The sequence below is a fragment of the Rhinopithecus roxellana genome, chromosome 8 (assembly GCF_007565055.1).
Source record: "Rhinopithecus roxellana isolate Shanxi Qingling chromosome 8, ASM756505v1, whole genome shotgun sequence".
Lineage (NCBI taxonomy): Eukaryota > Metazoa > Chordata > Mammalia > Primates > Cercopithecidae > Rhinopithecus > Rhinopithecus roxellana.
This window is the reverse complement of record NC_044556.1, coordinates 95,427,193-95,499,281: the sequence shown is the minus strand read 5'-3', so window position 1 is coordinate 95,499,281 and position 72,089 is coordinate 95,427,193. Positions and strand designations below refer to the sequence as shown.

General features: G+C 42.5%; 1 protein-coding gene and 1 pseudogene across 1 annotated transcript in view; one reads left to right on the top strand and one right to left on the bottom strand.

Moving 5' to 3' along the window:
* Window positions 1–5,543, bottom strand: part of TRIM67 (tripartite motif containing 67) — a 48,972-nt gene extending 43,429 nt beyond the window's left edge. Inside the window, 2 exon segments of the mRNA XM_030934940.1 lie at window positions 4,499–4,720; window positions 4,722–5,543. Of these exon segments, the coding sequence (XP_030790800.1) occupies window positions 4,499–4,720; window positions 4,722–5,543 (1,044 nt within the window).
* A 14,012-nt stretch (window positions 5,544–19,555) lies between these two features.
* LOC104670729 lies at window positions 19,556–65,058 on the top strand (annotated as a pseudogene).
* The last annotated feature ends 7,031 nt before the right edge of the window (window positions 65,059–72,089 follow it).

The following is a 72,089-nucleotide window of genomic DNA, read 5'->3' as shown; positions in this document are numbered from 1 at the left end:
CCTTTTCAGGGACCTTAAAATCCAAGAGGTCATAGTGAGGAATATCTGTACATGTTGAATCAATTGTTGAGGGAAGATCCCTAACTAGTAGTTAAAAACATGAAAATAACATGTCATCTTCTTTTTAAAAATAGTTCTAACAATAATGTAATGAAAATAGCAAATAATAATTATGAGAAAGAAGACAAATCCACCATATCATTTCTCCCTGTGGTGCCTATTCATGTGAATTTTTAATTGTTTACATAATTTTGTTATTAAGTAGGTGTCATCTACAAAGGTAATCTACAAATTACCTTTGTAATTTGGAAACATTAGATATCTTAAAGTCAGGTATCCTTTGACGTAGCAATTCCATATCTAGAAATGTAACCTGAGGAAATAATTAAGAGTGTAGGCATAGATTTAGCACACAAAATGTTTGTAACAGCAAAAGAAAGAAAACAACCCAAAGTTCAGTACTAAGGTGTTGATGAAATAAAATATAAAAGCCTGTGATGAAATGGCAGGCAGCCGTCAGAAATGATGTACCTTGGTCAGGTGCAGTCACTCTCGCCTACAGGTGTGATCCCAGGCTTTTGGGAGGCCAAGGTGGGAGGATCGCTTCAGACCAGGAGTTTGATCGAGACCAGCCTGGCCAACAGAGCAAGACCTCATTTGTACAAAAAATTTTAAAATTAGCCAGGCATGGTGGTGGGGTGTGCTTGCAGTCCCAGCCACTTGGGAGGCTGAGGTGGGTGGATCACTTGAGCCCAGGAAGTTGAGGCTACAGTGAGCTATGATCACAACACCGCACTCCAGTCTGGGCAACAGAGAGAGACTCTGTCTCAAAATATTAAAAAAAAAATTACAAATATTAAAATATTTTTACCTGATATCATAGTGCAACTATAACTACATGTTCTTTGTCATGTATGTGTTATCCTTTTTAATAGTAGAGGTGCTTCCTCTCAGCTTTTAAAGCCTAACATACCCTTTTTACAAAATAAGGTAAGGCAGCAGGCTGAGAAGCCACCTGCCTTTTGGCAGAGCTTTAAGATGTGGGAGTTGGCTGGGTGCAGTGGTCCACACCTGTAATTCTAGCACTTTGGGAAGGCAAGGCAGGAAGATCACTTAAGGCTAGGAGTTGGAGACCAGCCTGGGCAATGTAGTAAGACCCCATCTCTTAAAAAAAAAAAAAAAAAAGACATTCGAGTGATAAAAAGTCCTGTCTTTCTTGAGTTTTCCAGGCCACACCCTCTCCCTTGCTTTTGTGAGGTGCTGACTCAGTGGGAATAGTACTCCTGGAGTATCAGTGAGATTTTCTTTTAAGGCTCTTTCTATTTACCATGGCTTTCAAAGAACTCCAGAAGAAGAGCTTATCTGTAAAGAAAAAGAATTATTCTCTAACCCCAACTTAGGAATCAACTCCTACCCAGTTTAATTCAGAGCTGGTCACCTGTACCCAGCTGGTCAGAGTTCTCCCTGAGTTAGGAGTTATAGATGTTGACATTCTGTGGCATGTCACACTAGGAAAGAGCTGTGGTACACAGTAACGCTTTTCTCCAGCTTCAGGAAAAACAGATTTTCATAATCAAGAAGCAAAAAACCAAAAGCTCTCCTGTACAGTTACCCTTCCCTATCCCATCTTCACATCAGAGGCTCTTTGAAACAGTTAATCCTTTCCCAAGAAATTCATACAGAAATGTGTTTAGCCAAGACCTAAAGTTTTTTACACTGCTTTTAAAAGGTGATTATCAATCTTGTTTTAAAATAGATTTCAGTGTCACATATATATGTCTTTACTTAAGAATCACTAATCAGAAGGCAAGCTGCAGTAATGCCAGAGAAAAATTAAAGCAAGGCTTTGATGACGGCTTCTTTAATCACAGGAATATTAGAGAAATGTTGCTGTCCCAATTCTAGTTCTAGTGATGCAATGAGGCTTTGTCAAGATTCTGAGATTTTTAGATAACAACAACAACAACAACAAAATCCAGAGACTTTATGTTTTACTGTAAAACTTAAATTGCCAACAGTCAGAGTCTTAATGAAGTGTTCTAGTTTGTCTTTCAAAAGTAGCCACCCTCGCAGCATACATGCTGGTCTAGATGTCCAGCCACAAAGCAAGACCACCAGTGTTTGACCAAGGCTCTCCCATTTATCATTTCTTTTAATTGCCAGCCCCCAGGTGAAATGCTCATAATAAGCACTCAGTACTTTTCCTTTCTGTAGAAATCAACAGTATTTGCTGAAGAACAACAGCAGCATTTCTATTCATTCTTGAAAACGGGTGTTCACAAAAGCATCTCATAGTGTTTCTTCTGGATTTAGGAGGATGTTATAAAATTGAGATCCTGCATGGTCATATTCCCACAGTTTACACTGCCCACTGTAGGGGGCAGATATCACATGTGCTTCCCAGATTTCCTCATAACTTTGCATTGCTGGCTGAGGATAAAAATTTTATAAAACTGTTGTTGACACCAAGCAAGGGATGACCAATAATTTTTCCCGTACAACCTTAGTTCTTTAAACCGTAGCTCATTATCCAACTCACTTTTCCATGTAAGACACTTAATTTCTCTTATAATTGCAAATTCTCACCTCAATTCTCTTTGGTTTCCACTCTTCACTAATTCTGAACATCTGAGTGGCAACACTCAGAATTAGTTTTGGCTCTCTAAGTGGTGAAGATTTAGCAGTTTGTGAAATCTGAATGTGAGATATGGCATCTGTACTTCCTGCCTTGGTAATTGGTCACAGCCCTTTTTGCGAGTAATTTATTTATTTGTAAAGTGATGTTTATTCACTTAAAAGATGAAATAAGCAAGATAGCTGCAATTACTGTGAAGCAATATGCAACAAAATGTCATATGAATGATAACTAATTCAAGGCAACCATTCTGATTCAGCTCAAAGCTATTTTAGGACTCAGCATAAACACTACCAAAAGTTGCCGGCTCATGTTTTCTCCAGCTAACCAAGTCAATGAGGCCAAATGAGCACTCTTTGCTACTGCCCTGTAGCTTTCTGCAAATTCACTGGTTTTAAGTATTAGGACTATACAAATCAGCAGTAACATTTAATGTTATTTATCAATTATATTTAAGGTGCTGTGCTAGAGGCTCAACATACAGTATTATACTTAATCCTTACCACAATTGTCTAAGTTTGATATTTTTTCCAATGGGTTTTAAGTTGTGCCTAGACTCATACAGCTAGTAAGTTGCAAGTCCTAAGATTTGCATACAGGTTTGTGTAACTATAGAGCAGGATTTCTCTCCAGAGCACTTTAGACATTTGGGGCTGGATAATTGTTTTGGGGAGTTTTCTTGTGCACTGTAGAATATTTATCAGTTTCCCTGGCCTCTATCCACTAGATTTCAGTGGAACCCTCTAGGTGTGACAACTAAAAATGTCCCCAGACTTTGCCAAATGTTGGGGAGGGGTTGGGGTAAGGGGTGAAAATTTGACCCAGTTGAGATCTACTGCTCTAGAACTAGGGATTTGACTACATATTTATCTTTTTTTCCTATGTATTACGCAAATTCTCCTCTTAAAGGGGGATTCCTAAAGTGTTTCACATTTGTTTTTTCTAATTTTTTATTCTAAAATGTTAAATTATAATAACAGCATATGCTTATTATAGCAGATAATACTATAGAGTAATGATATATGAACAGCAAATCTATATAGGAATGGTTAGTTTCTTAGTCTCTTCCTTTCATTTGTGCTCACTTTTTGCTTATTTCTAGTTGGATAGCCTTGGCCAATTACTTTATTTTCCTCCTCAATTCAAATATTTATTTCTGGCCGGGCTGTTTGGAGACCTCTTGCCTCTGCAGTGAGAGTTTACTGGTAAGAGCACACGGAATAATTGGTGTCTGAAGTTCCAGAGGCAGTTAGGGGTCCTTTCCACAAGATGCTAACTCTGCCAGGCCTAGTTCATGGACCTCTCAGGAAGAGAGTCCAGTAGCTCATCTTTGGCCTTTGGATGGGAAATTTAGGTGAATGTTAGAAAAACCAACTCTAGTCTTGACTTGGGGTCTGATCAAGGACCTGACCAGATTTTGATGGCGTATCTCTTTCTGGCAGTATCAGATACAAGGACACATTGCCAGCCATAAGTTGCTGAGAGTGGCAGAGGGGAAAAGGAGATCCTGCATGCTTTAACTCAAAAGGCACCATCAAGGTAACTTATTAGTCAGACTTTGCGAGTAAAAGAGCCCTGTTTCTGCGTTTTGTGTGCCCTGTGCCTACATAAATCCTAAAACTTCAGGTGGGTGGGGACCTAATAAGTCATCTTTCCATACCCTTCCCATCTCCAGCATCCAGTCCAGAGTACCTGGAGTTCCTTACGTGTTTGTCAAATGACTATCTGATGGAATGAATGGCTAATGAGTGAGGTAATTCCTGCTTGACCCTCTGACCAACTTTCTGCCAGCTCTCCAAGGGAGAGCCTTTCTCCTCGTACCCTCTTCCCTGGCACCTGCACTCCCGCGTCCCGGGGGCTCACCTTGTGCTGCTTCCACATGGCCCCCAGCGGCTTCACCTCGTGCTTGGCATGCCGGCCCTCCTCCAGGCACAGATAGCACACCGGGGTTCGACAGCTCACGCAGTACATGCTGTAGTTCTCCATTTCATGCTCGGGACACGTGGGGAACTTGCGGGCCGTGCTGCCCCCAGTCGCCCCGGCCCCCGCGCCTCCTGGGCTCTTGCAGCCGCCGCCTCCGCTCGGGGGCGCCCTGGGCGGCGCCAGTGGGCCCGGAGGCTGCCTCGGCGGGCGCCGGTGGCGGTGGCGGCTGCACCAGGCGATGCTTGGCGAAGGGTCCCCGGGATGGATGGCACTTGAGCTGGCAGGCAGCGCAGTAAAGGACGTCGCACTGCTCGCAGAGCGTGGCTGCTGGCTCCGGCGGGGTGCGGTCGCACAGCTGGCAGATGGCCACCACCGCGGCTGCAGACGCCCCCGGCATGGCCCCGCGGCCCTGCTGGTATCGCTGCACGATGGCCTCGAGCAGCCGGTTTCGCTGGAAGCCACGCAGGCCGCGGTGGTCCAGGGAGGCACTGCGGTGGCACTGCGGGCACGTGATGGAGCTCGAAGACGAGGATAGCGAGGAGCAGGCGGCACCCCGAGCCGCGGCGGCGGAGGAGCCGGGTGGTGCGGGCACCATGGGCAGCACGCGAACCCCGTTGGGGGACTTGAGGCTCGGGGTGTAGGACCCATAGCCGCTGTCTGTCTCGCTGTACAAGCTCAGCTTGTCCGCGTGGTCTCCACCACCTCCCGCACCGCCGCCGCAGAGGCCGCCAGCTGCACTCCCGCCGGCACCGCTGCAGGCCGGGCCCGCCGCCGCGTCGTGCTCCAGTGAGGGAGCAGCGGCGGCACCCGCGGGCAGCCCCGAGCCCCGGGAAAGCAGGAGCGGCTGGGGTAGGTGCTGCTCGCCGTCCGGGGTCTGCACCGCGATGGTGCGAGCGCAAGGCAGGCAGACATTGTGGGAACAGGGCAGGATGATAGGCTCCCGAAACAGAGAGCCGCACACAGGACACTTCAGCTCTTCCTCCATCGCGGCGCCGGCTGCCCGCGCTGCTCTGAGCTGGGGATGAATGGCCGGAGCTCGGGAGACTGGCGGAGAAAGACCAGCGTGGTGCGCCCCGGTGAGACGGCGGGCGGGGGCATCACACGGGCATGCCCACTTCACAGCCGAGGGGCACGCCCCTCTCTCTGTCCTGTAGCCACCGCCCTAAGATTATAGGGGGGCGAGAGAAGGGAGGGGGTCCTCACCTCCTGCCCGCGAGGCTACCGCACCGGCGGCTTCAACCTGCGGCCAGAGTCCGAAGCGGGTCGGCTGCCCTCGCGGTGGCCTGCGAGGAGCTTTAGGTGATGAATCAGCACCAGCGCCGCCGCTGGCTGCAGCGCGCGCCTCCTCTCCACCCCAGGACCAGCGGCCGGGCTGCTGTGCGCTCACTGCTTCAGCCCCTGGCTCCGGAGGGCGGCTACCCCGAGGACCCCCTTCTGCCCCCGCCCAGCTCCTTATCGTGGTGATTGGGAGGTGAGCAGGCAGGTGCGAAGGCCGCTCAGCCGTGGGGCTGGGATCAGCACCACGAGGCGGCGGACAGCGCCCGGGAGCCGAAGGTGGGGCTCCAGCTGCCCGCTCGCCGACCCCTGGGCCGCCACCCGCCAGGTCGCTGGGGCCGCGGCCACCTCGGCTGGACCCGACCGACCTGGAGACAGCCGCTCACCCTCCTCGGCGGCTGCGGACGCCGGCTGACTGCACCCTGGTGCTTCCTCCCTGCGGCCGGGATTGACCCGCTTCCCTGGTTCCCAGCTGCTGCTCCTGTGGAGCCTCTGACCTTGGCCGTGAGACGCTGCAGCCAGCGGGCGGAGGGCGAGCGCCCGGCTGGCTCGGGAATCCCCTCCCCGCCTCCCTCCAGCCGCTGCCGCCGCCTCCCGCTCGGCGCGCCGAGGAGTTGTAATTTCCAGAGCAGAGAGTAATGGGGAGGAGGGGCAGGAGGTTTCAGCTCAGCGAATAAGGGCTCGCCTCTTGCTGCTAGGGAATCAAGGGGCAATTTTAAGGGTTTTGCAGAGAGGATCATTGTTAATAACAATCCATTATTTGGATGGATATTGCATCTTGAATCAGTACAACGCCCTGCCCCGCCCCGCCCCTGCCATCGTCTCCCTGGGCCACTCCACCCCACCCCCAACCCACCGCCATAGAAGGGTGAAAACGGGGTCCTAAAAAGACAGTCGTTTAGAAATGGATAGGCAACGTGGCCTGACAGTCGCTTCCTAAACTATGATAAAACAAAAAAATGCAAGTCACAAAATGTCGGGCAGCCTGAAGTCCAAGGGTGAGGTTTTATTTATGAATTGAACCACAAGCCATTTTGTCTCTTCGTTTCAACCAAGGGTGCTCATCCGCGTTCCAGGTCAACGGTATGCACGGACTGAGCGAGGACACGCGGTGCCGCTCACAAAATGGGGCGTCCTGAGAAAGGCCAGAGTACGACCGGGTAGGCTCCGGGAACTCAACGCCCCCAGACCCAGCCCTACCCCGCTGCGGAAGTGGCGGTGTGCAGCGGCCAGCAAGACGGCAAGCGGCAAGGAGGCGAGCCGGGACGTTCCTTTTATGAATGGGAAAATCTCCACATTCTCCAACGCCAGCCACGAGCTGCGGGAACAGCCTCCCACCGGCTGCCCCGGCTGTTTGGTCTGCTCGGCTGTTCTTAACCGCTGTTGCCGAGGGAAGGCTGGGTGGGAGAGGCAGAGGTGGGTGGGGACAAGCAGAAGGAAGGGCTGGCAGCGTAACTGGCTCTGCCTACAGAAGTTTCACGCTGGCATGAAACAGATACAAATTAGAAAATCGTTTATTTAACAACGATACGAATATTGAAGTCATGTCTCCCCCGGTTCCAAGGTTCTCCATGCCTCTCCCGTGCTCCAAACAAAGACTAACGACTGGAGTTGCAGCGCCAGGCGCGGGCCCAGGCTTCTACTAGTCCCCGGGTGAGGAGGCGCAGGCTGGTGGGGTCAGGCAGAGGGAAGCTGCAGCCTGCGCGGAGGCTTGGGGCTCGGTGCCTGGGGGACAGGAACCCCTGCAGGGGGACCACTGGGGCGGGGGGTGGCGACGAGCTCCTGGCGGCAGCACGAAGGCCCAGAACCTTGGAAGTCAGGACGCCCCGGGACCACTGGCCCCGCTCAGCAGCTCGCTTAGGCTTTCCTTCGCTCGGATCCTGAACTGCCAAATGAATATTGTCATAATACTCATGTCTGGGAACTAAACGAGCTAGTTGTAAATACAGACGGCGTTTCCTACTTTCTGTTTTTGTTGTGGGGGCGGCGGTTGGGTCTCGCTGGGTCGCCCAGGCTGGAGTGCGGTGGCACGATCATAGGTCACTACAACCTCGAACTCCTGGGCTCAAGCGATCCTCCTACCTCAGCCTCCCAAGTAGCTGGGACTACAGGCCTGTGCCACCACGCCAGGCTCTGTTTTAAAATCGTATGAACCTTCAGTCCGGCTTTGCGGCTTGCTTCCATTTTGTGTCAAAGTTGAAGAGCAGGCCAAGCTAAGGCCAGATAGAGTATCGCACAGCATTAAGAGACCTGACTCTACTTCCCCTCAGCTAGGGGGCTTGGAACAATGATTTAACCAGGCATCATTAGCCACAGACGGGAGATGGTAACAACCTGTCCTCATCTGCCTTGTGTAGATAAAGCCACAATGAGCTGGATCCTGCCTGCAACTCTCAGATAAGCCTTCCAGAAATGGACTGTGGAATCTACAGGGTCATGTCAGAAATGCAGTGTATGGGTAGGTCTGTAATTGAATGCACTTAAAGATGCATTCTGTGACCTTAGCAAGTGCCATCATTTACGCCAGCTCAGCCCAGCCTCATGGTGACCACAAGGGAAGTCACAACCTCTTATGGTTCTACTGTGAACAGGTCTGCCCCAGACCAGTAGTCATAGGGCTGAGGTCCAGTCTGCTTTGTCATTTTTGGACCAAAACAAACTGCTCGGGGGTAGGGGTGGCCTCCTGGAGGGGTGTGTAACTCCTTTCCTGTACAGAAGGACTTAAAGTTCAAGCACTCCTCTACTCAGGCTGAGTGTAGCTTTGTTTTCCACTGGGTAGGAGGTGATCTAGTACATCAGAATTCTACACCTATGCATTTCTCACACACTCTTGTCACCTAAATAACAAAGAGACAGGCTCTCTAAAAGAAGAGAGGTTTATTTGGGAAAAAGGTACCACAATGGAAAGATGCTTGCCATAGTAAACTCTGTGTGTATTCAGGGAGGTAACAGAAGACAGAGGTTTTTAAGGGAAAAAATGAAGAAGATTGCATAATTGTTTTGAAATAATTATCCTTGGCTACACATATCAATAACAAGGGTGATGCTAGTTCAAGGCTGGACAGGCAGTTGCTGGGCAGATGTCCTGATAGAAGTAGTTTTTGGTGTAGGGTTGTGATGGCCTCTGTGCAAGGTTGTGGGTTTTGGAGTCTTTTGTGGTCGTTTTTGTTATGAGGCATTTATGCATGAAAACTCTCCCTTCATGGCTCTATTTGTCAGAGTTTTGTTTTGTTTTGTTTTGTTTTAACATTAGTGACTCCATTTTGATTCTGACAACTTTCACACTCTCAATTCCTACTGCCTTAATTCTACAACATAAATCAGCTTATCCTTGCACTGCACTATTGCTAAAACATTGTGCATGTGGGGGATTAGCATCCTATCACTCCTTTATTTGAACTGAAGTTACAAAGCTAGCTTCAATGCTTCACTGTATATAATCATAATTACTTACAATAGTCAATGTTATCCATAAAAAGTCCTCTTTCTGTCTCAACTGTGCCATGAACCATATGCATATAGAGAAGTCACTTTATTTCTTTGAACCTGTTTCTCCCTATTATAAACTTTGGGGATAAAATTCATTGAACTTTAAATTTCCTTCTGGGGCCAGGCACGGTGGCTCACACCTGTAATCCCAGCACTTTGGGAGGCCAAGGAGGCTGTATCACAAGGTCAGGAGTTCGAGACCAGCCTGATCAATATGGTGAAACCCTGTCTTTACTAAAAATACAAAAATTAGCCAGATGTGGTGGCGGGTGCCTGTAGTCCCAGCTACTCGGGAGGTTGAGGTAGAATTGCTTGAACCTGGGAGGCAGAGGTTGCAGCTGAGATGGTGCCACTGCACTCCAGCCTGGGCAACAGAGCAAGACTCTGTCTAAAAAAAAAAAAAAAAAAAAAAAAAAGGATTCCTTCTGGTTCTACAGTCTCTGTGTATTAGCTATTGTTGATAATGACATATCCCTTGGCCAGATGTGATGGCTCATGCCTGTAATCCCAGCACTTTGGAAGGCTGAGGCAGGGGTGGATCACTTGAGGTCAGGAGCTCGAGACCAGCTTGGCCAACAAGGTGAAACCCGGTCTCTACTAAAAATAGAAAAATTAGCCAGGTATGGTGGCACATGCTCCCAGCTACTTGGGAGGCTGAGGCACAATAATTGCTTGAATCCCAGGGGGCAGAGGTTGCAGTGAGCCAAGATTGTGCTACTGCACTCCAGCCTGGGTGACAGAGTTAAACCCTGTTTAAAAAAAAAGAAAAGAATAACATATCCCCCCTTTAAAAAATGACTCTCATGAAAAAATTTGATCCCCAAATTGAATGACGTATCCATTTTTTTTTCCAAGTCACTAGTATATTATTAAAGGCTGGGCTGTGGGGTGGGTGAGGCAAGTCATAATATTTGCATTGTAACACTTAACAGTGTGGAATGAGAACCTTATTTAATTTTCAGAACATCTCTGGGAATTAGGCATCACCACATTTCCTCAATTTTAATATGTATATATGCTTACATTTTAATGTTGCTGAAATTAAAAAGTATACTACAATTGATACATACTTCTGCTCTCCCTACTGTTACTCTGTTACTTTGATGGTGCATCTTATCATCACTTGGACTCATGGAAAGTACATTAGTAATTAAAACTCCACAATCCACTGCTATCAAGGCAGAGAAAAACAGATTCTGCTGTGAGTTACTTTTGATAATGTACTGCAGGATGGTTTTTACACTTAAGTGTCCCAGAAACACTCAAGAGGCAGACTAATGTAACCTCTCCTCCAAAAAAAAGCACAAATCAGTTAAATAATTTACTCCAGCTAACACAGCAAGTTAGAAGTAAATCATCTGCATTCCTTTCAGAACCTTCAAATTTCAATCATGGAGTAGAATGGAATTTAAAGCTTTATCAGCTAAAATCAGATGCTGTAATCTCAAGTATAAGAATCTCTAAAACAAATTTTTAAATGAAAGCTTATGATATTTTTTCTTTTAGTTTTTTGGGTTTGTTTTTAACAGTTTAGGGGAATTGAGGAAATTCAATAGAAATCTACAGACCAGAAGCCATCTGGTCTAAAGTAGTTTGCATTTAACTCAAAGAAAGTGACCATATCCACATCTATGCATAGTGTACCAAAGTGTCTTTGCAGCAAAGTTAATGAGGAGCAATTATCGCTAACAACATAAAGCACTCTCCCCAGGGTGTGTAATTGGCTTCTTTTCCAGAAAACACTTTCTATTGAGTAATCTTAAAATCTAGCCACTTTTCCCTTCAAACATCCTTGATTGGTGCTTAACAACCTTGTTTTAATTTCTGAATACCAAATGATGACCACCCCCTTCCAATTCTGAGACTCATCTTCTGAACAGATCAGGTGATCTGGTCTTAGAAAGTCTGCTTTTGTCTCACTGCATCTTTTGCAATCAAAACAGTTTAGAATCAAATCCCAGATGAAGAAAATTGATTTCAATTTAGAGGATTCTTTATATACCCAGGGCATCTCTGTAATGCATGAAAACTAATACTATTACCACAAAAGCAATTTTTGGCACTTCCCTCTGGTTACATATTTCAGCTATAAGTATTGCAGTAGTGCTGTACACTTTCATGGCACCCCTTCACATATTTTATTTTATTTATTTGTTTCAGACAAGGTCTCGCTTCATCACCCAGGCTGGAGTGCAGTGTTGTGATTATGGCTCACTGCAGTCTTGAACTGTTGGGCTCAAAGGATCTTCCTGTCTCAGCCTCCAGAGTAGCTAGGACTACAGGTGCATGCCAGCATACACAGCCAATTTTTCTTTCTTTTAAACATGTTTTGTAGAGATGGGGTCTTACTACATTGCTCAGGCTGCTCTTGAACTCCTGGCCTCAAGCAATCCTACCACCTCAGCCTCCTAAAGTGCTGGGATCATAGGTGTGAGCCACTGTGCCTGGGCCCATTATTTAATTTAATCCTTACAGCAATGTGGGTTGGCCTGGGAGATGATGAAAATGAAGAAAGAACCCTGACCCACATGGTAGGTTTCTACCAGCCATGCTAATACAACTTGATTGCAAATCTAGGCACAATTTGGTTCATGGGTGGGCAACTGACTAGGCTGAGCCAGTCAGAATCTTTTCTTCCTGAAATGTAGAATTAGAAACCAGAGAAAGAATCTGCACGGGCCTCTAACACAGATGTTAAGGAACTGTTTGTCCCGAAAAAGAAAAGAGAAAAAAAAGAAAAAGAGACAGAGAGTGAAGAATAAAGTAGAAAAGCAGAAAAAGAAGAGAAGACCCCTCCTGAGGTCTCACAACCGTGCATGTTTCTGAGACTTGGCTACATTCACGAATAAAACTCCCTTCTACCCTTAGGAAAAATATAATTTCCTTTCCTTATTTTTCTCCCTTTCTTTCTCTCTTTCTTCCCCCCACCCTCCCACCCTTCCATCCTCTCTATTCCAAAACTAGCTGGGGAGATGAGGGGGTAGTTCGGAAGGATAAGATTGGTTGACCCATTGGCCTATTCAAACAATTAGGGGGACATGCTTATTTAGTTGGACACTTTAGTCACCTCTGTTGGGATATTGAAATATTTCTTCTCCCCAGCTTCTCTTTATTGAATTCTGACCTTGACTCTTTGTTGGTTTTGCCCTTGTCATTCTTGGATGCTATTTTCTCCTCATAGCTTGACCATTTCAGTCCATTAAGCTCTACTTCTCCCTTTGCTCTCATCCTAACCACTCACTCTAATGAGCCATTTGCTTCCCTTCCTTGGGCTCCTGCTTCCTCTCCCTGACCACAGCGACAGCCATGGCTCCATGATGCCTTTGTTCTCACCACTCGATATTCTCTTGAGCAGGAAATCAATGTTAGATTGCACTTGATGGTGCGTATAACTCCAACGCCTCTCATAAGACAAAGAGCAAACTCTCGAGGTTTGTAAACTGTAGAGTGCTATACTGGGGATAACAAGTTACTTGTTACTTGGTGAGTATAAGAGAGATCAGAGCACAAGTTGTGGAATAGTACATGAAGAGTACTTTCAAACTCTGATAGCCTTACTCAGCCATTTGCTCTGTAAGGCTCTACCACCAGGGAAAAAATGCTCATGCCACAAAGCAGGGCACCTTTCACATGGCAACATGCTATAATCCACCGAGAACCGTGTCATCATCCAGTTCACTAGCCTGCAGTGTTACTTATAATATGGAAATTACTATTCAAGTGCAATGACTACAGTTTCCTAACAGCAACCATATTTGACTGATTTCTACATAAGGAGCCCTTAGGTTTGGTAGAAACTTGACAGACCTCCTGAGTTCTGCATGGTAGTTGGGAGTGTTGGCTTGGAAGCCAGACCACACAGGTTAGAATACTGGCTCTACTGCTTACTAGCTGAGAAAACTTTGGCAAGATGCTTAACCTCTTAGCCACTTGAATTTCTCATCTGTAAAACTGAGCTAACAAAGGTACATACCTCAAAGAGCTGGGACTACCCATGAAATAACGCACGCAAAACATTCAGAAAAGTCAATGTATAGTGCTCAACAAACATTAGGTGTTGTTACTTTTTAAATTTTCTGCCCCTTGGCCCCACAATACAGGACATGGTGACCTTGAATGGCTGATTCTCAACAGACATTTGTGAATAGGTGAACTGCAATCAGACTGTTTTGGCTGGAATGTCAGGCTGTATTTGAGAATAGTGGAGAGAGTGAGCCGCTTGTCTTTTGTGAGTGAGAAGAGAAGATGGAAGAGCTATCAGAACCATCTATCAGGAAACTGCTGTAATATTTAGAAAAAATACAATCTCTGCTCTAAAGGAGCTTAACGTTTAAAGCAAAGATCATGGCTAGAGGCAAAAAAAATGGAAGCAATGAACTTGGAAAAAATAGAGAGCAAGCTTTCTTTTTTTAAAAAAAAAAAGCAAAGGAAACAAAGAGATACGTTTAAATATTTATGCTATCTATAGATTAAGGGTTAAGAACATTGATTTTAAAGCTTTTAGTGAAAGAATGCCAGATAAAAGACATTATGACCTAGTAGTACTTGTACATAATTTATATAATGTAACTGGATAATATTAATCAAATAGTTTCGATTTTTAAAAATAATTTCTTATTATCATAGTAGAACCAGAGAGAAAGTAGAGAGTCAAGTCTTGAAAAACTACAAGTTTCATGGAGGACCTGAAGTGGCTGTACACTGTGTTTAGATAGGCAGGCCAGGGCAGCCCAGCTGGGTCCCTGTACTCCCCACAAGTGCATCAGAAGCACCTGAATGTTTTCTTCTGTGTCTCAGACCTAACCCCAAAAATTGGCAAACCTATAGTAGCCTTTTAATCAGAGTCTATAAGAGCCATATGAACAGAAGCCAGTCTGAAAAACAGCTATCTCAGCAGAAGTCAGTGTGTGTGACGATGACAGTGACAGTGATAGGAACCTAGACACTCAGTCCACCTACACAGACACATGCTCTCACAACAGAAAACACTCCAGAACTGAGGTTTACTCAAGAAGGTGAGGAGGGAGGGCTGAGGGTTTGCCTGGAAATCACCCAGATACTTAATTGACTGATAATAAATTTCCATCATCTAGCATGGTGACTGAAATAGAAGCTAAATTCACCTGTAGAGACAATAATAAAGTTACATTTCTTGTAACCGTAAGTTTGTGGGATGAGATTCGTGCTTGATTTGTATCTTTCATTATTTAATCATCACAACAGACCTGTAAAGTGGGATTATGATATTCTAACTTTATAAATGAGTATGTAAGAAATGAAAAAGATTAAATAACTACTCAAGTGTGCTGGGCCATTAATCGGTGAGAAAGAAAATTTAATCCATGCCTTCTGTTGTCATATTATCATTCATTTGAAAATGTTTGCGTGCCTGCTAAGTGTCAGGTACTGTTAGTGAAGAAGGTAAATATGGTTCCTATCTTCATAGAACTCCCATATCAAGTGGAGGAGACAGCAATTTAAAACATGTAACAGATATTATCTGGGGTATACTTACTCCCTGAAATCTAAATATTTTGGATTAAGGTTGGTGATTTCACATCTTATGAAAGTCCAAATGCCTTTCTAGAGTTTTTAAGAACTCACAGGATGCTGGGATGCTCAATGTCACCTCTGCCTATGGCCATCTGCTACAAGTCATTTCTGTACTTTACCCTCATCATCTTAGACATGGTACCCAGCTCCTTCTTGAGTTTCCTAAGTGCCCACTCTTGCGTATTTATGACTCTGAGCTAATAGCTGGACTCAAGACTCAAGCCCTTCGGACCTGTGCTTGGTTAATCTGGCTGAACTTCTGCTCCCAGCAACCCACTCTCTGAATTCCTGCCCATCCCAAAGGGACTCAAATCCTGATGCTGCTATGGCTCAGCTCTGCTCCTCTTGTTCTCATCCACTCCACCTTCATGTGAACAAGTGGTCCAACTTACCAAAGAGGTTAGAAGAAGGCAGTACGGATCTCAGAGCTGCGGGCAAAGTCAAATGATGTAACATACACGTAAATCGAAGTTGCAGGAGGAAAGGAGACAGAGCTGGACAGGCTGTGGTAACTTAGAGGTATGCACTGTAAACCCTAGGGCAAGCACCAAAAATAAAGTGGAATAACTAAGTAATAATATAGATGAAATGGAATCATTAAAACATCCCCAATTCAAAAGAAGACAGAAAATGGGGGAAAAAGGAATCATAGAGCACAAGAGACAAATGAAAAACAAATAGCAAGATGGTAGATTTAACCCCAGTCACAAGCACAATTACATTAAGTGTCAATGTTGTAATCACTTCAACTAAAAGGTAAAAATTGTCAGATTACATTTTATTTAAAAAGCAAGAAACCTGCTTTACATATAAAGACACAAAAATAGGTGAAAAGTGTATACAAAGATATACTATGTAAATACTAATCAAAAGAAAACTAAAGGGACTATATTCATATCAAACAAGGTACATTTAGAGCTAGAAATATCACCAGAAATAAAGATGAATAATATTATTAGCAAAGGATAATTCAAGAAAACATTACAATCCTATGTTTAGGCAGATTGTATTAACATAATTTCAAGGTACATAAACAAAAAATGGAAAGAATTGAGAAAGAAGTAGATAAATCCACAAATACAGCTAGAAACTTCAACATTACCTTTTAATATATAAAACAAATAAACAAAAAATTAGTGAGGAAATAGAAAATTTGAGAAACACTATTAACCATCTTGATCTGATTGATATTTATAGAACACTCCCTCTAACATAGCAGAATACACAATATTTTCAAGTACACACAAAACATTTACCAAAATAATTTATATTCTGGGCCACAAAACAAATCTCAATAAATTTAAAAGTATTCAGTCATACAAATATCTTTTCTGATCACAATAAGATTAATTTAGAAATCAATAACAGAAAGAAAACTGGAAAAATCCCAAACACTTGGAAACTAAATGATGAACTTCTTAAAAAGCCATGGGTCAGAGAAAAATCCAAAGGAAAATTAGTAATTCTTTTGAACTGAATGGAAATAAAAATACAGCATATCAAAACTGTAGGATGTCACTAAGAAAGAAAGCAGTGATGAGAGGGAAATTTAATAGCACTAAATGCCTTTATCAGAAAAGAAGAAACATCTTAAATCAATGACCTAAGTTTCCACCTCAAGCAACTAAAAATAAAAGGGCAAATTATAATAAAAGTAGGCAGAAGAATGACAATAATGAATATGACAGCAGGTATCAGTGAAATAAAAACAGAAAAATAACAGAGAAAATATATAAATTCAAAAGTTTGTTCTTTAAGAATGTCAATAAAACTGAAAACATGCAAGACTAATCAGCAAAAGGGAGAAAACACAAATTACCAATATCAGGCATTAAAAAGGGGCCATTGCTATAGCTCTCTAGTTATTAAAAAATAAGAGGATATACTGAATAATATTATGCCAAATGTGTAAATTCCCTAAAACACACATATTACTAAAGCTAACTCAAGAAGAAATAGATAACCTGGTTCATCCTTGTCTCTTAAATTATAATAAAGTCATAATTAAAAACCTCCTGGCTGGGCACGGTGACTCATGCCTGTAATCCCAGTACTTTGGGAGGCTGAGGCAGGAGGATCATGAGGTCAGGAGTTCGAGACCAGCCTGGCCAACATGGCGAAACGCCCATCTCTACTAAAAATACAAAAAATTAGCCAGGTGTGGTGCTGGGCGCCTGTAATCCCAGCTACTCAGGAGGCTGAGGCAGGAGAATCATTTGAACCCAGGAGGTAGAGGTTGCAGTGAGCCAAGATTATGCCATTGCACTCCAGCCTGGGTGGCAAGAGTGAAACTCCATCTCAAACAAACAAACAAACAAACAAACACACAAAAACCTTCCCACAAAGAACACTTCAGTCCCAGATGGCTTCACTGGTGAATTCTAACAAAAACTTAAGAAATAATACAAATTTTATATATACTTTTTTAAAAAATATAAGAGGAAGCAACACTTTCCAACTCATTTTATGAGACCAGCACTACCTTGGTGCCAAAACAAGACAAAGGCTTTATAAGAAAAGAAACCTCAGACCAACACCTGTCATGAACACGGTAGTAAAAATCCTCAACAGCATTTTAACAGCGCAAATCCTTTAATATATAAAAGGGATGGTTCTTCATGATCAAGTGGGGTTTTTCCCAAAAATGCAAGTCTATTTCAACATTCAAAAACTAATTAATAGAATTTACCATGTTGACACACTTTTAAAAAAGCCTATGTTCATCTGAATAGATGAAGAAATAGTGTGGACAAAATTTAAGATTCGCTTATAATGAAAGACTCTCAGCAAAACCAAGACTAGCAGGGAACATCGCCAGTCTGATAAAGAACACCTGTGGAAAACCTACAGCTAACCGCATCCTTAATGGTGAAAAGCCTGAATGCGTTCCCCTTAAGCTCAAGAACAAGGCAAGGAATACCTTTCACCACTTCTGTTCAGTATTTCACTTGTGGTCTCCACCAGTATAATAAGTCCTGAAAAAGAAATTAAAGGCATACAGATTGGAAAGAAAAAGTAACACTTTTTTGTATATAACATGATCAACATAGATAATTATTGAAATATTTTGAAATAATATTGAAATAAGTTATTATTGAAAGGGGGCATAGCAATGTTGGAAAGGTCAAGATACAAAAATTATATTTCTATATGCTGACAATGAGTAATGGACATAAAAATGTAAATGTCATATAACCATCAACAAATTAAATATTTAGGGGAAATGTTAGCAAAACATGCAAGACTTTACACTAAAGTCTATAAAACATTCCCAACAAATTAAAGAAGACCTAAATAAATGGCAGATATACTGTGTTCATGGATTAGAGAACTCAACATTGTTAAAATATCAATTATCCCCAATTAATCTAGAGGTTCTGCAAAATCTCAATCAAAATCCCTGAAGGTTTTTTCATAGACGTTGACAAATTGACACTAAAATGTATATGGAAATGCAAATTACCTAGAATAGCCAAAACAAATTTGTGAAAGAACAAAGTTGAAAGACTTGCACTACGTAATTTCAAGACTTGCTATAAAACTCCAGTAACTAAGACAAAGAGTATGATTTAAAAATAAATATACAGATGAAAGGAATAGAAAGGACTCCCACATATGTAGTCAATTGCTCTTTTACAAAGATACAAATGCAATTCATTGGAATAAGGATACTCTTTCACCAATTGGCTCTAAAACAATTGGATATCATATGCAAAAATAAACTCTTACCATAACCTCGCATCATACACAATAAATTAACTTTAAATTGCTCATAAATCTTAAGTATAGGAGTAACTATGATAAAACTATTAGAAGAAAAACGTTGTGAGCTTCAGTTAGGCACAGATTTTTACATATCGCAAAAAGAGAACAAACCATTTTAAAATGCTGATAAACTGGGCTTTATCAAAGTTAAAAACTTCTGCTCTTCAAAAAACACTGTTAAGAAAATGAAAAGACAAACCACAGACTGGGAGAAAATCTTTACAAAATGCATAGCTGACAGAGGACTTGTATTTAGATTATTCCAATAAGACTGGGCCAAAGATTTGCCTAGACCTTTCACCAAGGAAGATACACAGACTGGCAAAATAAAAGTACATAACAAGATGCTCAGCATCATTAGTTATCAGAGCAATGCAAATTAAAACCTCATGGGGCCAGGCGCGGTGGCTCACGCCTGTAATCCCAGCACTTTGGACGGCCAAGGCATGCGGATCCCCTGAGGTCAGGAGTTCGAGACCAGCCTGACCAAACAGTGAAACCCCGTCTCCATGAAAAATACAAAAATTAGCCAGGCGTGATTGTGCACGTCTGTAATCCCAGGTACTCGGGAGGCTGAGGCACGAGAATTACTTGAACCTGGGAGGCGGAGGTTGCAGTGAGCCAAGACTGCTCCACTGCACTCTAGCCTGGGCGACAGAGCAAGACTGTCTCAAAAACAAAACAAAACAACCTCACGGGATACTACTTACAACTCATATGATTGGTTAAAATTTTTAAAAATCTCGCTGCAGAGATCGCGCCACTGCACTCCAGCTTGGGTGACAGACCGAGACTACGTCTTAAAAACAACAACAACAACAACAAACCTGTTTGCAGATCCGCCATATTGTCCGCAGAAGCTGGCGCTGAAGCTGCCACCACTTCTGCCGCCAAGTGTGAGCGAGCGCAGCCGCGATGGAGACCAGGGCAAGCCCAGGGAAAGGCAATTATCAAATGAAGAGCTCTAAGAACAATGCTCTAACCCTGAAGTAATGAAGCAAAACACGTGCAAGAATTTTTAAACGGAGAAATGTGGAGCTGATTAATGAAGAAGCTGCCATGTTGGATAGTCTTCTCATGGACTCCTAGGTGAGCTCTACTACTAGGGAGAGTGTGATCACAAGAGAGATGGTGGAGATGCTCTTTTCTGGTGATTCTGACCTGCAGTTAGCGACCACACAGAAATTCTGGAAACTGCTCTCCAAAGAGCCTAGTCCTCCAATAGATGAAGTTATCAACACTCCAAGAGTGGTGGATTGGTTTGTGGAGTTTCTGAAGAGAAATGAGAATTGTACATTACATTTTGAAGCTGCCTGGGCCCTAACAAATATTGCCTCTTGGAACCTCTCAGCAGACCAAAATTGTCATTGAAGCTGGGGCTGTCCACATTTTCATAGAGCTGCTTAATTCAGACTTCAAGGATGTTCAGGAACAGGACAGGCCGTCTGGGCACTGGGAAACATAGCTGGAGATAGCTCTGTTTGCCAAGATTACGTCTTGAACTGTTCCATCCTTAATCCTTTGTTAATATTCCTTACCGAGTCCACACGACTGACGATGACACGGAATGCAGTCTGGACCCTGTCAAATCTCTGCCAAGGGAAGAGCCCACCCCCAGAGTTTGCAAAGATCTCTCCCTGTTTGCCTGTGCTGTCTCGCCTACTCTTCAGCAGCGACTGGGACTTGCTGGCAAAGCTTGCTGGGCCCTTTCTTACCTGTCTGATGGCCCCAATGAGAAGATCCAGGCAGTCATAGACTCTGCAGTCTTCCAGAGATTGGTAGAGTTGCCGATGCACAATGATTACAAAATGGCTTCTCCTGCTCTGAGAGTCATGGGTGACATCGTCACTGGGGATGACATCCAGACCCAGGTCATTCTCAACTGTTCAGCCCCACCTTACCTTCTCCACTTGCTGAGGAGTCCCAAGGAGTCAATCCGGAAGGAAGCTTGCTGGGCTATTTCAAATGTTACTGCTGGCGAAAAGCTGAACATTCTAAAAACCAGAGTGCCTCTTCTGCTCCAAAGAATTGCAGCTCCTCGCCGGCAACAGTAAAAAGCTGGACAGAGAATCACTTTGAGGAGTCGACAGAAGTAGGCTTCAGAATGTCAGTAATAACAAACTTCTCCGAGCCAAAGGAACATCTTCTAACCCATCGCAAGGAAGCTAAAAACCTTGAAAAAAGGTTAGACAAATGGCTAACTAGAATAAACAGTGTAGAGAAGACCTTAAGAAGGGGACTTGCTGGGTTTTTCTTCCTTACACTATATTTTGGCTGCACACATATCTTTAACCCAGGAGCCTGGGGTAGACAAAGGAGGACTAACGTAATCAATTTGCACCTTTTTAAATTTTTCTTTTTTTCTTCAGTGGTGACTTCCTTCCTTTTTGTCTTTTTTCATTCTTCCCAGTCCTCTGCCCTGATTGATCTAACTCTTATCTTGGGTACTTGAGCAGACAGTATATTCCAGAGGTGGGAGATGGGAGAGGAAAGAAGAAATCCAAAACAAAGTGTTTTTGCTCTGACAGAATATTAATCTTGTATGCTTGGATTGGGTTATTTAATTTTTTTCTTTTGCACGTTTTCCTTTTATTAAGATTGCTCTTCCCAAGAGCCGTGAGTTCCTGTTTTAGTAAACCCAGCCACCAGCATTGCCTGGGACTAGAGGCTGATGGGAAGGCTACCATGAAACAAAAGTCCCTCCCAACCTCTGACTCTTTGCTCAGACCTCTTTAGTTTGGGAGATCCTCCTCATTCTCCTGGAGGGTCCCAAGTAAACGAGTGGGAGTGCAGGGGACGAGCACAGGACTTCACATGGGGCTTCCCACATGTAGCTTCTGATCCCATTTTTCCTACTCACCTTCCAAATGGTGCGACCCAACTTCATTTGTTTACTTGAAAATTCCCCCTCCAGGTTGAGAGAACCTCTGAGATGGCTGTATTTTCTGCTAAGCCTGAGACAGGGGGCTGCGGTCCTTCCTTTCTTCTGAGGAGAAAGTCTTTGCTCTGGCGACCTATAAGTTGTAGAGGAGGTTGGAGTGAGAGTGTCGTGTATTGGGATGGCCAGGGATCCCTGTCTTTGGGTTTTCTTCTTCTTCCTCTTCTATAGTTGGGTCATGTATATTTTACTTCCAAAGGAGAGAATGTCAAAAAGCTCTGTATTTTTAAATATTCTATATATTAGGTAGGTCAATCTTTATTGGTCTCAAGAGGAAGAACTGTCTGTAATTTCTGTAAGTAGGATACTGTGAGGAAGACCAAAAAGAGATGTGTCTCCCTCTATCTAAGCTCCCTCAGGAGGTCTGAGCTTGGTCCTTTTCCTCTCTGCTTGGATTCTGGACCACCACCTGGGACCAACCCTCAGCTCTGGAACCTTCATAAAGCAGGTCGGTGTGGCCTGATTGTCCCAGGGCCTGAAGGGAACAAGGATGAGCTCAGGGCCTGGTGAAGTCTGCTGCTCTGTCCTTAATGCTGACCATCCTGCTTGTACCAGGAAACCCAGAAGCAGTTTGTTTTCACAAATTCAATCTCAATGGCCATTGTCCACATAACTGATCACCTGTGGCTGCCTCTCCTATTTCTTATCTGTTATCACTGATTATCACTGAAACTTAAACTTAGTAGCCTGCTTTTTTTTTTTTTTTTTTTTTTTTTTTTTGCTATTGGTTATCTTCCCTGTTGGGATCCTTGTACCTGGTTTGGGTTTTCCCCTCCTTGTGACAATTATAATCCAGATGTTTTTTCTTTCTGTTTAAATTATGGTGGTGCATTGCCTCAGTGGCTTGCCCATGCTTCTGGGTGGATTACATATGATAGTAAAGCCACCTGTTTGGAGGTGAGTAGAGGAAGTTGGTGTAGACCAGCTGTGGAGCTGAAGGCACAGTCTGTCGCACCCCCACCTCCCCACTGTGGGTAGTCAGAGGCATCCTGCTCCAAGCTCCGCTTTTCCTTCCTCTGAAACAGTGCCATTCTTGCTCCTACTGCTACACATCTCCTTTTGGCGCTGGTGAAATCCATGCCCCTCTGCTTATAAACCTAACGTTCAGGTACTTATTGTTGGCCATTGGTCTTGAATTTGCCCTCTCCTGGTGCTGTGGTCCCACTTCAAAGCCATTTTCTGAGGAGGATGGTTTAAGGCTGGCAATTGTCCCTGAAAAAGCACACCCGTGTTGTACCACTTTGGTGAGTCAGATGCCACTCATCAGCTTGGGAATGATGGCTACCAACCCCCAATCTCCCAGGAAGGCAGGGGGACGGAATCTTTTTTTCACTAGGCCTGCTACCTCCATTACAAAACCGTTCTCTTACAGTTCCATAAAAAGGCCTCCGCCACCCAACCTCTACCCATTGTTCTCATCCAAAGGGCAGTTTAGTAGGATCTACTTTGTGCATCTCAAGTAACAGGTAAGTCCCTGTTATTGGGGCCAGATTCTTAGTGTAAGACATACACATCCTGCTCGCCCAGCTGTTCCTCCAAAATCTACTTTGACTTCACCTCCGGGTCCTGTACCAGATGAAAAATTTTTTTGGTCATCTGGCTGCTGCTCAAAGCCAGTTTTCCCTAAGAACTCCAAAGGCTAAAGTCTACTAGGGGCACAATGTGAGGATAGATTTCTCATCAGAGAAAAGTGGCCTCCGAGAGCTTTCATTTGTGTCTTCCCCAGACCAGCTTTTCCCGTTATCTTCCTTTAATCCCCTTTCAACCAACAGGTGAAGTTCTTTCAGCCCACAGAGGCAATAATATCATCTTTTATATGTGCTCCTCTCCTTTGGCCATGTAATGAAACAAAATATTATTTACTTAGCCCAGGCTTGAGAGCCACTGTTTGTGGGCAGTCTCCATCTGGATTCCAGACCCTGGCCTAAGTGAGGTAAGGCTTTCTGGTTATTGCCAGGATGGAGCCCTCTACCCCAGTCTGCTATAGGGAATACCCTAATTAGTTGAGGAATGCTTTTGGAATCCTGGCATGTTGGCATATGGCTGATCTATCCTTTTTAAGATCTCTGGTTGGGGGTATCTAGATATAGATTAGGAGGGACAAGGAGCCTTTTTCTTGGTTGATGTGTTCAAATGCTTTTTTGAATGGTGCCAACCCCTCCAGGCATCCCACCCCCAAATCATCATCTTTAGTACTAACAGGGTCTCTGGTCTTAGAAGTCTGCCTTCAGACCCAGCTGACTCCAGTGACTGCCTGACCTTGATGTTGGCTGCAACCTTCAGATAGAACCACAGGGGTTCCACCCACAGGCTGGCCAGCCTTGTTACCTGGGTCAGGGAATACAAATGGCTCCCCAGAGAGCAGGTGTTGATCTTAGTTTTCAGGGACCCTTTGTGTTCCCCCTTACGTAGACCCCATAGATCTACTCCATCAACTCTTCCATGAAAGCCATCTTCCAGGAGCCCTGTTTTTTGGAGCTGAACGACACAGATTATAGAGCCAAGATTGCGTCACTGCACTCTAGCCTGGGAGACAGGGCAAGACTCCATCTCAAGAAAAAAATAATAATAAAATAAAAAGAGCCCATATCTTCATGAACCCTCAGACTCTGGAGTTGGGTATTGGCTTTTTTAGCCAGCTTTTGTAGGAACTGCCTTTGATTGACCTATTAAAGAAGGAAATGGGGTATGGAGTCCCAGCCACTCAAGAGACTGGATATCCCTCAAGAATGGCTTGGGTTACCAGCTATGGATCCTTGGAAGATTAAGTAAATCCTTCTCCTCACTGGTTTTTCTTTGCAAATTCATCTGCCTTGTTTTTTTTCCCCTAATAACTATAAACTCTGTCTATTTTCCATGTTCTCAGGGCCCCTGGGTAGACAGACACAGCTTGATTTCAGGGCAGACTTAGGCCAGGAAACCATGGCATTCAGTGTGCTGAGTCCAGACAAATGGTATTTATATACACATCTAAATGTGAAGAGAAAATGTAGTTCTTTAGGTTTCAAACTCTGTAATAGATATAAAACAAAAATAAAAACCTGCTGCAAAGTTCAAAAATATATAAAATTTTAAAAATCTGACAATACAAAGCATTGATGAGAACATGGAGCAACAGAAACTCTCATACTTTTCTGATGGGAATGCAAATTGAAACAGTCACTTTGGACTGTTTGACAGTTTGACAGTTTCTCATAAGTTTAATACACACATCATAGAATCCAGCAATTTCACAGTTACATGTTTACTTAGACATCCACACCAAAGACTTTTATGCAAATGCTCAGAGCATTTATTTATAATTGCCAACAATAGGAAACAGTCCAAATTTATATCAACAGGGGAATAAACAAATTATAATAATGCAATGAAATATTACTTCACAATAAAATAATGAACTACAGACACGTTGATATAGTTTAGATAATTGTCCCAGCCCAAATCTCGTGTTGAATTGTAATCCCCAGTGGTGGACATGGGGCCTGGGGGATGGTATCTGGATCATGGGGACAGATTCCTCATGGCTTGGTGCTGTCTTTGTGATAATGAGTTCTCACAAGATCTGGTCATTTAAGAGTGTGTCGCACCTCCTCTTTCCCCACACACACTCTCTCTCTTTCTCTTTCCCTCTATCTCTCTTTCTCTTTCTCTCTCTCTCTCTCTTTCTCTCACACACGAGCACATGTGCTTGCTCCTGCTTTTGCCATGTGACATGCCTGCTCCCACTCACCTTCTGCCATTATTCAAAGCTCACTGAGGCTTCACCAGAAGCCAAGCAGATGCCAGCACCATGACTCCTGTAAAGCCTGCAGAATTATGAGCTAACTAAACCTCTTTTCTTTATAAATTACCCAGTCTCGAGTATTTCTTTATAGCAATGCTAGAATGACCCAATACAGAAAATTGGTACTGAGGAGTGGGACATTGCTATAAAAATACATAAAAATGTGGAAGTGACTTTGGAACTGGATAGTAGGCAGAGGTTGGAAGAGTTTGGAGGGCTCAGAAGAAAACAGGAAGATAAGAGAAGTTTGGAACTTCCTAGAGACTAATTAAGTGGTTGTGATCAAAATGCTGTAGCGATGTGGACAGTGAAGTCCAGGGTGATGAGGTCTCAGATGGAAATGAGGAACTTATTGGGAACTGGGGTAAAGGCCTCCCTTGTTATGCCTTAGCAAAGAGCTTGGCTGCATTATGTTTATGCCCTAGGGACCTGTGGAAGGTTGAGCTTCAGAGTGATGATTTAGGGTATCTGGTGGAAGAAATTGCTAAGCAGCAAAGCATTCAAGAGTTTGCCTGGCTACTTCTAACAGCTTAGCATCAGATGTGGGAGCAAAGAAATGACTTAAAGTTGGAATTTATATTTAAACAGGAAGCAGAGCATAAAAGTTTGGAAAATTTGCAGCTTAGCCATGTGGTAAAGAAGGAAAAGACTTTTCTGGGGAGGGGAATACAGGCAGGCCATGGAACAAACACTTATTAGAAATATTTGAATAACTAAAAAGGAGCCAAGTGTTAATATCCAAGACAATGGGAAAAAAGCCTGGAAGGCATTTCAGAGATCTAAGAGGAAGCCCCTCCCAGGTCTGTAAAGGAAAAGTGATTTCATGGGCCAGACTCAGGGCCTTGCTTCTCTGAGCAGCCTCAGGACACTGCTTCCCACATCCCTGCCACTCCAGCTCCAGCCGGGGCTCAAAGGGGCAGGGGCCTAGGTACAGCTGAAACTGCCACTTTGGAGAATGCAAATTGTAAGCTTTGGTGAATTCCACATGCTGTTAAGCCTGCAGATGCACAGAATGCAGGAGTTAAGGAGGCCTGGCAGCCTCCACCTAGATTCCAGGAGATATATGAAAAAGCCTGGGTGCCCAGGCAGAAGCCTGTTGCAAGGGTGGAGCCCCCACAGAGAACCTCTACTAGGGCAGTGCAGACAGGAAATATGGGGTTGGAACTCCCCCAACAGAGTCACCACCGGGGTGCTGCTTAGTGGAGCTGTGAGAAGGATGCCACCTTCCTCAAGACCCCAGAATGGTAGATCCACTGGCAACTTGCACCCTGCACCTGGAAAAGCCCCAGGCACTCAACAGCCTGTGAGGGCAGCCACAGGGACTGAACCTTGAAAAACCACAGGGACAGAGCTGCCCAAGACCTTGGGAGCCCAACCCTTATACCAGTGTGCCTTGGATGTGAGACATGGAGTCAAAGGAGATTATTTTGGAGCTTTAAGACTTCACGACTGCCCTGCTGGGTTTCAAACTTGTGTGGGACCTATAGCACCTTTTTTTTTTGGCCAAACATCTCTTTTGGAATGTTTACTCAATGCCTGTACCCCGCTTGTATCTTCAAAGTAATGAATTTGTTTTTGATTTTACAGGCTTATAGGTGGAAGGGACTTGCCTTGCTTCAGATGAGACTTTGGACTTTGGACTTTTGAATTGATGCTAAGTGAGTTAAAACGTAGGGAGACTATTGGGAAGTCATGATTGTATTCTGCATTGTGAGAAGGACATGAGATTTGGGAGGTGCCAGTGATGGAATGATATAGTTTGGATATTTGTCCCCACCCAAATCTCATGTTGAATTGTAATCCCCAGTGCTAGAGGTGAGGCCTAGTGGGACATGTTTAGATCATGGGCGTGGGACCCTCATGGCTTGGTGCTGTCTTCACGATAGTGAGTTCTTGAGAGATCTGGTCATTTAAAAGTGTGTGGCACCTCCCCAGCCCCTGATCCCATTCCCTTTTGCTTCTGCTCTCACCGTGTGAAGTGCCTTCTCCCACTTTGCCTTCTGCCATAAGTACAAGCTTCCTGAGGCCTCCCTAGAAGCAGATGCCGACACTATTTCCTCTACACTCTGCAGAACTGTAAGCCAATTAAACCTCTTTTCTTTTTTTGAGACACTGTGTCACCCAGGCTGGAGTTCACTGCATCCTCGACCTCTCAGGCTCAAGCAATCCTCCCATCTTAGCCCACTAAGTAGCTGGGACTGTAAATGCACACCAGCACTCCTGGCTAATGTTTGCATTTTTTATAGAGATGGCATTTCGCCATGTTGGCCAGGCTGGTCTTGAACTCCAGATCTCAAGCAATCTGCCCACTTTGGCCTCCCTAAGTGCTGTGATTACAAGCATAAGTCACTGTGCCTGGCCAAACCTCTTTTCTTATAAATTACCCATTCTCAGGTATTTCTTTATAGCAATGCAAGAATAGCCTAACACACACACACACAACAACACAGATGAATCTCAAATCATTATGTGAAGTGAAAGAAATCAGACACAAAAGGTTACATATACTGTGTTCCACTTATATAGAGTCTAGAAAAGGCAGAAAGGGATAGAAACAGAAAATAGGTAGGTAGCTTAGGGACCAGGGATTGAGAGAGAGAACTGATTGCCATCACTCCAAAAGTTCCTTTGTGCCCCTCAAGGAAACTTGTGGAGTGATGGCAATGCTTTATATTTGATTGAGAGAGTGGTTGCGCAACCTAATAAATTTGTTAAAACTCATTGACCTAGCCACTTAAAAGTGGTGAACTTATTTTATGTAATAAAATATTGAATATTATTTATAAGTTATTTTATCCCTGTATTCATTTGTTTTGCTATGTAACAAATCATCACAGATTTAGCAGCTTAAAATACTCACTGAGCTCACAGGCCTGTCAGTCAAAAGCCTCGTAGGCTGTTGCTGAGCTCTTGGTTCGGGGTGTTACAAGGCTGAAACTAAGGTGTTGATCAGGTGGTGTTCTTGTCTGGATCAGTTGTCAGTTCCCAGAGGCTACCTATATTCCTTACCACATGGCCCTCTTCATTTTCCATCCAGCAATGGCACATTGAATCCTTCTTAGACTTTGACTCTCTGACTTTTTCTGCAACTAGCCAGAGACAACCCCCAGCCTTAAAAGGCTGCTGTGATAGGGTCAGGCCCACTTGGAAAATCTTCCTGTCTTACGGTCAACTGAGCCATATAACACAACCTTATTATGAGTGTAAAATCCATCATATACACAGACCTGGGATTAGACGGGGAATACTCAGGAGTAGGGAGCAGAAATTCTTGGTGCCATCTTAGAATTCTGCCTGCCACAATATCTGCAGAAATCTTCCTTTAGAAATTAAATTTCATGTAATTATACATTGAAAATAATACCCTTTTGAAAAAGATAAAATTACTGTCATGTGTCATGTTAACAATAGGAATATGTTCTAAAAAATGTGTTGTTGGGTGATTTTTGTCTTTGTGTAAATATCATAAAGGGTACTTATGCAAATCTCCATGGTATAGCCTACTACTCCCCGAGGCTACATATAGCCTATTCTCCTAGGCTACAAACCTGTACAGCATGTTACTATACTGAATACTGTAGGTGACTGAAGCACAATGGTAAGTATTTGTGTGTGTAAGCATACCTAACCATAGAAAAGGCACAGTTAAAACATGGTTTTATAATCGCATAGGATCCCCATTGTATATGTGGTCTGTCATTGACTGAGATCTCGTTATGTGGTACATGACTGCATTTAAATTTGGGGTTGTCCGAGAAAATCTGGGATATAGTGTTGCCATATGATTTAGTTACTTTCCTGCTACTTATGTTAGGATAGGACAGAGGGGGACTAGGCTAGCATGTTTTGAATGCTTACCCATGTGGCAGACACATGCTAGACATTTTACATACATAAAGCATCAAATGGTCTCTGATTCAAAGGAAATGGTGGGGGTGGAAGTAGAGAGGGGTGGGAGGCAGACACAGTTTCCAGTGCACAGTGTAGGAGGTGGGTGGTGTATGTCAGAATGTAAAGCTGGGCCACTCGGATTCTGTCCCCAATAAGGCAAAGAGGAGAACCAAAAATGGGGTGGTTATAGTGATGAATCCATAACTAGTCTCCATTTAGGTGTCTGGGGCAGAGCTTCTCAACCATAGTGTGGCTGGACAAATCTCTTCTGTCTACCCTTGCAAGCTGTACCAGTGTCATCATTTTTAAGATGTGCTATCAGGTAAAAGATTGTGCAAAGCACTAGTCTGAGGTATAAGACATAGCTCCTGTAGACGTGAGAAAGAATGCAAAGGACCGAAGCAGGACAGAAGCATGCCTCACGAGAGATGGTTCTGGGGTGGGAATTTGTCCTGAAGTCTTATCAAAGTGCTTAGCATATCCTTTCTATGCTATAAGGCAGTAGATAGGATTTAGGGATTTAGGAGTTGGAGGACCCAGGGCTTTGATAGGCTCCCCAGCTGCAGACCACAGAAAGAACTGGGTGGAGATTGTGCCAAGACCACAGAGCAGGTTGAAGGGTGAGCTGCCTGCTGCCTGGCTCAACTGTTCTCAAGGGCCCCATGAGCATCAGCACTAATGCCTCAGCCTACACAGTGGACGTTGAGCTAAGCTCAGCCAAGGCGAGGCGCTATGGTGGAAAGGGTGGATTCTGAACTGTGACACCCCTGGGATTCTTTCCCTATTCTACCACATACCAGCTTTGAACCTCCAGGTAGATTTATAAAACCTGTCTGAGTCTCAGTGTCCACATCAGTAAAATGGCCCTGCTGCTCATGTTTCCCTCAAATGGTTGCTATGACCATGACAGGAAGTTGCTGCCCAGAACAATAGATGGTGCGAGGTGGTGTTTTGACAGCTCCCAGCTAAACTGGGCTTCCGGTCCCAGAGCAGCTAGCAATCTGCCCTAACAGGAAATGAAAAGGAGCTGAACATGGGTATTTACTGTGTGCCTTTCGAGGGATACTTCTTTTACCTGGTGGATAGCCTAATGCCTAGTTCAACCTGCAACCGGATCGGGGGGGTGTTCCTCACTTGGGGAACTTGTTTATACTGGCAGATGCCCTTGTGGCTCTTGTCCGAGCTGTGTCTAGTTTATGCCTGACTATTGCCCTCATGCTGGGAGCCTGACCTTGTGTTCTCCCAGTGTCCCAGAGAAACCCGGCCAGGGGACAGCCCCTGGTTCTTCAGATGGAAGGCATAAAGTCAATACATCATCACAATAGGAAACAAGTGCAAACATTTTCCTGGGAGAGAACAGCACAGTGATCAGGAGGGCAGCCTCCATCCCTGGGTCAGGAGAGGCAGGAATGAAGAGTCAGGTAGAAAGAGAGAAAGAGACGGCAGGCAGGGTGAGGGGAGAGCATGGCAACTAGCACTATACATAAAAGAATAGGGTCTGGGTCACATCAAGTTCCTGGGAAAATGCCTGAATGGTCCATTTAAAGGAAGCAGTGGGAAAGTGAGGAGCCCAGTCTGGCTAGGCGGGAGAGATGCCTCTGAATTCTTATCTGTGGCCACTGCTTAAGCCATTTGGGTGTGGTGTTCTGCTTCTAACACCTAGGCAGCAACTTCTGCTGTGTAGAGAGCTTAAATACATCTGGTGGAGAGTCTGGCTTTATTGTGGCCTGGGGACATGGACCCATGGCAGACAGGTGAGACCGCATAACTGTCTTCTGCTGCACTGCCCCACTCTTTGTATCTGGACTCGGGCCCCAGTCTCTAATTCTCTGTCCAGCTCTTTTGTTTTGTAGTTTGTTTTTTATTTTTTTAAATTGGCAAATAAAATTTTATATATTTATGGTATAAATATACACATGAAATTTTAATACATGTATACAATGTAGAATAACTGAATAAAGCTAATTAACATACCTATTCTATCACATACTTACCCTTTTTTGTAGCAAAAACATGTAACATGTACTCTCTTAGCAATTTTCAAGTACATGATATATTGTTATTAACTATAATCACCAGGTTGTATAAAAGACCTCCTAAACTTACTCCTTCTATCTAACTGAAATTTTGTATTCTTCACCAGTGTCTCCCCAAACTCCCCTCCCCCAGCTCCTGGCAAGCACCATTTACTCTCTGTTTTTGAATTTAACTTTTTTAGGTTCCACATATAAATGGTATCATGCAATATTTGTCGTTCTGTACCTGGCTTATTTCACTTAGCAGAATGTCCTCCATGTTTATCCATGTTTTTGAAAATGACAGAATTTCCTTCTTTTTAAAAGTTGAATAGTATTCCATTATGTATATGTACCACATTTTCTTTATCCATTGATAGACACTTGGGCTGATTTTCTAATTTGGCTATTGTGAATAATGCTGTAATAAACATGAGAGTGCAGCTATCCCTTCAACATACTAATTTCATTTGCTTTGGATACATACCCAGAAGTGGGATTGCTGGATCATATGGTCGTTCCATTTTTAATTGTTTGAGGAACCTCCATGCAGTAACAGTGTGCAAGAGTTCCCTTTCGCCATGTTTTCAACATATCATGTTTTTTCTTATCTTTTTGCTAATAGCCATCCTAAAGGGTGTTAGATGATATCTTTTTGTGGTTTTAATTTGTATTTTCCTGATGATTAGCAATGCTGAACATTTTAATATGCCTATTGGCCACTTGAATGTCTTTTTTTTCTTGTATTTGTTGTTTTTATTTATTTATTTTTAATTTAAAAATGTTAGTTGACATATAATTGTACATATTTATAAAGTGCAGTATGTTATTTTGATACCTGTGTACAATGTGTAATAAATGAAGGTAATTAGCAAATCCATCAACTCGGATATTTATCATTTCCTTGTGTTGGGAACATTCAAAATCCTCTCTTCTAGCTATTTGCAAATATGCAATAAATTGTTAGTAACTATAGTTATTCTCTGGTGCTATAGAACACTAGAACGTATTCCTCCTACCTGGCTTGTGATTTTGTAATCGTTAGCCAACCTCTCTCTATTCCCTCTCCCCTCTACCCTTTCCAGCCTTAGTAATCACTATTCTACTCTCTACTTCTATGATATCAACTTTTTTTTGCTTCCACATATGAATGAGAACATGCAGTGTTTATCTTTGTGTGTCTGGCTTACTTCCATTTCCAGTATTCCATTGTGTATATGTACCGGTTTCTTTCTTCATTCATCTGTAGATGGACACAGGTTGATTCTATATTTTGGCTATTACGTATAGTGCTGCAATAAACAAGGAAGTGCAGATATTTCTTTTTTCTTTTCTTTTTTGAGATGGAGTTCTGCTCTTGTTGCCCAGGCTGGAGTGCAATGGCACGATCTCGGCTCACGCAACCTCCGCCTCCCAGGTTCAAGCGATTCTTCTGCCTCAGCCTCCCTAGTAGCTGGGATTACAGGCATGTGCCCCAAGCGCGGCTAATTTTGCATTGTTAGTAGAGATGGGGTTTCTCCATGTTGGTCAGGTTAGTCTTGGACTCCCGACCTAAGGTGATCTGCCCACCTCGGCCTCCCAAAGTGCTGGGATTACAGGCATGAACTACTGCGTCTGGCCATGAAAGTGCAGATATTTCTTTAGCATACTGATTTCATTTCCTTTGAATATATGCCCAGTAGTGTGGCTGGATCATATGGTAGTTCTATTTTTAGTTTAGTTTAGTTTAGTGGTTTTTTTTTTTTTTTGTAAAAATAGGGGCTTGCAATATTGCCTTGACTGATCTTCAGCTTCTGGCCTCAAGCAGTCCTCCTGCCTCAGGCTTCCAAAGTGCTAGGATTACAGGTATGAGCCACTGTACCTGGCTATTTCTAGTTTTTTGAGGAATTGCTATACTATTTTCCATAATGGCTGTGCTAGTTTACAGTCCCACCAACAGTGCATAAGAGTTTCCCTTTCTGCATATCCTTGCTAACATTTGTTATTTTTTGACTTTTTGATAATAGTCATTATAACTGGAGTAAGATGATAACTCATTGTGGTTTTGATTTGCATTTCCTTGATGATTGTAATGTTTAACATTTTAAAATATACTTGTTGACTGTATACATATCTTCTTTTGAGAGATGTCTATTCAGATCATTTGCCCGTTTACAATCAGGTTACTATTATTATTATATTTTGCTATTAAGTTGTTTGAGTTCCTTATGTATTTTGGATATTAACCCTTCATCAAATATGTGGTTCACAAATATTTTCTCTCATTCTGTAGGCTGTCTCTTCACTCTGTTGATTATTTCCTTTGCTATGCTGAAGCTTTTTTGTTTAATGCGGTCCCATTTGTCTATGCTTACTTTTCTTGCCTGTGCTTTTGGGGTGATATCCAAAAAAATATTTGCCCAGGCCAATGTTAAGAAGCTTTTCCCAATGTTTTCTTCTAGTAGTTTTACAGTTTCAAGTCTTACATTTAAGTCTTTTTTCCATTTTGAGTTGATTTTTGTATATGGGGTGAGATAAGAGTCTAGTTTTATTCCTCTGCATGTGGATATCAAGTTTTCCCAACATTATAGGGAAAGGACAGAACACTGTCCTTTCTCCATTGTGTGTTCTTGGTACCTTTCTCAAAGATCAGTTGACTGTAAATGCATCGTTTATTTCTGGGTCCTCTGTTCCATGGGTCTATATGTCTGTATTTGTACCAATACCATTGATTTTTTGGTTACTATATCATTGCAGTAGATTTTGAGACAGATAGTGTGATGCCTCCAGCTTTGTTCTTTTTGATAAAGACTGCTTTCTTTGGGTATTTGGGATCATTTGTGATTCCATATGAATTTTAGATTTTTTTCTATTTCTGTGAAAAATGGCATTTTGATAGGAATTGTATTGAATCTGTAGGTCACTTTGGGACATTATAACAACATTAATTCTTCCAATCCATGAACATGGGATAGCTTTCCATTTATTTGTGTCTTCAATTTCCTTCTTCCATGTTTTATAGTTTTCAGTGTATAATTTTTTTGTCCCTTTGGTTAAATTTATTCTAAATATTTTAATTTTTGATGCTATTGTAAATGGGATTTTTTTTCTTGGTATGTTTTTCAGGTAGTTGATTATTGTATATAGAAATCCTACTAATTTTTGTATGTTGATTTTGTATCCTGCAAATTTACTGAATTTGTTTATTAGTTCTAACAGTTTTTGGTGAAGTCTTTAAGATTTTCTATATATAAGGTCATACTGTCTGCAAACAGAGATAATTTCACTTCTTCCTTTCCAATTTGGATCCCTTTTATTTCTTTTTCTTGTCTAACTGCTCTGGCTGGGACTTTCAGTACAGTGTTGAACAGAGGTAGTGAGAATGGACATTTTTGCCTTGTTCCTGAATTTATAGGAGAAGCTTTCAAATTTCCGCCATTGACAATGATGCTAGCTATAGGCCCTGTTCAGTTCTTGCTTGTCCCTTTTCCTCTTCCGTTGGGTTGGACCCCATCCCCTGTCCATGTGGCTGATAGCTAGTGTCCTTTTCCCAATAAAACTGTCACTCAAATCCACAGGGATGCTGTGTCTTGACATTGGCTTCATCAACCAGTTTGGATCCCTCAGTTCTAGGGCTGGACTTTTCCATACCCATTGGGATCCTAAGGCACTCTGCATGTGATTGTGGTTTTGGAAGCCTTTTCTGCTGGCCCTGGTTTCTTTCTCTCCTTCTCCATCCTGCACTGCCAGATCTCGGAATGGTTTTACCTAAGTTCTGATAGCTGAGGGTTGAGAAGCAAGGGGAGGCAGCACCAACATGCATAAGGACCTATAGATTTCCTCCCCACCCAGGAGAGACAGTGCTGGGAAGGTGCATTGGGTGGTGAAGAAGGGAGGGAAGAGGCTTCTCAGGAGAGGGCAAGAAGGGGAAGCACATTCAAGGTGGAGAGCTTAGCCCAGGTACATTGAAGGACAGGCAAACACCCTGTCTGACTGGAGGGAAGGGTGGGGTTGGGTAAAGAACCCACCCGGGGAAGCCATGATGACTTGAATCCCATTTTTCTTCCCCAAAGCTGCCATGTCCCTAGTCACTGTTTTGCTAAGACATATTCTTTCCTCTAGGTTTTCCCATATCAGAAAGTGGCACCATCTACTACCCAGCTGCTTAAGTAAAATACCCAGCACTTACCTTGGATGTCTCACTCTTCCTTTGTGTCCCAATTCACCACCAAGTCCTATTGGTTCTACTTGAGTTGATTTCTAATCAGTCCAATTCCATCCTCACCCTTCTAGTCCAGGCTATCCTCCTCTTTCCCCTGGACAATCACAGTACTCTCTTTTGCTGATCTTCCCTTTTTAACTCTTACCCCCTTAATCCACTCTCCATTCAGCAGCTACAGTACATTTTTACAATCAAAAATTTTTTTATAATTCATTTTTTGTTTATGTTTGACACATACTAATTGTACATTTTATAGGGTACAGTGTGATATTTCAATGCATGAATATGTTGTATAATGATCAGATTGGGGTAATTACCATATTTCTCACTTTCATCTCTTATCACTTCTTTGTAGTGACAACATTTAAAATCTTATCCTCTACCTATCTTGAGATATACACTACTTCGTTACTTGCTGTAGTCACCAGTCACCATACTGCGTAACAGAACACCAGAACTTATTGTTTCATCTAACTCTAACTCTGTACCTGTTGATCAACTTCTCCCAGTCCCCTTCGCCCCACAGCCCTCCCCAGCCTCTAGGAACCACTATTCTACTCTCTACTTCTATGAAATAAACATTTCTTGATTCCACATATGAGTGAGATCAAGTGGTGTTTGTCATTCTGTGCCTGGCTTATTTCACACAACATAATGGCTTCCAGTTCCATCCATGTTGCTGCAAATGACAGGATTTCATTCTGTTTTATAGCCAAATAGTGTTGTGTGTGCATATATATATATATTTTTTCTTTATCTATTCATTTTCTTCTGCACTTTCTTTACCTATTCATCTCTTCATCTGTTCATCTTATCTGTTCATCTGTTCTTCTTTTATTCACACCATATTTTCTTTATTCATCTAATGGACAGTTAGGTTGATTCCCATCTCTTGGCTATGGTGAATAATGCTGCAAAAAAACATGAAGGTACAGATGTCTCTTTGACTTGCTGATTTCATTTCCTTTGGATATATACCCAGTTATAGGATTCCTTGATCTACAGTGATTTAAAATACACACACACACACACACACACACACAACACACACACACGTACACAAAACTATCCTTCTTAATCACAGCTTCAATTTCTTCTATTGCTTCCCCTTGATCTTCTAATAAAAAGCTTCCTACCGGGGGGTTGCATCCTATGAGGACATAGCCCTTGCTGACTCTCCATCTCATGTCCTTCCCTTTGCTCATTGGCTCCAGCCCTTCTGGCCTTCTTGCTGCTCCCAGAATACACTAAGCCCTTTCCAAACTTCTGCCCTTGTACCTGTTGTTCCTGCTTCCCAGAACGCTCCCCACACCCACCCCACCCACGCACATCGCCCACCTGGCTGCTGGGGAAGCCTTCTCTGACCACCCATATAAGTGTCACAGTCCTTCCTCTTTACTGCTATTTTTCCTGGTTCTTTTCCTTTCTTGAAAGAACTTTTCACAATCTGCAATTTTCTCGCCTTCTGTTTATTTACTTTTCTGTGGTTTGCTCCCTGGCCAGAAAGCACAGTGTTAAGAGTGAAGACCATGTCGGTCTTGCACACTGTTCTGTCCTCAGAGCCTAGCAGTGTGTGTTATACATAGTAGGTCCTCAAAACTGTAATTGAATGAGTGAATGAATTAGTGATAGATGAATAAGCAAGAGGAAATGCTGGCCCTACAACCTTGCTCAGGAAGTGCACTTCACCCACATTGCTGAGCACAAGGGGGAGGCTGGGATGTGGTTTAGGAGGGAGAGAAGACTCAAGCTTGGGAGGGTGCCAGGGCAAACACCAGTGGTATGAATGCCCAAACTTCAAAGGGGCCAGAGAATACACACTCTGACTTCTCTCTGGATTAAGATCTCGCCAAGGGAGTCCCCATTTCCAAGCCAAATTCTTCTGGCTGTGGAGGCAGCTACAGAGGCTGGGAGGGCAGGTATCCTACAGTCCCACATGTGACAGAGATTAAAACTCAACCCCACAGGGCCCACCAAGCAGCTTAGCCGCAGAATCTGCCTCTGCTCTTTGCCAGACATTCCAGTACATTCCACTCACCCTTCTCTTTGGCCTCCAGCAGCGGCAAATACATAAAGGCCTCTTTCACCACACACACATGCCTTGTATGTACAGGCTCCGGGCTATTTAAGCAAGGCCTAGAACTCTGGCTGTGTTTCAAAGATGAAGTGATTCTGATATTTATAGCTTTAGTGAGGGCTTTGGGCCTTTGGGGTGAAAAGCACTAAGTAAACTTTAGCTCTTGGAGCCCAGTTGTCTGTGATGTTCCTTCATCTGAAGTACAGCTTATTAGCAGTTCTGACTGCAGTCCTTGTAGAGAAACTCACGATTTGCTCCCTGTGGTCAGCATACAGCACACAGTCCCCAAAGCAATAGTGTGAGGGCATTCTCAGAATTCGTGCTTTGTATAGCACTTCTCATTTCCCAGGAAAGGGATAAGTTCTTGTTGAATGGAAGACCATGTAGCCCAGAAAGCCGAGAGTAGGATTGGGGAATGTGCCATTCTCTTCTTCCTTTTCTTCCCATTAGGCTGTTTTGGAAATCTCATCACCTTTATGAAGTCTGTCTACACAATGGACCTAGAAACAGTCTGCAGGGAGATGTTCCACTGAAGGGAAGGAAATTCAGCTATGAACGCTAGGTATCTCAGCCAGCAAAGCTCTGGTCACCAAACTTGCAAAAGAAAAAAGAAGAAAAGGAAGAGAAAGAATTCTGGACATGAGTTGGGGCTGCTGAAGGGAAGCCAAGAGGCAAGGATATTTGAAATGTCGCTGGCTGGAGGTATTTAGAGGAGAGCTCCAAAAAGGAGTAGATGAGTCATAGAGGAAATGAAAACCTCCCTGTTGGCCAGGAAATAAAGTCACAGGACAACTTATTGAAGACCTTATGTTCTCAAGTATTTATAGCAGAGAAAAGAAATAATTGGTTTGGCCAAAAGGCTGCACATGAAGCCTCTGTCCAAGGTCACAGAACAACTTTCATTGGAGGTTGGAGGCCCAACATGGGGCTGAAAGCCACACATGCTGTAATTTTTGAAAAGCTCATGATGTTCCGGGGTGCGACATTCCTTACCTTGTCTAAACATTACAATAACTCTGGAAAATTGGCATTTTGATCCCTATTTTCAGATGAGCAAACTGAGGTTCAGGCATGGCTAATTTTTCTTTTTCTTCCAAAGTCATAAATCTGGTAGCCCACACTTAGCTCCCTTATCCCACTGTGGGGTGATACGAGACAGCATGGTATATTGAAAATGGCACAGATTCTGGGATCAGACAGGCTTAGGCTTGAACCCCAACTCTTACCACTTACTAGATGAGTGACCATGGGGAAAGCATTTTGGAGTTCAATTTCTTTATCTGTAAGAATTAGTATTATTCCTCAACAAAACACTTGCGAAGAGAATTCAACAACACATTAAAATGATTATATACCACGAGCAAGTAGAATGTATTCCTGGAATGTAAAGATGGCTCAACATATGAAAACAATCAGTGTAATACACCACATTAACAGAATAAAGGGGAAAAAACCACGTGATCGCCTCAATTGATGCAAAAAATGTGTGTAACAAAATTCAACACCCTTTTACGATAAAAACACTAAATAAAGTAGGAAGAGATGGAAGTTACTTCAGCATGATAAAGTCCTTATATGACATGCCCACAGCTAATATCATACTCGATGGTGAAGGATGGAAAGCTTCTCCTTTAAGATCAGGAACAAATCGGGGATGCTTACTCACTTTCATCACTTCTAGTTAACATAGTGCTGAAATTCCTAGCCAGGACAATTAGACAAGAAAAATAAACAAAAAGCATCTGAATTGAAAAGCAAGTTAAATGATCTCTGTTCACAGACAACATGATCTTTTATGTAGAATGCCCTAAAGATTCCACTAAAAACCTGTTAGCACTAATAAACAAATTCACAAAGTTGCAGGATACAAAATTAAGATGTAAAAATCACCTGCATTTCCATGTACTAACAATAAACACTCCAAAAGGGAAATTAAGAGAACAGTTCCATTTACAAAAGGATCAAAAAGACAGAAACACTTAGGAATTAATTGAATCAAGGAGGAGGTGGAAGGTTTGTACATTGAAAGTTACAAAATGTTGCTGAAAGGAATTAAAGAACCAATAAATGGAAAAATAGGTCCATGGATTGGAAGACAATATTGTTAAGATGCCAATATTTCTCAAAGTGATCTACAGATTAAATAGTAATCCCTATCATGATTCCAGTGGCATTAAAAACTTTTCTTTCAGACAGGTTATCACTCTGTCACCCAGGCTAGAGTGCAGTGGCTTGATCACAGCTCACTGCAGCCTTGAACTTCCAGGCTCAAGTCATGCTGTGGCTTGGACTCTACCATCTCCGACTTTTTTTTTTTTTTTTTTTTTTTTCTGGTAGAGACAGTCTTGCTATGTTGCCCAGGCTGGTTTTGAACTCCTGGCCTCAAGAAATTCTCATGCCTTGGTCTCCCAAAGTGCTGGGATTACAAGCATGAGCCACCATGCCTGGCCACATTTTTTTATTGTTGTTGTTGCAGATATAGAAAAATTCATCCTAAAATTCATATGGAAACTCAACAGACTCCAAATAGCCAAAACAATCTTGAAAAAGAACAAAGTTGAAAGTCTTAAATTTTCTAATTTGAAAATTTACTACACAGTAATAGAAATAGTGTAGCACTTGCATAAAGATCAACTTATAGACAACTAAAATAGACCAGGGGCTCAGAAACAAACCCTCACATAGATGGTGAGATGATTTTCAACAAAGGTGCCAAGACCATTCAAAGGAAGAATGGACTGTCTTTTCAACAAACAGTGCTGAGAAAACTGAATGTCCACATGCAAAAGAATGAAGTTGGATCCTTACTTTACCGCATATACAAAAATTAACTCAAAATTGGATTAAAGGCCTAAACATAGCACCTAAAACTATAAAACTCCTAGAAAAAAACATAGAGGAACAGCTTCATGACATTGGATTTAGCAATGATTTCTTGACTATGACACCAAAAGTATAAGAAAAAAATAGAAAAATTGTACTATACTAAAATGTAAAACTTCCGTGCATCAAAGGACACAATCAACAGAATGAAAAGGCAATCAATGACACTGGAGATGATATTTATATATCATATATCTGACAAAGGGTTAATATCTGGAATATAGAAAGAATCCCTACAATCCAACAAAAAATACCAAACCCACTTAAAAATGCACAATAGACATTTCTTCAAAGAAAATATACAAATGAGCAATACAGAAATTTTTAAAATGCTCAATATCAGTAATCATTTGGGAAATGCAAATCAAAACCACAATGAGATGCCACCTCATACCCATTAGGATGGCTATTATATAAAAATAAAACCTCAGAAAATAACAAGCATCGGCAAGGATGTGGATTAATTGGAACTCTGGTGCACTGTTGGTGGGAATTTTACATGATGCAGCCACTATGGAAACAGTATGGTGGTTTCTCAAAAAATTAAACATAGAATTACCATATGATTCAGCACTTCCAGGACCCCCCTGAGGATACCAAAATCCACAGATGCTCAAATCCCAGATATAAAATGGCACAGTATTTGCATATAACCGATGCACATCCTCCCACATACTCTAAGTCATCTCTAGATTACTTCTAATACCTACTAAAATGTAAATGCTATGTAAATGGTTGTTAGACTGTATTGTTTAAGAAATGGTAACAAAAAAATAAAGTCTGTACATGTTCAGTACAGGCACAACCATCCATTTTTAAAGAATATCTATCTATCTATCTATCTATCTATCTATCTATCTATCTATCTATCTATCTATTTTGAGACGGAGTTTCGCTCTTGTCACCCAGGCTGGAGTACAATGGCACGATCTCAGCTCACTGCAACTTCCACCTCCTAAGTTCAAGCAATTCTTCTGGCTCAGCCTCCCAAGTAACTGGGATTACAGGTGCCCACCACCACTTCCGGTTAATTTTTGTATTTTTTAGCCGAGACGGGGTTTCGCCATGTTGGCCAGGCTGGTCTCAAACTCCTGACCTCAGGTGATCCACCTGCCTCAGCCTCCCAAAGTGCTAGGATTACTTGCATGAGCCACCATGCCTGCCTGAAAGAATATTTTTGATCCTAGGTTGCTTAAGTCCACAGATGCAGAACCCATGGGTACAGAGGCCAACTGTATACCAATGCTCATAGCAGCATTATTCACAGTGGCCAAAAGGTGGAAGCAACCCAAGTGTCCATTGATGGATTAATGGGTAAAAATAATGAAGTCTATACACGCAATAAAATATTATTCAGCCTTAAAAAGGAAGGAAATTCTGATACTTGCTATAACATGGATGAAACTTGAAGACATTATGCTAAGTGAAGTAAGTCAGTCATAAGAGGATAAATACTGTATCACTCCACTTATAAGAAATACCTAGAGTAGTCAAATTCATAGCGACAGAAAGGAGAATGATGGTTGCCAGTGACTGGGGTAAGGGGAAAACGAGGAGTTTTATTATGTACTACTACTACATTATAGTAGTTCATAATGCTACTATGAACATGATGTATAAGCATCTGTTTGAGACACTGCTTTCCATTTTGAGGGGATATATTCTGAGAAGAGGAACTGATGGATCAGATGGTAATTCTGTTTAGCTTTTTGAGGACCTGCCATACTCTTTTCCGCAGCAACTGCACCACCAAGAGTGTGCCAGAGTTCCAGTTCCTCCACATCCTCACCAATACTTGTTTTCTGTATTTTTGCTTTGTGTTTTTTAATTTTAATTTTTGTGAGTGTATAGTAGGTGTACCTATTTGTTGTTTTCTGTATTTTGGAGAAGGGGACAGGGTGTTACTCTGTTGTACAGGCTGGAGTGCAGTGGCTTGATCATAACTCACTGCTGCTTCAAACTCCTGGGCTGAAGCAATCCTCCTGCTTCAGCCTCCCAAGTAGCTGGGATTACAGGTGTACGCCACCATGCCAGCTAATTTTTATTTTTATTTGTAGAGATGGGGTATCACTATATTGCTCAGGCTGGTCTTGAACTCCTGGCATTAGGCGATCCTCCTGCCTCGGCCTTCCAAAGCACTGGGATTGCAGGTGTGAACCACCATGCCCAGGCTTTGTTTTCTATATTTTTGGTAGTAGCCTTGCTAATGGATCTAAAGTGATATTTCATTGTGGGTTTGATTTGCATTTCCGTAATGACTAACGACGTTGAGCATCTTTTCACGTATGTCCATTTGTATGTCTTTTTTGAAGAAATGTTTATTCAAGTCCATTGCCTAAGTTGGAATTGGATTGTCTGACTTTTTGTTGTTGTTGGTTTCAGCATTTTCAAATTCAATAATGTTTAGCTAGGAGCTACTATACACAATAATCCAGTTAGGCCATCAGGAAACATAAAGATGCGTGAGATCTCGCCTTCTGGCATGTTACACTGTTCACATTGTGTATGGAAATGTGTGGGGCCACTCATGCAGGACAGAGGGTGCAGAGGAAATAAGGTATGCACAGCCACCTGTCTCCTGGAAAGGTGAAGCTTGGCTTGGTCATAAGGGTGAGTGAGATTTCAACAGATAGAGATGGGGGCCAGGCATGGTGGCTCATGCCTGTAATCCCAGCACTTTGGGAGGCTGAGGCGGGCAGATCACCTGAGGTCAGGAGTTTGAGACCAGCCTGGCCAACATAGTGAAATCTCATCTCTACCAAAAAAATACAAAAATTAGCCAGGTGTGGTTGCACACACCTGTAATCCCAGCTACTTGGGAGGCTGAGGCAGGAGAATCACTTGAACCCAGGAGTCAGAGGTTCCAGTCAGTGGGCCAAGATCATGCCATTGCACCCCAGCCTGGATGACAGAGCAAGACTCCATCTCAAAAAAAAAAAAAAAAAAAAAAAAAAAAAAAAAAAAAAAAAAAAAAAAAAGGAGAGAGAGAGAGAGAGATGGGATAGGGGAACAGGCCTAGAGAACACACGAGCAGAGGAACAATTTGGAGCAGATTTAACTCTGTTTATGCAGTAGTTGGAATGTTCAGGCATTCAACTCAAACTGACTTAAGCAAAATGGAGAACTTATTAACTCATATAATTAAAAAGCCCAGAATTAATGGCCTCAGATATAGATGAATTGCAGGACACCAAAGAGGTCATCAGGGCTCTGCATTTCTCTCTGTATCTTGGGAAGGCTCTCTTTATGAGAAGAGCATGAATGCAGGCCTCACATTCGACAAAGTTTGCAATCCTCCATAGTCCCTCTCAGGGAGAAGTTTGGTCTGCTGCACTTGGATGTAGGTTCATTGCTTTATTAGTCACTGAGCCCCCAGGCTGGGGCTGGGGGTTGGACAGACAGTCCTGGCTCACATGACTGTGGAAGGGGTAATCAAGGCTTCCCCACCCGAGAAAATTCCTCACATTATTGCCAGAAGGAGGAAGAGGAAAGCTCAGGAGGACAGAGCAACCAATGTTGGTTGCAGACCAGCTCACTTGGGTGGCTCAGATTGCATAGGAAAGGATGAGGAAATCTGAGAAATCTGCCCTTTTCCAGTTGTAAATAATGCCCAGACCATGCCCCAGTTTCTCCTTGAGACCTGTCTTTCCACACCTGTCTGTAATCCCTATGCACACACATATGTACATGCACATATATGTCAATGCTCACTTTTGTGGGCTCTGTAGCCAGGTTTGCACTGTGGTCCTGCATTTCTGGGGCTCCAGGCTATCCCAATGGTTTGTTTTCAGTTCTTCCCACCAGTGTGTTTGTCTGTCATCTCCTTTACATCATACAAGAGAAACTCAGAACAATATTTGCCAGAATGCCCCTCCGCACAGGATTCTGATTGGAATTTTCCATTAAGAGGTACTCATGAGTGGCCAGGTGCAGTGGCTCATATCTGTAATCCCAGCACTTTGGGAGGCTGAGGCAGGTGGATTGCTTGAGCTCAGGAGTTCAAGACCAGCCTGGCCAACATGGCAAAACCCCATCTCTACAAAAAATTAAAAAATTAGCCAGGTGTGCTGGCATGTGCTTGTAGTCCCAGCTACTTGGGGGGCTGAGGTGGGAGGATTGTTTAAACCTGGAAGATCAAGGCTACAGTTAGCCAAGTTCAGGCCACTGTACTCCAGCCTGGGTGACAAAGTGAGACCCTGTCTCAAAAAAAAAAAAAAAAAAAAAAAAGAGGTACTCAAGAGACTTAGCAGACAGACAAGGAGAAGGGATTATTGTCTGGAAGCATTTACAGGCAGATGTGAAGGTTGCAGCAGTTTCTGGGGATGCTCCTGTAGACCACCCAGTCTGAGGGTACCAGCAGCTGAGAGAGCTGACGACCACTTCTGAGAATCACTCATCTGTGCTGTAGGATAATACAGAGTGGAGCTGCCAGATAGTTCTTGATCGTTGCAGCAGCTCCTTGGTGAATGTCCTGAGAATCACCCTGTTGCAAGCTGAGATAAGTTGGAAGAGTAACACTGAAGTTCTTGAGATTCACAGTAGTTTTAGGGTGAGTTCTTGAAAGTCATCCACTTGGCTGTGCAGGCTGGGATGATTGGCAGTTGTTTGCCTGATTATCCTGCCTTCACTCTTTTTTTTTTTTTTTTCCTAAAGCGGTACCTTTTTGTTTGTTTGTTTGTTTTAATACTTTAAGTTCTAGGGTACATGTGCACAATGTGCAGGTTTGTTACATATGTATACATGTGCCATGTTGGTGTGCTGCCCATTAACTCATCATTTACATTAGGTATATCTCCTAATGCTATCCCTACCCCCTCCCCCTACCCCATGACAGGTCCCGGTGTATGATGGTCCTCTTCCTGTGTCCAGGTGTTCTCACTGTTCAAGTCCCACCAATGAGTGAGAACATGTGGTGTTTGGTTTTCTGTCCTTGTGATAATTTGCTGAGAATGATGGTTTCCAGCTTCATCCACGTCCCTACAAAGGACATGAACTCATCCTTTTTTATGGCTGCATAGTATTCCATGGTATCCTGCCTTCATTCTTTACAATGGTTGTGTGGCTCTCCTATTCCACGTGATAAAACCTTCATCCTTGCATACATGGAATGGCTTCTGTTTCCTTGACCAAATCTCAATGGACAAGACAGCCTATTCCACACAGACCAGGCGTGCACCCCTGACCCTAGGAGAGCCAATTTATTGACTGCTAAGCTGAGCCAAGTGGAATTTTCTTTCCTGAGAATTTGCAATTGGAACAAAGAGATTTCTAGTGATTGGCAGTACTAGAAGCAAGAGAATATGTAGAAGTCTGAAAGAGACATTTTCTTCTAAAAACAAAGAAAGTGAGACTATGGAGAGAAAAATCAAATAGATGCTCAGAGAGAAGCAGAGAGAAGGAACCAAAAACTTCCAAAAAGAAACAGATGAACTTTCCCTGGCTTTCCAGGTCCTGGTTCCAGTCCCATGGGAAGTCCAATTTCTTATACATGGATATTCCTGCATCCTTCCACTCCAGTCCTTTCTTTTTGTTTAAGCTAATTTGAGTGAGTTTCCATTACCTGCAACCAAGAGGTGTGACTAGCTAGAGGAGATCTGGGCTTCTTCATTTTGCTCATGAATGGACACAGTCCCTGGCATATGAGCATGTTAAAAACATATCGATTAATTATTTAATTAAAATCCAACCTCACTCTATTCCAGGACCGAAAACACAACTATGGAAATAATTGATCTCTGAGAAGTAGCCTGTGATATAAATACCTATTGTCAAATCTTTAAGTCAAAAAAAAAAAAAAAAAAAAGCACTTATTCTCATCAATAGAAAGTCCTCAGCCGTGTAATACAGCCACATACGCATGGGAACAAAGCAGGAGGTTAAGGCCAGAAATAACTTGGATTGGCACCTCAGCACTGGTAGTAAATAATGTCTGTGTCATTCATGGTACAAAACTACTAAAACTACCAACACTAAGGTCACAACAGGGGTCTATTTGTTCTCACGGCCTCAGGGTGGTTTGTGATGTTCTCTTTCAAGCTGCTTGAAGGGGTTGCTAGTTTGTGGTCCACATCATTTCTCACAAGGAGGGAACCCGCTCTCACAGCTGACTTCCTACAGAGCTGCACTGTTTGTGTGGCAACTTTTTGCAAGCTATGAACTGCCTCTCCCTTTGCACACATGACTTATTGAACTCAGCTGAAGATTGGGCTCAGGATTCCCCAGCAGAGCCTTAGGAGGATGTCTTTTTTTATTTTTTATTTTTTGAGACAGAGTCTCGCTCTGTCACCCAGGCTTGAGTGCAGTGGCACCATCTCGACTCACTGCAAGCTCTGCCTCCCGGGTTCACTCCGTTTTCCTGCCTCAGCCTCCCGAGTAGCTGGGACTACAGGCACCCGCCACCATGCCCAGCTAATTTTTTGTATTTTTAGTAGAGATGGGGTTTCACCGTGTTATGCAGGATGGTCTCGATCTCCTGACCTCATGATCCGCCTGCCTCGGCCTCCCAAAGTGCTGGGATTAGAGGCGTGAGCCACCGTGCCCGGCCAGGAGGATGTCTTTAAATAGTATAACTTATGTGAGCAGACAGCGTGTTAGTTCTGGAGCAGTTTGTTTGGTAGGCATGTCTTCATAGTCTGCAAGTTCCATAATTGTATTTATTAGTTACTCTTCATTTGCCAGTGAAGCTGGGAGTTGACACTTCTTTCTTCCTATGGAGAGAAAAATATACAGACTCCCACCTCCCTTCCCCACCAAAGAGGTTCAATTCCTTATTCAGAGTAGATAATGAGTTAGTGGCAGTGCCCTGTACTCTGGGGGAAAGCCACTGAGTCATTTATGTTTTATGTGTAACATAATAACAAGTCCTGGCCTTGACCAGCTTTTTATTGAAAGCTAAGCCAATGAAACCTTTTATCTTGGGTGAATCATTAATGGAGTGCAGAGCTGAATCTATAGGCATTTATTAATTTTTGTAATAAATATATTTGAGTGCCTACCATGTGCTGAGCACGGCAGATATTGCAATAACAACAACAAAATATTTCCCCCCGTGGAGCTTATAGTCCAATGGAATAAGTAGATTTTAAATAAATAATCCTATCAATAAATATATATGTCAGAGGGTTGCAAATTTACCCCCACTGTACTCAGCTGTGGAAAGAAGAAGAGGCCTCATGTTTTCCAAACCTCATCTAATCTTCCCCAAAGCCACCTGCCGGCTTTCCTAGGGGAAATTTAAAAACTCATTTCAATCTGTTAAATGCAGTCTAATCCAGCCCTTCAAATTCAGTTGCTTTTGGACAAATCCATTTTTCAGGTTTCCTCATCTTCTATCGATTTATTTCCAAAATGGCCGGTGGGTGTGCAGGAGGCTTGTGTGACTATGTAGTGTGGAAAGAAGGAACCGAAGGGGCTCCAGTCCCTGAGTGCGCTGGTTTGGGTGGGATTAGTGAGGTTGGCAGAATTAGCGAGGTTCGTAGTGGTGTTGCTATCAGGAGCTGACGTCTGAGATGGGGCGACACAGAACGCACGTCTCTTGGCCTGGTGTTCCTCCCGTCGGTTTGGCGGAACCTGAGGGCCCGCTCTGGCTGCAGAACTTCACTTCGGTCCCTGGCTTGATGGGCCTGGCTTTAGCCCTAGGCCCCAATGTCATTCACCTCAGTCTCCATATGGACCTTTTTTTCTGGCCAGCTCCCTGTATGGCCTCAGAAACTGCCATCTCCCTGTCACAGGAGACAATGGGGACTTGTGAGCCTGTTCTAAGGCACAGAGGACTCTGAATGATGCAGGAAGCCTCACGGAGGCTCACTTTGTCGGACTCCTCAGTTGCCCCCCGTTCAGCAAAGAGGTCTCTATTCCGAATCCCAGGTTAGAAACAGGATAAGCTTCTGTGTGCTGTCTGCTTCCTTCTATGTGCTGTCTACTTCCTTCTGTGTAACCTTCTTCTCCACTCTTTCACTCAGCCCAGAATAGGAGGCCCCAACACAGGCATCTCTGCAAGCTTCTATCTCCTCTGTCCTCCTCTTCCTCCCACAGACACTGAAGTGGAAACACTGATTTTTCACCTTTTCCTTTCTATCGGGTCAAGACACTTCTACGTTATAGTCTCCTCCTTTCATTTATTTGTTTATTTTTAATTAATTAATTAATTTTGAGAATGGGTCTTGCTCTGTTGCCCAGGCTGGAGTGCAGTGGCATTATCGTGGCTTTCTGCAGCCCCAACCTCCCAGGCTCAGGCAATCCTCCTACCTCAGCCTCCCAAGTAGTGGGGACCACAGACACGTACCATCATGATTGGCTAATATTTTAAATTTCTTTTCTTTTTTTTTTTTTTTTTGAGACGGAGTCTCGCTCTATCGCCCAGGCTGGAGTGCAGTGGCCGGATCTCAGCTCACTGCAAGCTCTGCCTCCCAGGTTTATGCCATTCTCCTGCCTCAGCCTCCCGAGTAGCTGGGACTATAGGCGCCCGCCACCTCGCCCGGCTAGTTTTTTTGTATTTTTTAGTAGAGACGGGGTTTCACGGTGTTAGCCAGGATGGTCTCGATCTCCTGCCCTCGTGATCCACCCGTCTCGGCCTCCCAAAGTGCTGGGATTACAGGCTTGAGCCACCGCGCCCGGCTATTTTAAATTTCTTGTAGAGATGAGGTCTGCCTGTGTTTGCCCAGGCTGGTCTTGAACTTCTGGGTTCAAGTGATCCTCCCACTTTGGCCTTCCAAAGTGCTGGGATTACAGGTGTGAGCCACCATCCCTGTCCCCTCCTTGTTTTCAAGTAGTGCCTGCCCTCTCCCTTTCATTGGACACAGAGTCAAGGGCAGCAAGGATAGAAAAACTGCTTACCAATGAGGAAGCCTAAATCGAGAGACATTTCAAGGGCATTAAACCCATTACTCCTAACTCAAAACTGTGATAAGAAGACATAAAGAAGAAATCGGGGGCATTGCGATGAGAGGAAAATGTAGCTTAGATGATCAAGGAAGATTTTTTTTTTAGTAAATGATGTTTAAGATTCATTTTTAAAATGCTGAGGGAGGGAGTGGGGAGGTGCTGGTGGCTGTAATAGGGTAGACTGAGGGATGCTCGTGCTGGATTCCTGCCTTGTAGCTTGACCGTGATGGTGGTCACATGAATCTATTTGTATGATAAAATTACATAAAACTAAATCCACACACACGCACACACCCAGCGTGTGTAAAGTTGTTGGAACCTGAATGTCTTGAATTGCATACATACCAATTTGCAGTTGTGACACTGTGTTGTAGCTACACAAGGTGTTATCACTGGGAGGAGCTGGGGAAAGGGTGCAAGAGATCTCTCCATGTTTCTTCTTGTGACCGCAGGTGAATCTAGCATCACCTCAAAACTAAAAGTTTGTTTAAAAAGAAAACAATGGGCCTGGGGTGGTGGCTCAAGCCCGTAATCTCAGCACTTTGGGAGGCTGAGGCAGGTGGATCACCTGGAGTCAGGAGTTCGAGACCAGCCTGGCCAACATGGCAAAACCCCATCTCTACTAAAAATACAAAAATTAGCCGGGTGTGGTGGAGCATGCCTGTAATCCCGGCTACTCAGGAGGCTGAGACAGGAGAATCGCTTGAACCTGAGAGGAGGAGGTTACAGTGAGCTGGCTGAGATCGCACCACTGCACTCCAGCCTGGGAGACAGAGTGAGAGTCCAACTCAGATAAAAGAAAGGAAGGAAGGAAGGAAGGAAAGAGGGAGGGAGGGAGGGAGGGAAGGAAGTAAGGAAGGAAGGAAGGAAGGAAGGAAGGAAGGAAGGAAGGAAGGAAGAAGGAAGGAAGAAGGAAGGAGGAAAGGAAGGAAGGAAGGAAGGAAGGAAGGAAGGAAGGAAGGAAGGAAGGAAGGAAGGAAGGAAGGAAGGAAGGATCGAGTGTTAGCCATGTGAAGAACGTTCCCAGTGAAGAAATTCCATTGTGAAGGCCTGGAGGGGGAAGGGCTCAACAAACTGAAGGAGGGAAAAGAGCCTTGCCACAGCACAGGAGCAAGGGGGGCTATGCCAGCGAGGAGGATTTGGTAGAAGGAAAGAAAGTCAAAGGCTTTAGGGCTCTCCCAGCTCTTTTAGATTTTGTCTTAAGTGCAAGGGAAGGGTTGGAAGTAGAACAGTGATGTGATCAGATCTATCTTTTAAAATCATCTCTGACCATGTAGAGAATGGCTGGGAAGTGGAAGGAGGGGAAGACAAGAGGCTTCTACAGAGTGAGCAGGGATACTGACCAGACTATGATGGTTGCAAGTGATTTGGAAAGATACGGGCGATATTTAGAGGTATTTTGCAGGTAGAATTTGCACAATTTAGTAATGAAATATATAATAAATGGTGAAGAAAAGGGGTGTGTCAAAGATGCCGTATGTTTCTGAAATGAACAATTGGGTGGATGGAGATGCTTTATTTTTGAAGAAAAGGGATGTGTCAAAGATGCCGTAATTGGGTGGATGGCGGTGCTTTATTGTCTCGAGTGGGGAAGAACAGAAGAGAAGCATATTTGCATGGTCATCAAGATGGGTTTACTCATGTCCCATTGCCACACTGTCCTAAATCCATAGTTTTTAAATATATTTGACATTTATGGGACTGATTCTCCTATCCTCATTTTTCTTTTTCAGACTTCAGCTGGCTTTTCACACCTGTTTGTTTTTCCATATGACTACACTCGGCCTTATCTAGTTCAAGAAAAAAACTCATGTTGGTGTTTTTACTCAGATCACAGTAAATATGTAAATTAACTTAGGATAACTGACATTTTTATGAGGTTGACTTCCTCTTCAAGAACCAATCTTACCTTTCCCTAGGTTCAGGTCTTCTTTGAGAGGCCCTCAATGGTATTTTTATGTTTTCTATAATGCTTGTACATTTCGTATGAAGCTCATTTCTAGTAAGCTCATCTTTTCTTGCTACTGTAAATGTGGTCTTCCCTTCCATTGTATATTCTAAGTGGATATTGTTTGTACATTTGAAAACTGTTGATTTATTTAAGTTAAATTTACTTAATTTAAGTAGATGGGGTCTTGATATGTTGTCCAGGCTAGCCTGGTACTCCTGGGCTTGAGTGACCCTCCTGCCCCAGCTTCCCCAGAAGGAGGGACTATAGTTGTGTGCCACCAGGCCTGCTGATTTATTTTTGCAGTTTGGTACTGACCTTACTCATTTATGTGGTTGAACTAATTTTTAGATGATTTTTTGAGGTTTCCTAGATACACAATAAAATTTGCAAATAATGATGATTTTGCCTTCTCCTTGCTCATTTTTATGCCTCTTTTTTCCCCTGCTAGTCTCTCGGCCTTGTTTAGTGCCTCCAAACATCTTTAAATCGAAATGATGGTAATGGACATTTTTGTCTTATTCCTGACTTAAATGGGACTTTCTTCGGGAGGGGATTTCATAAATATTGTGGTAAACTGGGTGAGGTAGATACAGTTTTTAATCACTCTAAGGAATTGCCTTGTTATTATTCATCTATTCAGAATAGTTGTCAAGAATGGATGCTTATCAAATGAATTGTCTTTGAAGATAATCATACTATTTTTCTTTCTTGGGAATTGCTTTAATAGTGAATTTCTTTATTGACCTCTTCTGGTATTCTCAAAATAAAATCCCCTCGGTTAAAAGATTACCCTTTTGACTTTTGCTGGATTCTGTTTGTTAATGTTTTATTTAGCATTTTTGCATCAATTATTTGTAAGTAAATTTGGTCTGTAGTTTTCATTTTGGGGCTACCATTGTTAGGATTGATTTTCTAAAGAGTTTAAAATATTTTTTTTCCTTTTCTATGCACTGGAACATTTGAAAGTGCATTGTAGCCATCTGTTCCTGAAAAGTTTGGTGCAATTCCCCTGTGAAAACTTGGAGCCTGATTCTTTTGGGGGCTAGAGTAACAGGTCAGTGATAGTTAGGAAGCAGCTCTTGGACAATTTCCTCTATTTCTTCTATAGTAATTGATCCGTTTAGATTTGTTTCTCTCCTAAAGTCAGTTTTGTAAATTTTTATTTTCCTGGAAAATAGTTTTCTCCATCTGGGAATTGAGATTTATTTATATACAAATAAGAAAAATCATCTCAATTATAAGGTAATCCCACTATTCGGTACATGTAATACACAAAAGCAGTATACTGCTATTTGAAGGTGAATTTAGATTAGTTAAAAATGGATATTACAAACTTGAGAGCAACCATCTTTATTATAGAGTGTTTTTCATTGTCGTGAAAAACCTTCTGGGCACATTTCACAATGTTTGTTCTTCTTCTACTCCTCGAACTCCTGACCTCAGGTGATTCACCCACCTTGGCCTCCCAAAGTGCTGGGATTACAGGCGTGAGCCACCATGCCTGGCCTCTTCTTCTACTCCTGCCAGAGACATGAAGGGATCTTTCTTGGCTCTTCACCATGAGAACTTGGTGGAGTTTCTGGAGGTGAAACCCATGAAAACATAGGTCCCCACCTCAAGTCTGCAGGCCTCAGGAGTTTGTTACTTTCATGCTAGTTCACTGCAGCAATTTGTCAAAATCATCATGGACACATTCCTAAGAGTTGATGCCTTTATCAGCTTCTGCTCCAAGTGAGCAGGTGTCCTTGTGACTCTCTGGGCTTGCCTATCTCTCCAGATTTGGGGATGGCAGTTTACTCTGCAAACTTAGTTCTCTGATGTGTCCAAGAAAGGTCATGAACTGATGGTTTGTTTGGCTTTTTCTTGTTCTAAGGATGGGAGTAATGACTTCCAAGCCCTTCACTTGTCAAAGCTGAAATTATAAGTTAATTATCTTGTATGTAATATCTTAATTTTCTCACAGTTTTCAAGATTTTCTCTTTATCATTGGCATTCTGCGGTGTGAGTGAGTGTTCTGTACCAGGGTGTGATTTTCTCTGAATGTCTCCAATGTGGGGTTTTTGGGGCTTTACCAGATATACACATATTTACCAGATATCGGGAATTTTCTGTCTTTTTTTGATAAATAAAGAAATATGAAGACTATTCTCTCTCTCTCTCTCTTTCTGTCTTTCTCCTCCTCTTCCTTCTCCTTCTCCTCCTCCTCCTCCTTCAGTTAAGCCTTATGTTGGACTGCTTGATATTGCTCTATAAGCCTCTGAGGGTCCGCTTATTTTTCTTCACTTGTTTTTCTTTTTGTTCTTCAGGTTGGATAATTTCTGCTTATCTTCATCCAAGTTTACTGATTCTTTATTCTGCCATCTCCCATCTGTTGTTGAGCCTATCTAGTAAATTTCTTTTTTCTTTCAGTTGCACTTCTCAGCTCTGGAGTTTTTATTTGCTTCTTTTTTATAATTTTAATTCCTCTATTGAGATTTGCTATTTGTTTGCTCATCAACACCATGCTTCTTTTAATTCTCTGAGCTTGATTATAATAGCTACTTTAAAATTGTTATCAGCTAAACCTAACATCTGAGTTCACTTTCAGTAAGGTTCCATATACTTCCATGTATCCTGAATATGGACCACCCTTTCTGGTTTCTTTGCATGTCTGGCAATTTTTTGGTTCAAAACTTGACATTGTAGGTGACATGTTGCAATGACTCTGTAATGTGTTATATTCTTCTGAAGATTATTGAACTTTTTTCTATTAAGCCATTAACTTGCTTGCCTAAATTCTAATTGCAAACACTGTCTCCCTTGTAGAGTGCAGCAGCTGACATCTCTGTCCAGTTTTCTCTTCTCTTCCAGCTGCTACATTTATAGCCTTGTCTCTGAACATGTGTTCCATCTGTGCAGTTAAACAGTCAGTCAAAAGTTTGAGAGGAGTTTACACTGAAATCTTGGGACTTATTCTCTCTGACGTTTCCTTGCTTCCAGCTGATCTCCAGCCCCAACTCTGTTTTCTGGCACCGCAGGCCATTATGGCTTCAGCTTTACGCCTCCTGAGCTGTGCATGGCTGGGAATGCGCAGTTAAAAGAGGGACACATTTGCATATCTCACCTGATATAGGCGTTCAAGAACACTTTCCTCTCTCACATCTGCCTGCTAGTTCTTTGAGTCTCTTGGGCTCTCTCTTACGTATGCATAGTTTAGCAGTCAGCCAAAGGTTTGGGCAGAATTTATACTCATATTTTGGGGCTCACTTCTTCCAGAACTCTCCTGATTTCAGGATTTCACTCCTAAATCTCCTGTTTTGCCAACCCTACCCTCTGTTTTCTGACATCTTTAACTAGAAAGGCTGTGATTTTCTGCAACAGGATTTGGGGTTGGGGATGGAAAACATTTGCAGGGAAAATATAGCATAAACTTGCAATTCTTACTCCTATAATCATCTCTCAAGAGTAAATTATCCTGCAGTTTCTATCTGTTTGGGTCATTCTCCAGTGCCTTCAGATGGTTACAGTTTTTATTTAAAAAGTTTTTGTTGGAGGTTTGCTGAAAAACTTCATGTTACTTGTATTAGACCATTCTTGTGCTGCTGTAAAGAAATACTTGGCTTTGCAGATGCTGCTGCGGCCAGGAGCCCCATAATACCAGCCATGGTCAACCCCACCATGTTCTTTGACATCCCCGTGACGGCGAGCCCTTGGGCTGCGTCTCCTTTGATCTGTTTGCAGAAAAGTTTCCAAAGATAGCAGAAACCTTTTGAGCTCTGAGCAATTGAGAGAAAATATACGGTTTTAAGGATTCCTGCTTTCACAGAATTATTCCAGGGCTTATGTGGCAGGGTGGTGCCTTCACATGCCATAATGACACTGGTGGCAAGTCCGTCTGTGGAGAGAAATTTCATGACGAGAACTTCACCCTGAAGCCTACAGGTCCTGGCATCTTGTCCACAGCAGATGCTGGACCCACAAATGATTCCCAGTTTTTCATCTGCACTGCCAAGACTGAGTGGCTAGATGGCAAGCATGTGGCCTTTGGCAAGGTGAGAGAAGAAACTGAATATTGTGGAGGCCATGGAGTGCTTTGGGTCCAGGAATGGCAAGACCAACAAGGAGGTCACTCTTGCTGACTGTGGACAACACTAATAAGTTTGACTTGTGTTTTATCTTAACCACCAGATCATTCCTTCTGTAGCTCAGGGGAGCACCCTGCACCCCATTTGCTCACAGTATTCTATCATCTTTGTGTTCTCACTGCAGTTCCCTTTGGGTTCCATGGGTTCCCTTCCATGCCTAGCTGGATTGCAAAGTTCAGTTTATGATTATGAAATTAAAACTAAATGACAATAATAATAATAAAAAGAAATACCTGAGACCACGTAATGTATAAAGAAAAGAGGTTTAACTGGCTCAAGGGTCTGTAGGTTACACAAGCATGACTCCAGCACCTGCTTCTGGTGATGACCTCAGGAAGCTTCCAATCATGGTCCAAGGCAAAGAGAGAGCAGGCAGTCACAAGGCAAGAGCAGAAGCAAGGGAGGGGAGAGGAGGCATCATGCTGTTCTAAACAAGATCTCAGAGCAAGAACTCACTCCCTATCACAAGGACAGCACCAAGCCTGAGAGACTCACCCCCACGGCCTCAACACCTGCCACCAGTCCTCACCTTCAACCCTGGGATTACATTTCAGCAGGGGATTTGGAGGAAACACACATCCAAACCACATCGCCACTGCTATCAGCAGAAATCTCAAAGAGGTTTTTGTTTTGTTCTGTTTGCTACTTGCTTTCATTTAACTTTCCCCCCTTCCTTTTCTTATAGTGAAAAAGAAGAAAATATAAGTCCCAGAGAGGGGTTTTCCATTTTGAATACTCATCTTTGAATGAGGTGAGTCCTTTCTGGACTCATCACTTGCAGGAGGAAACTCTCTCATCTGTAACAGTCAGAAGAAGTTTTTTCATCCTACAAGATTGTGTATGTGGATGATTTCTTTAACGATTACTTTTCCTTCAGCAACTGAGATAGTTACTGAGGGTGATTCACAATGCAGTCTTTCTCCTCCATCCTGCCACATTGACAAAATGTTCCCTAAAGGCGCAGGTCTGTATAATGGCTTATTCAGCTTCTACTTCCTCTATTTTGCTTTGGAATCAAACTGAGTCCACATGAGTTTTTGTTTGTTTTTTTTTCCTTACCATCAGTCTGCATCCACCGTTTCACTTTGGCCTTTGCAGGTTTCCTCTTAAAAATCTGCATCTTCTGCATCTGCTTGCACTTCAACTTGACCTTCACTGTTAGACCACCCTTCCTACTGTCGCGTGATTTGGGGTGTCTACTCTTTCCTAGTTTTGTCAAGGATGGTGTTGGCATGTCTGTTTCTTGTTCTCTTTGTTATTTTTGTTTGGCTTCTGAGAGGAACAGGAGGAAACACTGAACAGACCATACCGTATAAAGCTGGAAATAATCACTAAGGTTTTTCTTTTAATCAAAAAAATAATATTTTTATAAGATTTTGTAATATTTTAAATATTTTTATATTATTATGTTAATTATATAAAATTATTATATTAATTATATTCATATTAATATAATATAAATTATATAATTATATAAAATTGTATGTTTTATATTAATAATTATATAATCAATATAATATATAATTTTATAAAATTATATAATTTAATATAAAGTATTATATTAATTATATATATTAATTATATAAAATATTTAATATTTTTATATTAAAATATTTTATAATTTTTTGATTTTATAATTTGATTTTATAATCAAAAAAATTATTTTTTTGAGTCAAGGTCTCACTGTCACCCAGGTTGGAGTTCAGTGGCACAATCGTGGGGCACTGTAGCTTTGAACTCCTGGGTTCAAGCAATCCTACCATCTTGGACTTTCAAAGTGCTGGAGAGAAACACCTGTGCCATCATGCCCAACCGAATATAATTTTTTATTTTGAGATAATTGCAGATTCACATAAAGTTGTAAAAAATGATACGGAGGGATTCCATGAATCTTTACTTTACTCAATGATAACATCTTATGAAACTATAACACAGTATCACAACGGAGATGTTGGAATTGATACAGTCAAGATATAGAAGGTTTCCATCACCACCAGGATCTTCATGTTGCCCTTCTATAGCCACATCCACTTGCCTTCCACCATCAGCCCCTTCTTAGTGCCTGGCAGCCACTCACTGGCTGTTCTCCATTTCTGTAATTTCTATACTTTCAAGAATATAGCACTTTGGGAAGCTGAGGTAGGTGGATCACTTGAGGCCAGGAGTTCAAGATCAGCCTGGCCAACATGGCAAATTCCTATCTCTACTAAAAAAAAAGAAAAAAGAAAGAAAAAAAAATAGCTTGTTATGGTGGTGTGCACCTGTAATCCCATCTACTTGGGAGGCTGAGGCACCAGAATTGCTTGAACCCCGGAGGTGGAAGTTGCAGTGAGCTGAGATTGTGCCACTACATGTCAGCCTGGGTAACAGAGCACTACTCTGTCAAAATAATAATAATCATAATATTATATAAATCACACACTTTTTTCACTCGGCATAATTCCCTGGCGCTTCATCCAGGTTGTTGCCTGAATTAAGGTTTGTATCTTTTTACTGTCAAGTAGTATTCCACGGTATGGCTGTACCATGGTTTGTTTAACCATATTCCCACTGAAGAACATCTGGATTATTTCCAATATTAGGATATAATGAATAAAATGTCTATAAACATTCATGTACAGGTTTCTATGTGAACATACTTTTTATTTCTGTAAGGTAAAGGCCAAGGAATACATGGTAGTGGAAGGCTTAATATTTTTTAAAACTACCAAAATGTTTTTCAGAGTGGCCATATCACTTTACAATCCCACCAACAATTTAAATTGTGGTAAGGGAAACCTTCTAGATCTTGATCCAGTTTTTCTTCATTCTCCTCAGCATTCAATAATAATTGGAAAAATTTTAAAACACACCTATCAGAATGACTAAAATAAAAAATAGCAACAACTGTATTTTTCCAGCACTATGTTGAATAAGAGTGGTAAAAATGGACAGCCTTGCTTTGTTCCTGATCTTTTTGGGAAAACCTTCAGTCTCTTACCATGAAGTATACTGTTAGGTATAGGGGTTTTTCTGTAGATGTTCTTTATCAAGTTAAGTTACCCTTGTATAGAAACCTTACCTACCTTTACCTCCCTTTATTTGCCCCATTGAAAAATAATAACGACTTTTTAAAATTTTAGTCATTCTAATAGGTGTGTTTTAAAATTTGTATTTCTCTAATGGTTAATAATGTTGAACATCTTTTCTTTTTTCTTTTTCTTTCTTTCTTTTTTTTTTTTTTTTTTTTTTTTTTTTTTTGAGACAAAGTCTCGCTCTGTCACCCAGGCTGGAGTGCAGTGGCATGATCTCAGCTCACTGCAACCTCTGCCTCCTGGGTTCAAGGGATTCTCCTGCCTCAGCCTCCTGAGTAGCTGGGATTACAAGCGCCTGCCACCATGCCTGGCTAATTTTTGTGTTATTAGTAGAGATGGGGTTTCACCATGTTGGCCGGGCTGGTCTTGAACTCCTGACCTGAAGTGATCTGCCCGCCTCAGCCTCCCAAAGTGCTGGGATTACAGGCGTGAGCCACTGCGCTCGGCCAAACATCTTTTCAAGTGCTTATTTGCCATCTGTAGTTTGTCTTCGGTGAAATATTTCTTCATGCTTTTTGCCAATAGGATTGTTTGAATTTTATTGTTGAGTTCTGAGAGGGTTTTTCTCACCACCCACCCCCACTCCAAGATCTTGCTCTGTTGCCCAGGCTGGAGTGCAGTGTGGTGCCATCATTGCTCTCTGCAGTTTCCAACTCCTGGGTTCAAGCCATCCTCCTGCCTTGGTCCCCAGAGTGTTCTTTACATGTGCTGCTTACTAGTTCTTTTCAGATATGTGGTCTGCAAATATTTTCCCCTAGTTTGTAGGCTGCCTTTTCATCCTCCTAAGTGTCTTTCTTAGAACAAAAGTCTTTCATTTAGATCAAGTCCTTTTTATCAATTTTAAATTTTATGTATCATGCTTTGTTGTCAAGTCTAAGAACTCTTTGCCTACCTCTAAGAATTTCTCCTATTTCTTTTAATCTTAACCTTTTACAGATTTCCATTTTACATTTAAGTCTGTAATCTATTTTGAGTTAATTTTGTATGAAGTATGAAATTTAGGTTGTGTTGATTTTTTTTTTTTTTTTAATCTGTGGATGTCCAATTGCTCAAGCACCGTTTGTTGAAAAAGTGATCTTTCCCCCATTGAATTTCTTTGTCAAAAATTATTTGGGTAAATTTGTATGGATCTATTTCTGGGTTCTCCGCCTGTTCTATTGATTTATGTGTCTCTGCCTCTGCCAATACCACACAGTCATGATTACTGTGGCTGTACTGTAAGTCATGAAAATGGGTAGACTGATTCCTCAGATTTTTTCAAGATTGTTTTAGTTATTCTAGTCCCTTTGCCTCTCCATATAAAGTGTAGAATAATCTTGCCTATATCTACAAAAATCTTGCTGGGATTTTGATAGGAGTTGTATTAAAACAGCATATCAATTTGGGGAGAATTGACACCTTTACAATGTTGCATCTTCCAATTATGAACATGATATGCCTCATCATTTATTTAGATATTCTTCTATTTTTTTCATTGGCGTTTGGTAGTTTTCAGCATACAGGCACTATACATATTTTGTTAGATTCACAGCTAAATATTTCATTTTATTTTGAGTGACTGTAAATAGTATTATATTTTAAATTTTGATGGCCATGTGTTAATTGCCAGTATATAGAAAAGCATTTGACTTTTGTATTTTTACCTTGTATCCTGTGACCTTGCTGAAATCACTTATTAGTGATAGGAGATTTTACGTAGATTCTTTCATATTTTTTATATAGGCAATCCTGTCATCTGCAAGTAGGGACGATTTTATTTCTTCCTTTCCAGCCCATATATTTTTATTTCTTTTTCTAGCCTTATTCCCCTGGCTGGAACTTTCAGTATTACATTGAATAGGAGTGGTGAGGGTGGACATCATTGCTTTGTTCCTAGTCTTTTTGGGAAAACCTTCAGTCTTTTGCCATTAAGTAAAGTTACAGGATATTTTGGTAGATGTTCTTTATCCAGTTGAGTAAGTTACCTGTGAAGGATAGAAACTTTACCTAAATTTACATCCCTTTATATGCCCTATTATAATCGTTTTAAATATTTGCTATACACACATTTAGAACCACATCAAAGAGTGTTATAATTTTTGCTTCAACTGTCAAACATAATATAGAAAATCAGAAGAAGAAGGAAAGTGTATCATATTTACTGGTATTTTTGCTTACTATATCCTGTCTTCTCTCTTGATGTCCCTAGATTCCTTTTTTTTTTCTCCCTTCTGTTTAGGTAAAATTTCTTTTAGTCATTTTTTTAGGGTAGGTCTCCTGGTGACCAATTTTCTTAGTTTTCCATTGTCTAAGAACGTCTTGATTTTTCCTTCATTATTGAAAAATGTTTTCACTGTTTACAGGATTCTAGCTTGACAGTTTTTTTCTTTCAGTACTTAAAAGATGTTGTGCCACTTCCTTCACTCCATGGTTTCTGATGAGAAATCCTCTGTCACTGGAGTTATTTTTTCCTTCAGGTAAGGCACTTTTCTCATGCAGCTTTCAAGACTTTTCTTTGTCTTTAGTTTTCAGCAGTTTGGCTACAATGAGCCTACGTGTGTATTACTTTAGGTTTATCCTGTTTCAAGTTAGATTAGCTTCTTGATTCTATAGATCGATGTCTTTTCCCAACTTGGGAAGTTTTCAGCCATTATTTCTTCTAGTACTTTTTCAGCCTCAACATTTTTCCCCTCTTCTTCTGGGATTCCAATGTCATGAATGTTACATCTTCTGTTAGGATCCTGCAGGTCCGTGAGGCTCTATTCACTTTTTCCAGTAGTTCAGATTTCATAATTTCTATGTTTCTATCTTCCTGTTCACTGATCCTCTCTTCTGTCCCCTCTATTCTGTTAGTGAGTTCATCCACTGTGTTTTTATACATTATATAGTGGTTATTGCATTTTTCACTTCTAAAATTTCCATTTGGTCCTTCTTTGTATCTTCTATTCCTTTGCTGAAACATTCTATTCTTTGCAGCATCTATTTTTCATTTGCTTCAAGCCTGTTTGTAATTGCTCACTGAAGCATGTTTATGATGGCTGCTTTAGAAAATCTTTGTCTGGTCCAGTGCAGTGGCTCCAGCCTGTGTTCCCAGGACTTTGGGAGGCTGAAGCAGGAGGATCACTTGAGGTCAGGAATCTGAGACCAGCCTGATCAATATAGTGAGACTCTGTTTCTGTTTATACAAATAAATAGATAAATAACATAAAATTTTTAAAATATTTTTTTCCAGATAATTCTAATGTCTCTGTCACCTTGGTGCTGGCATCCATTGATGCCTTTTGTCATTTGACTTGAGATCTTCCTGTTTTTGATATGCTGAGTCATTTCCTACTAAAATCTGGACATTTTTGTATTATATTATGAGATTCTGAGTAAGATTTATGTAGTAAATACTTAGTTGGTTACATATTACATTGGCTAATACAATTTAGTGAGCTAATTCAGCTGGCTCCCTTTGACATTGCTCTGGCAGGAATATGGGGGAGCACCTGGCGGGAGGAGAAGACCAGGTTTTCCAGTTGGCCTCTAGTGATAATTGAGGGAAGAGTCTCCTCATTTCTCCTGGGCAGGGATGGGTGTTCCAGACCTCACTAGGCCTCCACTGATACGTCCCTGACTGAAAGTGTTAGGAGTGTCTCATTGCACCTCCCTATGTGGCCTTCAGTGACACCAGGGGAGGGAGGCTCTTTACCACCCTACAGGAATGAAAGTTCCTGCTCTCTACTCAGTCTTCTCAGACACAAACCCAGTGAGATAACTAGGGACACCTCGTTACAGCCTGATGAGTCTGGAAGTCTAGGCTCCCTGCTTGGTTTTTGCAGGCATGGGTAGGGGTGAGGCCACACTTTTCTCTATGTTTGTCTGGAGCGGAGCTGTTATTATCTAAAATGTCTCTGCCTTGCTAGGCTGACCTTTTCCTTGTCTTTTGGCTAGATAAGTGGGCTTTTGTTGGGGGCTTGTTTTTTGGTCTAAACCTGCTGGTATTTTCGGGTTGCTGGCTTCTTGAGCTCCATGTCTGGAATACGTAAGGCCAAAGAAACTCACCACTGTGTAATTCCTTGGTATGTCAGTTGTCTGGGGCTATCATAACAAGTACAACAGACTGGTTGACTTAGACAACAGAAATGTATTATTTCACAGCTCTGAAGGCTGGAAGTTTGGGATCAAGGTGTCAGCAAGACTGGTTTCTTTTGAGGCCCCTCTCCTTGGCTTGCAGATGGCTGTCTTCTCCTGGTGTCTTCCCATGGTCTTCCCTCTGTATTTGCCTGTGTCCTAATCACCTCTTCTTAAAAGGACACCCGTCATATTGGATTAGGGCCTATATGGCAGATGCGCCTGACAGCAATAACTTGGAGTGGCCAACCTGGAGATTCATTCCTTATGTATGAGGAGCATTGGAATCCCTGACCCATGCCATGGAATGTAGGCTTCGTCTCGGGTTGAATGAAGGTTGCCAGATGGAGGTTGCCGGGAGAGGGTACTAAGTAACAATGCTGTATAAACCACATGCTTTTGACAGGTGGTCGCAGTTTTCCTGTCCAGCCCACCGCCACTGGGCCACCCTGTATGTAAGTCCCCTCAATAAACCCTATGTCTCATGCACTGGCTCCAGGTCTCTTCTTCAGCCTCTCAAACATGACACCATCTCTATTGAAGTCATTAGGGGTCCGGCACAACAGGGCCCACTCTAAATGGCCTCATTTTTCCTTACCTTTTTGAAGACTTTATCCTCAAATGCAGTCACTGGGAATGAAAATGTTAGCTTATGAATTTTGGAGGGACAGAATTCAGCTTATGACACTTGGGTCCCAAGGTCCCTGGCCCATCTGCCTCTTCACTCCACTTTTCAGAGCCTTCTTATGTTTACATAAGAAGTGTATACAAAGTCCAGGGTTTTGAGCTGCACTTAGTGGGAAGAATAGGGGAAAGTATCTTTCCAGAAGCAGAGGTCCCCCATTGAGTTGCCAGACTATAAAAGTGTATTTCATGGCCTGGGCAAGGTCTTGACTCAGGCAAAGGAGCAGAAAAGGGCATTGGAGCTCCTGAAAGGTGGCTCAGCATAAAGGAAAAGGGTGATTAAAAAAAAAAAAAAAATCAGAACCAGGATCCAAACTCTAGGGGGCAACTTTGTAATAAAACAAGCAAGGTCCTAGGTGGCTTGGAAGATGAAACAGAGGGCCCTCAACTAGTCAGAGGACCAAAAAGGTTTGGCTCTAAGCACAGAACTAGAACTTAGTACGAGGGCCCATCCAAGCCACCCACCCCTGGGCTGTGGGGTCACCTTGGGAAGTGGCTCTTGAGTGAATCTGAAGAATCTTACTACCTTGGGAAACAGATCAATTTGCTGGGGATAGGGAACCCCAGTACAGAGTGTGGCACAGAGAAGAAGCCACTTGTCATACGTGGGATGGTTGTTGCCTTGGCAAACTGACAAGGGTCTGCACTAAGATCAGCAGGGTCCAGACAGCAACACTGTGACAGTGGCAGATGTCCTCCTGAGTTCCCCAGACTGACCACAGACTTCAGGCCCCACCTAGCAGAGGTGGCCCTGGTGATCATGACGCTGAGATTAGCAGACACTGGAGGCTCAACTCCAGTGGTGCTCTGATGGCCACTGGGCAGGTCTAAGGTGTCCCCTCCTGCATCAGGAGCAGCTGACACCTATCGGCATGCCGAGGACTCCTCCCATATTATTCCAGGGGAGTTTATTCCCTGGGGGAAAAAAAAAGTGTTGCCTGCTGTCGTGTAACTGCCTACTGAAACATCAAGATTTGTGGTACGGATGTAAAAGTGCCCTGACTTGTAGTTAGCAGGTACATTAAGAGCTGCACATTAGTCATTGTTACAGCCCTTGTCTGCGTCGCTGGGCCACTGCCAAGAGGGGAAATGTAGATTTTAAAAATGAAAATATCATTTCTTATGCAGGAAGTACTCTAACACTGCCTGTTTCCTCACAGTCCTTCAACGTGTCTGGTTGCTACCTTGTCATAATATTTGAATTAGGGTGGTGCGACATGCCACAGATGACACAAATGGGAGCCCTATCTGGAGCGGAAGATCTCTGCTGGGGTTGGCAAAACATACCCTGATTCTCACTTTAATTTCCTGGAACAACAGAGAGTTGGGCCTCTGAATGCTCTGCAGACACCCCCTCACTCCCTGGAACATGTCTGTCTCCTCTTCACACTGTTCATGACCATTAGTCCTATAATCCCCCATTCCTCTTCTGGCACTGAATGGAGAGGAAGAGAATTTCTCATTTTCTAGTTGCCTCAGAAAGGCCTCCCCAGGAAGTTGCAGGGAGGGGGACCACACCTCATGGACCCAAGGCCTCTAACGAAATGGAAAGAAGTAACATTGCTACCCTCTATCTTAGGGGGATTCCCTAGGAACAGGAAGGTGGTGCCGTTTTGGCGGAAGTAGACAGGAGCCGTGTGGAGTCATAGAGTAACATGTCCAATTGTAGTAAAACTCAGGTCATTTTCAGCTTTTATTTTCTCTCCTAAGGGCTGTCTCCTTCACTCAATTGTCCAGAGCATGAAGCTAGGACCCCATGGAGAAGACAATCCATCTCACGGTAATTATGTTCAACCATCCTCTATGCACAAGCAGTAATGTCTTTAGTGTTCAAAGTGATCTTTCTTTTTTGTTATTGTTGCAGAGATGAGGTCTCCTTATGTTGCCCAGACTGGTCTTGAACTCCTGGCCTCAAGCGATCCTCCCACCTCGGCCTTCCAAAGTGCTGGGATTAGAGGCGTGAGCCACTACACCTGACTTTACAGTAAATGTAAATCTGATCCTGTCACTATCCAGCTTAATCACCTCCTGCAGTGCTCTGGGACAGAGCCCAGCCTCCTTAGCGTGTAGGCAAGGTCCCCTTGCTTGGGCCTCATTAGCTCCTCCTGTCTTGCTTCCTTCTGTGTCTCTCCCATGATCATCCTCCTGTGATGGCCACATTGGAGCTTCACTGAGCTGTTTGCACAAAACTTCATGTCTCCCACATCTCCATGCCAATGTTCTTACTGTTCTCTCTGCCTCAATGTCTCTTCCAGACAGCGAGGTTAGATGCCTAGCTTCGTGCTTTTGTGGCGTATGCATCTTTATCAGCACTCTTATCACACTGTACTAAAATCCTGCCTTATTAGCTGTCTTCCCTACTTGGCTATGAACTAAACAAGCACAGAGATTGCCTATTACTCTTTTGCTTTCCTGAGACACAGCAGAAAGCCTGAAACCTAGGCTTCGTTGGCCCTTGATACATGTTAATTAAATGAAGGACTGATTCCATGAACAGAAGAGAGGATCAGTGAATAGGAAGATGAATTCCCCGTCCTGAAGGATCGTTCCATGCGGTGTCACTTGCTTTTTTCCTAAGTGTTTAAATAAAGATTCAATTAAACTCAGCAAATATTTATAGGGCACTTATTACGTGCCCCTCCTGTGCTAGGCACTGGAGATACAAAGACAAAGAAGCACAGTCTTGAGGACCCTCAAGAGTTCCCAGCCGGGAAAGGGATACTGATGGACGCAGCTGTCCATCAGCCGACAAGTCCAGACCAAAACACCTCACAGAAGACCCGGTTGGGTTTTCCACCAGGAGGGCTCAGGTCAGGTCAGGTGCTCCTGCTAAATGAGTTGTGAAAACGGCCAGCCTTTTTCAGGCCTCTAGACCAGGAGGCAGGAATGTGCTCAGTAATGCAGCTGTGGTGCTCCTGCCCATAGACCCCCAATAGGAGCCAAGCAACCCTGGGATGAAGGCAGAGGGTGGGCTGGCTGGAGGGCTTGGGAATGCTGCTGGGGAGGATGGACCCTGTGAAGCTGTGCTTCCTCTGAGCTCTAACTTACATCGCAAGGAGTTTGGGAAGGACTGTTGGTGTGTCTTTCAGGGTGTTGCTAGAATCAGGGAACCCTAAAGCCTCCAGAGTCACCAAAGCTGTCACCACTGGGAACAAAGGCTTCTGTCCGCTAGGTAAGTATAATCATGCACCAATGACAGGGGCAGGAGAGTGGGGAACTGGGGTTGGAGGGCCCTTCCCAGCATCTGGAAAATCACATCGAGTGAAGGGGTATTGACTAGAGTAGGTCTTTTCCATTTCTGTTATTCTTTTAGAAGCTAGTAGGAGGATTATAGAGTTAGGTTTAATAAGAAAGATGGGAAAACTCTCAGTTCACCCAATTGCTTTTAATTTATTAGTCTTATGTCTGTCTCCATTATTCCACACCTCTCACACCCCTAGCATCGATCATAAAGTTCAGGAAAGAAGGTAAACAACATTAGGAGAGCCAGACATGAGCCAAGCTCCAGTTGGGATATTTAGTATCCGATGGGAGAGTGACCAAAAGTGAGACTCAATCAGTGGTCTCTAAACATATGATGGAAGCCTCTGGCTGCTGCCCCTTTGCAAGAGGCTCTGAAGAGCAAGTGTGCAAAGGACGACAGAGAGGGAGAGGAAGGAGGAGGCAGAGCGGGCACTCGGGCGGCAAGGTTAGTGCTCTGGAAGTCTGGTATGATTCTGTCGCATTGCATCATCATCATGAAGGGGCCACATCTGAAGCAAAAAATGGCAAAGACTCAAAGAAAATAAATCATGCAGACTCTGGAATGACCTCATTAAAAAGCTGCTCTCTCTGCTGCCATGTTCTATTTATAGCTGAAATATGAGCATTCTTGACAGGAAATCTAAATGACAGCAAGCCTAGGGTTTTAAGGCAGTGGGTAGGGGTTTGCTTAATAAATCATCTGGTATTTTTATTCAGATGATTTTTCTATTCTAATGAAACTGTTAGTTCAGTTCTCTTTTCTGCATGAGATGACATTCATGGGATGTGTTTTTTACTCAGGAATTGAGGATAAAGAAGTAAAAGGATCCTTTCATATAAAATATTTTGCTAAATACATGCGAACTTCATAATACAACATTACCCTCAACACATCTTAATGCTGGTTCACAATGTTCTTTTTCAGGCCATATTGTAGCTGTTATTTCCAGTGATCATTGTAAATAACTTTATTATGTTTCACTGAATCAATTTCATAGAAATCAAACCAATAGGGAAAACATCTTTTGCAAAGGAAGACATAGAGCCTTATTCCAAATGTTAAGAGAAAAAAGCAGATCATATATTGTGTAAATAAGCAGAGCCACACTTCTAAAACCCTGAAGCCCAGGGCCTGGATGGAGCTGCCAGCAAGTTTCCTCTCTGTGTTATGGACAGAGGCAGGATTCATCTTTTGCTTTTAAGTTTTTTGGGGGGAAAATATTTAACAAGCTTTTCATTTCTGGAAGACAGTGCTCTTCAGCCTGAGGACAGTTCAGATGCTTTTAAAAGAAAAAAGTACAGACCCCCCCCCACTCCCCCCCAACCGACCCAGTGCTGTTAAAGTTTTTATAACACTTCAAAATTATGTATTTATTATATTTTATTATAACACTTCAAAAATGTGTATTTAAGGCAAAATTTGAAATTCTAATTCTTGTGGCTCTTATACAACTTTAAAACCAAAACAAATTGTGATGTTTAATTTTATGTGTCAGCTTAGCTAGGCCATGGTACCCAGATATTTGGGCAAACATTATCTTAAATGTTACTGTGAACGTTTTCTATTAGATGAAATTAATGCATTTGAGTCAGTGGACTTTGAGCAAGGCAGATACCCTCCATAATACAGGTGGGCCTCGTGCAATCAGTTGAAGGCCTTAATAGAAAAAGACTGCTCTCTCCCCAGCAAGAAGGAATTCTGTCAGGAGAGGGCATTTGGATTTGAACTGTACAACAGCTTTCCCCTGGGTCTCCAGCTTGTTGGCCTGCCCCGCAGATTTTGGACTTGCCAACCTCCATAATTATGTGAGTCAATTTCTTTTTTTTTAAATATATAACAATTTTTTAAAAACAGACACGATGGGCCGGGCGCGGTGGCTCAAGCCTGTAATCCCAGCACTTTGGGAGGCCGAGACGGGCGGATCACGAGGTCAGGAGATCGAGACCATCCTGGCTAATACGGTGAAACCCCGTCTCTACTAAAAAATACAAAAAACTAGCCGGGCGACGAGGCGTGCGCCTGTAGTCCCAGCTACTCGGGAGGCTGAGACAGGAGAATGGCGTGAACCCGGGAGGCGGAGCTTGCAGTGAGCTGAGATCCGGCCACTGCACTCCAGCCCGGGCGACAGAGCAAGACACCGTCTCAAAAAAAAAAAAAAAAAAAAAACAGACACGATGTTGCCCAGGCTGGTCTTGAACTCCTAGGCTCAAGCGATGCTCCCTCCAGCCTCAGCTTCCCAAAGTGCCGGGATTATAGGCGTGAGCCACTGCGCCCAGCTAGTGTGAGCCAATTTCTTAAAATAAATATCTTTCTCTATACAAACACACACACATGCGCGCGCGCACGTGCAAGCACATGCGTGCCCTGTTGTTCTGTTTCTCTAGAGATCCCCGACTAATACACAAATCTAAAAGTTAAATACCCCCAAACTACAAAACTAATAAAATTGATATGAACAACTGGAATGTAATGTGACAGGTATTGTTAGTTGTTTGCAGTTACTGATGTCAGCTTTCACAGCAGAAAGATGTCTTCTTAGAACTGTTTTGGTATTTCTTCTGTTTCTGAATTTGATTTTTAAAACCCTAATGCCAAGAAAGGCTGTTTATATAAGTGCATTGTATAAAACAATATAAAAAACTTTAAGCTTTTATTGTATAACTCCTGGAAAATTAGAACTGATCATTAAAATTTTACCAAGAAGCAGTCTTCAAATTATAATTCTATAAAGCTGTTTTAGTCATTGGAGGATAACATTAGCATTGTAGCATTATTTAAACATACATTCAATATTATCTAATTCAATTATTTCTGGAAGTGGGAAGAAAAGCATTCTTCCCTGCTGATAGACTGTTTTATTTGGTGCATACAGATACAGAACACTCCATACAACCACTTTCAAATATGAAAATGGTACTGCCTGCCAGAGAATAGGATCTTTAGAATTCTGCATATTTATATTATGATATGCCATGGCTGATTCAATTCTTCTGCCACTTTATTCAAGATGTTATAAACTCTTCATTTATAGGGTGTACCACGATATCATTTAGGCTTTAGTTCTCAAACTTCACAAATGCAAATGCAGGCAATAAAAATTCTTGCCAGTACTCTGGTCCACCAGAAAATTCAGAACCTGCTTTTAAAAATCATTGAAATGAAAACAATATATTTAAAATAATCATACCTCTATATGTACAGAGCTCCTAAGTATCAGTAAAGAAAGAGGAATAATCGTATCAGTGGAGAAAGAACATAAATTGGTAAGTTACCAAAAAATGAAATAAAAAACAGCATAGAGGCTGGGAGCAGTGGCTCACGCCTGTAATCTCAGCACTTTGGGAGGCTATAGTGGGCAGATCACTTGAGTCCAGGAGTTTGAGGAGACATGGTGAGACCTCGTCTCTACAAAACCAAAAATTAGCCGGGCGTGGTGGTGCACGCCTGTAGTCCCAGCTACTCAGAAGGCTGAGGTTGCAGGATCGTTTGAATCCAGGAGACAGAGGTTGCAGTGAGCCGTGATCATGCCATTGCACTCCAGCCAGGGTGACAGAGACAGCCCTGTCTCAAAAACAACCGCCGCCACCACCACCACGACGGCGGCATAGAAACCTATGAAAAGACTTCTGGTTAAGCATGGTAACTTCAACATACGTATTTGTCTTTCTTCCCACCCATACTGCCTATTAAGATTGCAGAAAGAAAGAAACAAGTATAATGCCACAATATGAGAGAAAAGATCTCAGATGAGTGATATGGATATCATTTTGGAAGCTGGAGAGCAGATAGACCAATGGCACTTGACTCAGTAGCCAGAGCAGAACCTGAGACCACAAGAATGGGCAGTGGGAGTGGCAAGGAAGCCAAGAAGAAGCAAACCAATTCACACTACAACTCCAAAAAGGCACCGGGATTGGAGGTTCCAGGTACTTCTCAAAACAGAGGTAAAAAAATGATTACAAGGGGTAGTTATATTTCAGGATCCCCTCTTCTCCACAGCTAAGCAATCGCCTCTACCCTGCCCCACGGAAAACTGGAGGTTGAGTCTCCCTCTGAATGGGGGACACCAGGTGCAACTGAACATGAGTGTGTAAGTAAATGTCCACATACTGAATGGTGACACCCTATCTCCAGTCTTCTCCCCTATCTTGTGCATGGAATGTTAATAGGCAGGAAGTCGGAGGATTTTTCTCTCGGGAAATGAATGAGCCCAGGAGAAAAGAACCAGCGTTAATGGCCTTTGGGAGTTTTCCAACAAAGCATTTCCCATCTGATCACCCTACAGGGAAACGAAAAAGTCAAAAGTTCTCATCTGTTCACATAAAGCTTCCAAACAAAGATTTTAGAATCTCACTTTTAAATAGGAATAATCAATTGAGAATTAGTAGACACCTCAGGAATGCCTATGACATGAAAGACAGCGCAGCACTGGACTGCCCAACAGCAGCAGACCCAGAAGGTTAAAGACAATGGAGTGATGCCTTCAGGATGCTGGGAAGTTATCTCAAAACTGGAATTTCATACTCTATGGTTTAAATGTAGATAGAATAAAGATGTCTTCAAATATTATAAGGTCTCAAAAATTTAAGTTTCATATACTGTTTCACAAAAAGCTGCTGGATGATGTTCTTCACCAAAATAAGTCAATTAATAAAGAAAGGGGAAGAGAGGCATTCATGAAATAGGGAATCGTGCAAGAGGGAGGAGAAAGAATCCCTAGGATTTCCTGATGGGGAAAATCCCAGGGCAATGGTGCAGCAGTCCTCCAGAGAAGCAGACCAAACAAACCTGTGCAAGAAGACAGAGGGCTCCAAAAAAGATGTTTATTTGAGGGTGGATGGGGTAGGGGATATGGGTGAATGTGAGCCACCATACTGTTTGAACACTTTGAAGTAGATTTTTAATTTGTTTTTATTTATTTAGTTTTTTGAGACAGGTTCTCACTCTGTTGCGCAGACTGCAGTGCAACGGCGCGATCCTGGCTCACTGCAACCTCCGCCTCCTGGGCTCAAGCCATCCCTCCATCTTGGCCTCCAGAGTAGCTGGGACTACAGGTGCACATCACCACACCTAGCTAATTTTTTTTTTGTAGAGATGGAGTGTTGCCATGTTGGCCCAGGCTGGTCTCAAACTCCTGGGCTCAAGCAATCCAAATGCCTTGGCCTCCCAAAGTGCTAGGATTACAGGCGTGAGCCACTGTGCCCTGCTTAAGTTTTTTTTTTAAATTCTCTTAGATATATTGAAGATGAAAGGTGCACAAAATACTAAACAAGTGAAATATGGGGCAATTAATAACTCTAGGAAAAACGAACACAAGGAAATGTATTATAGCATGCAACATAGCTTCCTTGTAAATAACATCTACATGGACATAATTTTAAAGAACATACTATATTGATTTAACCAAAAAATAGTTATCTAATTATTAATATATTGGGAAAATGAAGGAAGTATATGGTAAATTGTAGGGCTAGAATAAAAATATAGGGGATCTAACGCCACATCTTCCACAGTGGAAAGTCAACTGATAGGTAAGAAGAAGTAGTAACTGAAAAACTAGTAATATGTGTTGCAAGTATTTTATTTAGAAAAAAAGATAGGATTG